This window comes from Heptranchias perlo, chromosome 3 (assembly GCF_035084215.1).
Source record: "Heptranchias perlo isolate sHepPer1 chromosome 3, sHepPer1.hap1, whole genome shotgun sequence".
Taxonomy (NCBI): Eukaryota; Metazoa; Chordata; class Chondrichthyes; order Hexanchiformes; family Hexanchidae; genus Heptranchias; species Heptranchias perlo.
In genome coordinates this window covers 86,561,151-86,622,098 of record NC_090327.1, presented here as the reverse complement: position 1 = coordinate 86,622,098, position 60,948 = coordinate 86,561,151, and the positions used below count along the sequence as shown (strand labels likewise).

The 60,948-nt window shown below is 47.0% G+C and overlaps 7 non-coding genes across 7 annotated transcripts; all 7 read right to left on the bottom strand.

Moving 5' to 3' along the window:
- Positions 1-5,172: 5,172 nt before the first annotated feature.
- Positions 5,173-5,286, bottom strand: LOC137320291 (U5 spliceosomal RNA). Its single transcript, XR_010962452.1, has one exon. It is a non-coding gene; the product is annotated as a U5 spliceosomal RNA (small nuclear RNA).
- Positions 5,287-11,896: 6,610 nt separating this feature from the next.
- Positions 11,897-12,010, bottom strand: LOC137320324 (U5 spliceosomal RNA). Its single transcript, XR_010962481.1, has one exon. It is a non-coding gene; the product is annotated as a U5 spliceosomal RNA (small nuclear RNA).
- An 11,258-nt stretch (positions 12,011-23,268) lies between these two features.
- On the bottom strand, positions 23,269-23,383 carry LOC137320306 (U5 spliceosomal RNA). The gene has a single exon (XR_010962465.1). It is a non-coding gene; the product is annotated as a U5 spliceosomal RNA (small nuclear RNA).
- A 6,494-nt stretch (positions 23,384-29,877) lies between these two features.
- Positions 29,878-29,992, bottom strand: LOC137320315 (U5 spliceosomal RNA). Its single transcript, XR_010962474.1, has one exon. It is a non-coding gene; the product is annotated as a U5 spliceosomal RNA (small nuclear RNA).
- Positions 29,993-35,743: 5,751 nt separating this feature from the next.
- Positions 35,744-35,857, bottom strand: LOC137320349 (U5 spliceosomal RNA). The gene has a single exon (XR_010962504.1). It is a non-coding gene; the product is annotated as a U5 spliceosomal RNA (small nuclear RNA).
- Positions 35,858-42,468: 6,611 nt separating this feature from the next.
- On the bottom strand, positions 42,469-42,582 carry LOC137320336 (U5 spliceosomal RNA). Its single transcript, XR_010962492.1, has one exon. It is a non-coding gene; the product is annotated as a U5 spliceosomal RNA (small nuclear RNA).
- Positions 42,583-60,747: 18,165 nt separating this feature from the next.
- On the bottom strand, positions 60,748-60,861 carry LOC137320334 (U5 spliceosomal RNA). The gene has a single exon (XR_010962491.1). It is a non-coding gene; the product is annotated as a U5 spliceosomal RNA (small nuclear RNA).
- Between the last annotated feature and the right edge of the window lie 87 nt (positions 60,862-60,948).

The window sequence follows — 60,948 nt, the reverse complement described above, 5'->3', positions numbered from 1 at the left end:
AACTAAAAAAGTTCTTCGTATTGGTTTTGATATCCCTTGCGAGTTTCTTTTCATACTCTCTTTTTGTAGCCCTTACCATCTGTTTTGAGACCCTTTGTTGATCTTTGTATCTTTCCCATTCGCCAGGATCTGTGCCATTTTTTGCCTTTTTGTTTGCCCTTTCCTCATGTCTTATACACAGCAAAAGAAAAAGAAGTCCCGAAAATCAGAGGAACTGACGGCCAAAGGTGAAACCAGCAGCAACAGGTGCTGAGAGCCACCAACGGACGACAGTGGCTACTCCTCAGCTGACGAAAAGGGAAAAGGGGAGAGTCCCACCTACCCTCAAAGGAATAGGCAAAACACAACTGTAACCAATGACACAGACAGCAGGCTCCAGCTCCAGGAATTTGGCAGCTCCAGGGCATCAGGAGCAGCAATGAGCCCAGCACACCCCAACTCCAGGACGCCGGGAGAAGCGACATGGAGAGCGAAGTCCCCCAACTTCGGGCAACAGGGCGAAGTGACATGGAGAACAATGTCCTCCATCTCAGGGCAACCGGGAGCAGCACAACAGTCGCGGAGAACGAACCACCGGCAAAGGCCGAGGAACCGAACCTGGTCATGGATCTCACAGACGCACCACCCCACGAGACCCCGTCGACAACCCCCGAGTGCGGACACTCCTCCAACGGAGGACAGGCCTCATTCCTCAGCCCGAGTTCTGTCCAGAAGTTCGTGCACACCACACAAATGCAGAATCAGGACCAATGGATGGAAATGGAGAGTAATGTAGAATCCAGACTAATGTAATTATAGGACCTTAATGTTTGTCCTTTTAGTATTTTTAAAATGGCTTTAAAATTTGCATCCATAAACATGCATTGTTTTAAATCGACTACGCAATGCGCTGCGACCCTGAACTACCTGTCCAGGGTCAAGAGGGACCTGCTGTTCTTGCAGGAATGTGGAATCCCGCACCTCAGCAACTATCGGCAGTGGTCATGCATGTGGACCCCAAGCGTGGATCCGATCGGGCAGTTCCCCAACCAGACAGTCGATGCCATTTGGCAGAACGTCTCGTCGCCAGAACTGACCAACAGGCAACAGTAGCTTGGGTGGTGGTGAGAAGGGCCCTCCCAGTGTGGTCTTTCCAAAACAAACGGAATCACAGCGCCACCGCGAGCCGCCCTCGAGGCTGCGGCAGGGTCGAGAGCGTCATCCACGTCTTCATGGATTGCCCCTTCGCGCAGAAGGTGTGGAGTGAGATGCATTGGTATCTGTCCCGGTTCACCCCAAACAGCTTGGTAACACACGACGCTGCGTTCTACGGGCTGTTCCCCGAAACACATACAGAGACAGATATCATCTGCTGCTGGAAGACCATCAACTCCGTGAAGGAGACCCTTTGGTCCACCCGAAACCTGTTGGTCTTCCAGCTGAAGGAGCTGCCCAAGAACAAGTGTTGCCGATTGGCACACTCCAAGGTCCAGGAGTACACGCTGCAGGACGCACTGAAGCATGGTGAGGCCTACACAAAGGCTGTATGGGGAAAGGCCACCGTGTAAGGCCACCCCACCTTGTATTGTACAGAATGTATTATAAGATATGTACTCTGTTTTGAATTGTAATGATGGGATCGGAGGTTGTATGATCCATATTGTATTATTTTGAATTGTAATTGCGCATTTACATTGAACTGTGTGTATCCTTAAATTTCATGAAATAAGGTATATTTTGAAATTAAAAAAAAGAATTTAATGTGATACAAAACCCCAGTTTATACCCTTAAGGGGCAAGAGCTCTACTTGCCAAAAAAAAAGGCATGGACGATAAAAGAGGTAAGGGACAACATAAAACTAAAAGAAAAAGCATACAAAAGTGAAAAAAAAATGCACAGATCCTGGTGACTGGGAGAGATATAAAGAACATCAAAGGGTGACAAAACAGACAGTAAGAGCTACAAAAAGGGAGAATGAAAAGAAACTTGCAAGGGATATCAAAATCAACACAAAGAATTTTTACAATTATATTAGGAAAAAGAGGGTGGTCAAGAGCAATGTGGGCCCCTCAAAAACTGATAATGGTGATATTGTAAATGAAAATAAGGAAATGGCGGACATGTTAAGTAATTATTTTGCGTCAGTATTTACAGTAAGGAAGAGGATAGCATGCCACATACCTCAAGGAAACTAATTTTTAAACAGGGATGGGGACTCACCATAATTAACGTAAGCAAATTAACAGTAATGAAGAAAATAATGACACTAAAGAGTGACAAATCCCAAGGACCAGGTGCTTTCCATCCCAGGATTGTAAAGGAAGTAGGTGAGAACATTGCAGATGCCCGAACTATAATCTTCCAAAGTCCTCTTGATTCAGGTACTGTTCATTTAGATTGGAAAATTGCACGTTACTCCTCTATTTAAGAAAGGTGAGAGAGGGAAACCAAGGAATTATGGACCAGTTAGCCCAACATCTGTTGTTGGGAAATTACTAAAGTCTATAATTAAGGATAGAGTGATATAACAACTTGAAAAATTTCAGCTGATCAGACAGAGCCAGCATGGATTTGTGAAGGGTGGGTCATGCCTGACGAACCTGATTGAATTTTTTGAAGAGGTGACTAAAGTAGTGGGCAGGGGAATGTCAATGGATGTTGTTTATGTGGACTTCCAGAAGGCATTCGATAAAGTCCCTCATAAGAGACTGTTAGCTAAAGTTGAAGCTCGTTGAATTGAGGACAAATTGTTGATCCGATTAGGGAATTGGTTGAGGGGCAGGAAACAGAGAGTTGGGAAAATTGGCAGGTACTCAAATTGGCAGGATGTGACTAGTGGTGTCCCACTGGGATCTGTGTTGGGACCTCAACGATGCACTTTATTTATTAATGACTTAGATGACGGGATAGAGAGCCACATTAACAAGTTTGCCGATGACACAAAGTTAGGCGGCATTGTAATCAGTGTAGATGGAAGCATAAAATTACAAAGAGATATTAATAGATTAAGCGAATGGGCAAAACTATGGCAAATGGATTTCAATGTAGGCAAGTGTGAGGTCATCCACTTTGGGCCTAAAACAGATAGATCAGAGTACTTTCTAAATGATGAACAGCTCGAAACAGTGGAGGTCAAAAGAGACTTCGGGGTCCATGTACACAGATCATTAAAATGTCATGGACAGGTACAGAAAATAATCGAAAAGGCTAATGGAATGCTGGCCTTTATATCTAAAGGACTAGAATACAAGGGGGTAGAAGTTATGCTACAGCTACACAAAGCCCTGATTAGACCACCTGGAGTACTGTGTTCAGTTCTGGGCACGCTCCTTAGGAAGGATATATTGGCCTTGGACGGAGTGCAGCGTAGATTTACGAGAATGATACCTGGACTCCAAGGATTTAATTACGAGGAGACATTACACAAACTGGGGTTGTATTCCCTGGAATTTAGAAGATTAAGGGGTGATTTGATCAAAGATTTCAAGATATTAAGGGGAACTGATAGGGTAGATAGACAGAAAATATTTGCGCTGGTTGGGGAGTCTTAGACTAGGGGAATGAGCCTAAAAATTAGAGCCAGGACTTGCAGGAGTGAAGTTAGGAAACACTTCTACACACAAAGGGTGGTAGAAGTTTGGAACTCTCTTCCGCAAGTGGCAGTCGATGTAGCTCAATGGTTAATTTTAAATCTGAGATTGATAGATTTTTGTTAACCAAAGGTATTAAGGGATATGGAGTTAGGTCACAGATCAGCCATGAACTCATTGAGTGGCCGAACAGGCTCGAGGGGCTAAATGGCCTACTCCTGTTCCTATGTTCCGAACTAGGATAGTAATATAATTTTAACCTAATTTAACTGCTATTTTTTATGAGGAAAGAGATATAGGAGTAAATTTTAACCCCCAAGAACAGGTGGGTTGGGGGCGGGTGGGAGTTTAAAATAACAGTTTTTTTATTACAACATTAAAATGAATTTAACCTCACCTGTTCGGGTTTCTCATCGCTTCCGAATCACGTGAGGTGAAAGCAGGAGAGAAGGGCTGGATCCATGAGGTGGGTGCCTTTATTGCACTGCTTGTGGGCCCGGAGGAGCAGGAATGCATCATCCAGGCCCAACAAGCTCACCTGGAACCCCGTGATGAAACGAGCCCCCCTCCCCCCGATACTGGACAACCCCCACGCCCCACCCCCGCACCATTGTGGACCCCCACCTACCTCAGACTCTTCACCCAACCTCCAGCGACCTCAGGTCTCCAAGTCCCAGCCCCCCAATCTCCTCCCCGGCCCCCTGATCTCCTACCTGACCCCCCAAATGTTCTTCCCGGCCCCCAACCTTCTTCCCTGGCCCCACTGACCTTCCTCCCGGCCCCCCAAACTTCTTCCACGGCCCCCCGATTTTCCTCCCGTCCCTCCGATCTTCATTCACAATGAGTGAAATACAGGCACTTTTAAAACAAATAATATCTTAACAAACAATAAATTCAACCGCAACAACAACTTACATTTATGTAGTGCCTTTAACTTAGGAAAACGTCTCTATGGGCTTCGCAGGAGCGTAAACAGACAATAATAGACACCGAGTCAAAGAAGGAGACAATTGGACAAGTGACCAAAAGCTTGGTCAAAGAGGTAAGTTTAAAGGAGCGCCTTAAAAGAGGAGAGAGTTGAAGAGGTTTATGGAGAGAATTCCAGAGCGCAAAAGGCCAGAGTTGGAGCAACGCAGAGTTCCCGGAGGATTGTATATTTGGAGGAAGTTATGGTGATAGGGAGGGGGCGAGACCATGGAACACGAGGATGAGAATTTAATGTCATCTTCAAACTCCACCTCAGCATCACCACACTCTACTTTTATAACTCCTCCAGCCTTACATCTCATCCTGCACTGTGACTCCAACCTTTGTGAATCACCCCTCTCCCTCTGCCCCACCATTCGTGCATGAGCCCTACTAAAATCAGTTTTACAGCACAGGAGGCCGCCACCATTCCCATCTACGCCAATTATTTGAAACACGCACGACTTAGTCCCAAAAATGTAAATATATAACATATTGCACTTCCAGAATTTATCCAAAACCCAAGCACTTGCCAGCCTGAGTAATGAACCTTTGGCCACCTCATCACAATAACAATCAGGGCACACCTACTACATATTCACAACTAAAGATAAATCTTTCTTTTAGCAATAACTCAGCCCTACAAAAGCAAGGCATCAAAAAATTATTTAAAACTCCAAACACTCCTCTCCACGGAAATCTTTAGTAAAAGGCGAAAGATTTATACGATCTGAATAGAAAACAGAGTAATGTAAGGACTCAACCTCAGATCATTGCTCCTCAGCGGTGACATACCTCTTTAACATTGTACTAAGACGCTAGAACTAAGATCCAGAGAAAACATATTACCACAGATCAACACAGCAAGTGGAAATGTAATGACAATCTTCAATCTCCGTGAAATCTACAGTCAAACCTGAAGTTTATTTTGCCTTTTTGCAAAGTACTATGTAGAACATTATGGGTATGTAAATGAGCTCTGAGCTTTGTGGAGGCTGGGTTTACAGTGACGTGTACAATAAAAGGTGTCGCTGTGGGAACCCGTATGGGTCCTAGTTATGCCTGCCTTTTTGTGGGATATGTGGAACATTCCTTGTTCCAGTCCTGCTCAGGTCCCCTCCCTCACCTCTTTTTCCGATACATTGATGACTGTATTGGAGCAGCTACATGCTTTTACCCCGAACTGGAAAATTTCATCACCCATGCTTCCAATTTCTACCCTTCCCTCGCCTTCACATGGTCCATCTCTGACTCTTCCCTTGCCTTCCTCAACTTCCTTATCTCCATTTCTGGGGTTAGACTGTCAACCAATATCTATTATAAGCCCACCGACTCCCACAGCTACCTTCATTACACTTCCTCCCAACCCGCTTCCTGTAAGGATTATATTCCCATCTCCAAGCTTCTCTGTCTCTGTCACATCTGTTCTGACGATGCCACCTTCCACACCAGTGCTTCCGATTCATCTTCCTTTTTCCTCAACTGAGGAATCCCCTCCACTGTAGTTGACAGGGTCCTCGACCGTGTCCGTCCTATTTCCCGCACTTCGGCCCTCACCCCTTCCCCTCGCTCCCAGATCATGATAGGGACCAATTATACTCACCTTCCTCCCCACCAGCCTCCACGTTCAACATATCATCCTCCACCATTTCCGTCATTTCCAGCGCGATCCCACCATCAAACACATCTTCCCCTCCCCTCTCCTTTCAGCATTCCAAAGGGATCGCTCCCTGTGCGACACCCTGGTCCACTCTTCCAACACCCGCTCTCCTCCCCATGGCACCTTCCCGTGCCAGCGCAGGAGATGCAACACCTGCCTTTCACCTCTTCCATTCCCACCGCCCAGGGCCCCAAACACTCCTTCCAGGTGAAACAGCGATTTACTTGTCCTTCTTTCAATTTAGTATACTGTATTCGCTGCTCACGCTGCAGTCTCACCTGGAGTACTGCGTACAGTTCTGGTGCCCTTATTTAAGGAAGGACATACTTACACTGGAGGCAGTTCAGAGAAGGTTCACTAGGTTGATTCCGGGTATGGAAGGGTTGTCTTATGAGGAAAGATTGAACAGGTTGGGTCTATACTTATTGGAGTTTAGAAGAATGAGAGGAGATCTTGTTGAAAGATACAAGATTCTGAGGGGACTCGATAGGGTAGATGCTGAGAGGATGTTACCCCTCATGGGGGAATCTAAAACTAGGGGGCATCGTCTCAGAATAAGGGGTCGCCCATTTAAGACGGAAATGAGGAGGAATTTCTTCTCCCAGAGGGTCATGAATCTTTGGAATTCTTACCCCAAAAAGCTGTGGAGGCTGAGTCATTGAATACATTAAAGGCTGAGTTAGACAAATTTTTGATCAGCAAGGGATATGGGGAAAGGGCGGGAAAGTGGAGTTGAGGTAAAAATCAGATCAGCCATGATCTCATTAAATGGCGGAGCAGGCTCGAGGGGTTGAATGGCCTACTCCTGCTCCAATCTCTTATGGTCTTATGGTCTTATAGTCTCTTCCACATTGAGGAGACCAAACCCAGACTGGGTGATCGCTTTGCTGAACACCTCCGCTCAGTCTGCAAGTGTGACCCTGACCTGCTGGTCGCTTGCCATTTTAATTCCCCGTCCCACTCCAACTCTGACCTCTCTGTCCTCGGCCTCTTACACTGTTCCATTGAAGCTCAACCTAAGCTCGAGGAACAGCACCTCATCTTTCGTTTAGGCACTTTACAACCTTCTGGACTCAACACTGATTTCAATAATTTCAGACCATAACCACTGCTCCCATTTTTTTGGACAGCAAGTGCTGGTAATGGTTCTGATGTTTCCATTTACAGCTCCTCTAGACCCATCTTTGTTTCTTTACTTGTCCCATTACCACCCTCCTTGTCTTGCATCATCATCCCTTTGTCATTTAATCACTCCTGCCCTCCACCTTATCAGAGACCTTCCCTTTTGTTCTTTCCTCCTCTCCCACCCCGCTCCCCCCCACTTTCCCTGGCTCTGTACTTGCTTAAAAACTGTTTAATCTTCAGCTTCTTCCAGTTCTGACGAAGGGTCATTGTCCTGAAACGTTAACTCCCTTTCTTTCTCCACAGATGCACCCTGACTTGTTGAATATTTCCAGCATTTTCTGTTTTTATTTATGTACAATTCTTACTTGGGTACAAGTTTACGTCGTATGCTTATTCTCTGTATGTGCTCCCCGGCACCCTGATCTCTTCCCCAGGTCCCCGACTCGAACAAAACCCTTCATAATTTTGAACACCTCTATTAAATCCCCTCTTAACCTTCTCTGTTCTCTCAACACGACTGAAGTTCCTTATCCCTGGTACTATTCTAGTAAATCAATGCTCCCTCTCCAAGGCCTTGACATCCCTCCGAAACTGTGGTGCCCACAATTGGATACAATAATCCAGCTGAGCCCTAACCAGTTATTTATAAAGGTTTAGCATAACTTCTTTGTCTCTATTTATAAAGCCCAGGATCCCGTATGCTTCTACAACAACTTTATCAACTTTTCCTGCCACCTTCAAAGATTTGTGTATTTGAAGCCACAGATCTCTCTGTTCCTGCACCCGCTTTAAAATTGTACATTTACTTTATATTACCTCTTCTCATTCTTCCTTCCAAAATGCATCACTTCACACTTCTCTGCGTTCAATTTCATATCCCATGTGTCTTCCCATTTCACCAGTCTGTTTATGTCCTCCTGCAGTCTGCAGCTATCCTCCTCACTGTTTACTACATTTCCAACTTTACATGAGGTTTCCGCCCCTGCAACAGCACTGAAATGGCCCTTATCAAAGTCACATATGACATCCCATGTGGCTGTAACTGTGGTAAACTATCCCACCTCATCTTTCTCGAACTGTCTGCAGCCTTTGACACGGTTGACCACACCATCCTCCTCCAACGCCTCTCCTCCATCGGCCATCTGGGTTCGACTGCCTTTGCCTGATTCCATTCCTATCTATCCAGTCATTGACACAGAATCACCTGCTATGGCTTCTCCTCACACTCGCACACCGTTACCTCTGGAGTCCCCCAAGGATCTATCCTTGTCCCCCTCCTATTTCTCATCTACATGCTGCCTCGCAGCAACATCATCCGAAAACATGTCTGGTTCCACATGTACGTTGACGACAACCAGCTCTACCACACCACCACCTCGCTCTACGCCCCCCCACTGCCTTTGAATTGTCACGTTGCTTGTCCAACATCCAGATGAGCAAAAATTTCCTCCAACTAAATGGAATCATAGAATCATAGAAAATTTACGCATAGAAGGAGGCCATTCAGCCCATCGTGTCCGCACCGGATGAGAAACGAGCCACCCAGCCTAATCCCACTTTCCCGCATTTGGTCCGTAGCCCTGCAGGTCACAGCTCTTCAGGTGCACATCCAGGTATTTTTTAAATGAGTTGAGGGTTTCTGCCTCTACCACCCTCTCAGGCAGTGAGTTCCAAACTCCCACCACCCTCTGGGTGAAATTTTTTTCCTCATTTCTGCTCTAATCCTTCTACCAATCACTTTAAATCGATGCCCCCTGGTTATTGACCCCTCCTGGAAGGGAAATAGGTCCTTCCTAGCCACTTTATCTCGACCTCTCATAATTTTGTATACCTCAATCAAATCACCCCTCAGCCTCCTCTGTTCCAAGGAAAACAATCCCAGCCTATCCAATCTGTCATCATAGCTAAAATTCTCCAGTCCTGGCAACATCCTCGTAAATCTCCTCTGCACCCTCTGTAGTGCAATTACATCCTTCCTGTAATGTGGTGACCAGAACTGTGCGCAGTACTCAAGCTGTGGCCTAACTAGTGTTTTATACAGTTCCAGCATAACATCCCTGCTTTTATAATCTATGCCTCAGCTAATAAAGGAAAGCATTCCATATGCCTTCTTAACACCTTATCTACCTGTCCCGCTACCTTCAGGGATCTGTGGACATGCACTCCAAGGTCCCTCACTTCGTCTGCACCTCGCAGTATCCTCCCATTTATTGTGTAATCCCTTGCCTTGTTTGCTCTCCCCAACTGCTTGACCTCACACTTCTCCAGATTGAACTCCATTTGCCACTTTTCTGCCCATCTGACCAGTCCATTGAAATCTTCCTGCAATCTACAGCTTTCCTCCTCACTATCAACCACACGGCCTATCTTTATGTCATCCGCAAATTTCTTAATCATGCCCCCTACGTTTAAGTCCAAATTGTTACCATATATCACATAAAGCAAAGGACCTCGTATTGAGCCTAAATATTAGCAAGACCGAAGCCATTGTCTTCGGTTCCCGCCACAAACTCCGTTCCCTAGCCACCAACTCTGTCCCTCTCCCTGGCCACAGTTTGAGGCTGAATCAGACCGTTCGCAACCTTCATGTTCTATTTGACCCTTAGATGAGCTTCCAAACCCCTATCCGCTCCATCGCCAAGACCGCCAACTTCCACCTACGTAACATCGCCCGTCTCCTCCGCTACCTCACCGCATTCGCTGCTGAAACCCTCATGCATGCATTTGTTACCTCCAGACTTGACGATTCCAATGTTCTCCTGGCCGGCCTCCCATTTTCCACCCTCCGTAAACTGGAGCTCATTCAAAACTCTGCTGCCTGTATCGTAACTCGCACCAAGTCCCCTTCACCCATCACACCTGTGCTCGCTGACCTAAAATGGCTCCCAGTCCGGCAAGGCCTCGATTTTAAAATTCTCATTCTTCTTTTCAAATCCTTCCTTGCCCTCGTCCCTCCTTATCTCTGAAACCTCCTCCAATCCTGTGACTTTCCAAGACCTTTGCACTCCTCCATCTCTCGCCGCTTGCACATCCCCAATTTTAATCGCTCCACCATTGGTGACCATGCCTTCAGCTGCCTCGGCAGTAAGCTCTGGAATTCTCTCCCTGGACCTCTCCGCCTCTTTCTCCTCCTTTAATACACTCCTTAAAACCTACCTCTTTGACCAAGCTTTGTCTTAACATCCCCTTCTGTGACTCGGTATCAAATTTTGTTTGATAACGCTCCTGTGAAGGGCCTTGGGACAACAACTTACATTTTTATAGCACCTTTGACATAATAAAACATCCCTATGGGCTTACAGGAGTGTAAACAGACAAAAATTAACACCAAGTCAAAGAAGGAGACATTCGGACAAGTGACCAAAAGCTTATTCAAAGCGATAGGTTCTAAGGAACGCCATAAAGGAGAAGGGAGGTGGAGAGCTTTATGGAGGAAATTCCAGAGTTTACGGCCTAGATGGCTGAGGCATGGCCAGCAATGGTGGGCGCAGAAAGTGATGGATGCAAAAAGGCCAGAGTTGGAGCAGAGCAGAGTTCTCGGAGGGTTTTATGGCTGGAGGAAGTTATGGTGATAGGGAGGGGGGCAATGTATGGAGTGATTCAAAGATGAGGATGAGAATTTAATGTCATCTTCAAAATCCACCTCAGCCTCACCACCTTTTACAACTCCTCCAGCCTCACATCTCATCCTGCACAATGACTCCAATCTCTGTGCATCACCCCCCTCCCTCTGCCCCACCAATAGTACATGAGCCCAACTAAAGTCAGTTTTACAGCACAGGAGGCTGCCACCCAGCCCATCTGTGCCAGTTATTTGAAACACGGACTGCCTAATCCTAAAAATGTAAATATTTCACACATTGCACTTCCACAATTTATCCAAAATCCAAGCACTTGCTGCCTGACTAATACACATGATGTGGAGATGCCGGTGTTGGACTGGGGTGTACAAATGTAAGGAATCTTACAACACCAGGTTATAGTCCAAACAGATAACTTTTTTTTCCGCTGGGGGGGTTACGTGTAGCACGACATGAACCCAAGATCCCCGTTGAGGCCGTCCTCATGGGTGCGGAACTTGGCGATCAATTTCTGCTTGACGATTTTGCGCGTAACCCCACCAGCGGAAAAAAAGTTATCTGTTTTTAATACAACTGGTCATTCTCTCTCTTTCTCTTCCTTTCGGATGTTTCTCTCTCTCCCTCTCTGTCTTTGGTTCTGGCTGTTTGTATATTCAGTAGTCTGGTATCTAATGTTTCTCTGTCTGAACACTATTCAATTCATTTGATGGCCTTGATAACGGGCAGTTGGAAAGATTATCTGTAATCACCAGGCATTGTTCTGTGACTATCTATGCAGCAATTTTCAAGGAACCCGACACTCACCTGACGAAGGAGAAAGCCTCCGAAAGCTTGTGATTTTCAAAAGAAACTGTTGGACTATAACCTGGTGTTGTAAGATTCCTTACATGACTAATATACATAAGGCCACCTCATCACAACAAATACAATTCTACCAAGACACACCTATGCCATATACACAACTAAAGATAAATCTTTCTTTCAGTAACAAATGAGCCCCACAAAAGCAGGGCATCAAAAAATTAGTTAAAACTCCAAATGCTTCTCTCCACGGAAATCTTTAGTAAAAGGCGAAAGATTTATACGATCTGAAGAGAAACCAGAGTGATGTAAAGATGTAACCACAGCCAATTGCTCCTAAGTGATGACATACCTCTTTAACATTGTACTGAGATGCTAGACCTACCATCCAGAGAAAACATATTATCACAGAGCAACACAGCAAGTGGAAAAGTAACGACAATCTTCAATCTCCGTGAAAATTACAGTCAAACCTGAAGCTTGCTTTGAAAGTACCATGTCGAACATTATGGGTATGTAAATGAGCTCTGAGCTTTGTGGAGGCTGGGTTGACAGTGACGTGTGCAATTCTCACTTGGGTACAAGTTTAGTTTATATGTTTATTCTCTCTCTGTGTTTGAACTTTCAGATGAGAAATTTTAATCAGCAGTTTCCGTTAGTGAACAAACCGTATTTTGGTTCATACAAGAAGCCATTGATTTAATGAGAGCAGAGACAGAGCTCAGAGCCGTGTATGGAAAGGAGGCAACTGAGGGATTCACTCCAAAATCTAGTATCCATTTCACTGCGCTCAAATTTTTAAACTTAAATGTATATTTGACATAGAAACTAGACTTGTTGATGTATCTGTGGTGTTAATTTTAACTGTTGATCCATTCAACATCTGTATTCCACTTTCATTTACGGAATATATTTGAAAACGACAAAAAGCAAGAAATGAAGGCGTGTTTATTCTTTTGGGGTGAAATAAAGCAAACCAAAATATTAAAAATACTTCAAACGTACATGTTTACAACATTCACAATTCACTATCTGGGCTTGGGTATAGTGGGCAAAATTTCAAAATTTCCAGATGACACAAATCTTGAAATGTGGTAAACAGCATGAGGATAGTAGCAGACTTCAGGAGAGAAAGGGTAGAGAGTGGTTAGACACCCAAGGGGCAATGGGAGTATAGAGCATGGTAGGAGGCTGGGAAATGGTGTGAGGTGCGATGTTTGATCAGGGTTAGAGGCCGGGAGAAGGGGAGCATAGTAACAGGCCGGAGGACAGCTCTCGAGGCTGGTGGGGGATGGGGGTAGTCTCTTTTTTATTTCAAAAAAATACATCTTTCTGCTACAATATGCCCTAGAATCAACAAGGGGTCAGGCCATATTAGATTTAATAATGAGAAATGAGCCAGATTTTGTCAACATCCTTATGGTGCGTGAACATTTATCTCATAGTGATCACAAAAAACGCTCCGCTCCGGCTGATCAACGTGTACGCCCCGGCTCTGAAGAGCGAGTGGCTGGCCGTCTTCCAGCAGCTTCCACTGCTGCTGGCGACGTCCAAGCCGGTCATTCTCGGCGGTGACTTCAACTGCATCATCGGTGCGGCTGGACGATCCGGCAGAGCCAACAACAAACTGGACACAACGTCCAAACTCCTGATGGAAGCGGTGAAAGACGCCAAGCTGTGCGACGTCTTCAGCAACCCTGCAGATGGAGCGGCGCGTCAATACACCTGGTCCAGACCAGACGGGTCCGTCCGTTCCAGGATAGACTTCCTGTTTGTGTCCCGGAAGCTCAAGGTCAGATCCACCAAGGTCACACTGGTGTTCTTCTCTCACCACTGCCTCCTCCTGACCGACTGTCACCTGCAGGACGATCAGAGAGTGGGCAGGGGGACATGGAAGCTGAACGTGAAACTGTTGACCCCGGGAAATACTGAGGAACTGAAGAGGGATTACAAAGGTTGGAGAACCGTAAAGCCCCTCTTTGATTCCCCAGTGCACTGGTGGGAAGCCATCAAGGCGAACATCAAGAGGTTCTTCATCCTCAAAGGTGTTCAGAAGGCGAGAGAGAGGCAGAGGGAAACGTCCCGACTCCAGAAAAGCATGCAGAATCCTCTCCTGCTGCAGTCGATGGGGATCGATGTCGGGGAGGAACTCAGAGAGGTGAAGGACCAGCAAGTTTCGCTCTTTACCTCCGAGGCCTCCAAGATCATTTTCCGGTCCAGAGTCCGCTCCGTGGAGCAGGACAAGACTTGCTTGCGTTTCTTCTTCCAAAAGGTGCACAGAGAGAGCTCTGTGATCAGCAGCCTGAAGGAAGAGGACGGCTCGGTCACGTCCTCGCAGCCCGACATACTGAGGATCTGCAAATCCTTTTATGCCGGACTCTACGACGCGAAGCCCACAGACAGCGTGGCCTCCCAGTCCTTCTTGTCGTCTATCACGGAGGTTCTGGACGACAGCAAGCGGGAGAGTCTGGATCACCCGCTAACTCTGGACGAACTGACAAAGGCCGTCCGTTCCTTCGAGAAGAGTAAGACTCCCGGAAGCGACGGCTTACTGGTGGAGTTGTACTCGGCTCTCTGGTACTGGATAGGCCCAGATCTGCTGGAAGTGTACGGGGGTATGCTCCTGGCAGGCAGCATGTCAGACGCCATGAGGAAAGGTATCATCACCCTCATCTACAAGCGGAAGGGGGAGAGGGAAGAAATCAAAAATTGGTGACCCATCTCACTACTTAACGTGGACTACAAAATTCTGTCCAAGGTCATCGCCAATTGGGTCAAGTCAGCCCTGGAGGTGGTGATCCACCCCGATCAGACCTGCACCGTACCCGGCAAGATGATCTCTGATAGCCTGGCGCTACTCAGGGATACGATCGCCTACGTACAGGACAGGGGGGTGAACACCTGCCTGATCAGCCTGGACCAGGAGAAGGCCTTTCACAGAATATCCCACACGTACATGATGGACATGCTCTCCAAAATAGGGTTTGGGGAGGGAATCCGCAATTGGATCCAACTGCTCTACACAAACATCAGTAGCGCCGTTTCAATCAACGGGTGGGAATCAGAAAGCTTTCCGATCAAATCTGGAGTCAGTCAGGGCTGTCCTCTCTCCTCCGTCTTGTTTGTGTGTTGCATCGAGCCCTTTGCTGAGTCCATCAGGATGGATGCGGACATAAGAGGGGTGACGATCCCAGGCAGCGGAGGCACTCAGGTCAAGGCCTCCCTGTACATGGACGACGTTGCCGTCTTTTGCTCAGATCAGCTGTCGGCCAACAGATTGATGAGCATCTGCGACCAGTTCGAACTGGCCTCGGGGGCCAGGGTAAATCGCACCAAGAACGAGGCCATGTTCTTTGGGAATTGGACCGACCGATCCTTTGTCCCCTTCACCGTCAAGTCGGAATACCTGAAGGTGCTGGGGATCTGGTTCGAGGGGACCGGGGCGTGCACCAAAAACTGGGAAGAGTGTATTGCCAAGGTTAAGCAGAAACTGGGACTGTGGGATCGACGATCCCTCTCGATCGTGGGCAAGAGCCTGGTCATCAGGTGCGAGGTGCTCTCGGTGTTGCTGTACGTGGTGCAGGTCTGGCCCATACCTCGCTCCTGCGCCGCGACAGTCACCCGAGCCATCTTCCGCTTTATCTGGAGATCAAAAATGGACCATGTCCGCAGGGTCACGATGTACAAATCTCCAGAGAAAGGGGGAAAAGGCGTGCCCAACATGGCCCTCATCCTGATGGCCACCTTTGTGTGCGGCTGCATCAAGCTGTGTGTAGACCCTCTGTACACAAACACATAGTGTCACTACGTGCTGAGGTTCTACCTGTCCCCGGTGTTGAGAAGGATGGGCCTGGCCACGCTGCCACGGAACACTCCGTCCAGTTGGACTGTTCCGCCCCACCTGTCCTTCGTGGAAACGTTTGTGCAGAAAAACACCTTTGACCACAAGGCGATCAGCAAGTGGTCCGCACATAACGTCCTCGAGACCCTGCGGGAAAAGGAGATGGTAGATCCTGTCGGTTGATTCCCCAAGCAGACTGTCAATGTCATTTGGCAGAACGCATCATCGCCAGAGCTTTCAAACAAGCACCAAGACCTAGCTTGGCTGGTGGTGAGAAGGGCCCTTCCCGTCAGATCCTTCATGCACTCCTGGACTCTCAGCGCCACCGCACACTGTCCCCGAGGAGGCTGCGGTGTAGACGAGACCGTCACCCATCTCCTTCTGGAATGTGCCTTTGCAAAGAAGGTCTGGAGAGAGATGCAGTGGTATCTGTCTGGGTTCGTCCCGAGCAGTTCCGTAACACAGGATTCTGTGCTCTATGGGCTGTTCCCGGGGACGCACACTGAGACGGACATCAACTGCTGCTGGAAGACCATCAACTCGGTGAAAGACGCCCTTTGGTCTGCGCGAAAGTTGCTGGTCTTCCAGTGCAAGGTGCTGTCCTCGACCGAGTGTTGCAGACTGGCACATTCCAAGGTCCAGGACTAAGTGCTTAGGGACGCACTGAGGATGGGTGCGTCCGCCGCAAAGGCTCTGTGGGGAAAGGCAACCGTTTAGAGCCTTCCCGCCATCGTACCCGTAATAAATCTGTAATGTATCTGTAATGAATCACCTGTATTGATTGTGATGCAATGAGGCACCCTAGAATGTCATGAACTGTAATTATGTTCAATGTGTTTCATTGAACTGCACTTGATGTCACCTGCAAATTGCATAATCTGTATTGTGTACGTTTGGAATGTGATATGAGAACTGTATTGTATGTACTGCTGCAAATTTTATGAATAAAGTATATTTTTTGAAAAAAAAGTGATCATAATATGATTGAAATAAAAACAGAAAATGCTGGAAATACTCAGGGAGCCAGGCAGCAACTGTGGAGAAAGAAATAGAGTTAACATTTCAGGTCGATGACCCCTCGTCAGAATTGGAAGAAGTTGAAGATTAAACAGTTTTTAAGCAAGTACAGAGCCAGGGAAAGTTGGGGAGGGGGAGGAAGGAGAGGAAAGAACAAAAGGGATGGTCTCTGATAGGGTGGAGGGCAGGAGTGATTAAATGACAAAGGGATGATGGTGCAAGACAAGGAGGGTGGTAATGGGACAAGTAAAGAAACAAAAGATGGGTCTCGAGGAGCTGTAAATGGAAACATCAGAACCATTACCAGCACCTGCTGTCCAAAAAAAGTGGGAGCAGGGTCGCTTCAATGATCACGAAGGTCGGGCCCCAGGACGAGCAAGTAAAATCAGCTATAACCAGTTGGAGCTTTGCTGATGGAGAGCTGGATCCTAATGCTGGCCGGAGACCAGTCTAACACCTTTTTCCAGTGGGGTAAAAAGTATTTTTTTGCAGCAGACATGGCGGCCAGAGCTTCCCGAGCACCTGGGCACGGGGTGTGCAACACCGTCAGGCTGACCGCAAGGACGGGTGAAGGAACCTCGCCGTGGCAACGAAACACCTTCGTGAAGAAAGTACTTCTCGAAGCCTGCGGATTCACGGCCATGGACACCTCCTGCCCGCAGGACTTCCCGAGGACAGATACTTCGACGTGACCTTCAGGGATGTCGCAGGATGCCTAAAGATACTCCAGGCCTTCAAGGAGAAGGGGAAGGAAGCGCCATTGTCACTTCTCACTGCGGAGCCGCTCTTCACGCTCCCGCAGGGGATGGAACGGATGCTGACAGCTCACACGTTCAACCCGCATGTGCCAGTAATTGATGTGCTGATGTTCCTCAAGAGATACGTGAACGGAGCAGATCAGAGGTTCAACATCGCGGACATGTTCAGGATCTAGACGAGCAAGAGGAGCATCAAGGTGACGCTGAGGGTGGATGACAAGGGAAAAATCATTCATTTCCCATCGAGTTTCGTGATTGGGATGAGTCATGGATACGCGGTGTAACAGGGGCAGCCCAGAGTGCGTCGATCCTGCGGCAAACCTGGGCATGAGGCGGCCTCCTGCAAGGCGATGATCTGCAGGAACTGCAGGGAGGAGGGCCATCAGACACTGGACTGTCAGGAGGCCAAGTGCTGCAATCTGTTTGGAGAGGCTGCTCATTTGTACAAGCCCTGCCCAAACCAGACACAGCTATGCACAGGCAGCGAGAGGCGAGGTGATAAAGGAGAAGAGAGCAGCAGTTGTGGCTGCCCCAAAGGAGGCCAGATCCCTCCCCACTGCCGTGGACCCCGTGAAGGAGCCAACGACAAGGAGGAGGACAAAGAGCAGGAAGTGAGCGTTGAGGAAACCGACCAAATCCCGACACTCAGCCCCGAGACTCTCCCTGAGCACCAGAGCCGATGGAAAGTGAGCCAGCGGCAGAAGAAGGTTGGACGGCACAGCAAAAGAAAAAGAAGTCCCGAAAATCAGAGGAACTGACGGCCAAAGGTGGAACCAGCAGCAACAGGTGCTTAGAGCCACCAACGGACGACAGTGGCTGCTCCTCAGCTGACGAAAAAGGAAAAGGGGAGAGTCCTACCTACCCTCAAAGGAATAGGCAAAACACAACTGTAACCAGTGACACAGACAGCAGGCTCCAGCTCCAGGAATTTGGCAGCTCCAGGGCATCAAGAGCAGCAATGAGCCCAGCACACCCCAACTCCAGGACGCCGGGAGAAGCGACATGGAGAGCGAAGTCCCCCATCTCTGGGCAACCGGGAGCAGCACAACAGTCGCGGAGAACGAACCACCGGCAAAGGCCGAGGAACCGAACCTGGTCATGGATCTCACAGACGCACCACCCCACGAGGCCCCGTCGACAACCCCCGAGTGCGGACACACCTCCAACGGAGGACAGGCCTCATTCCTCAGCCCTTGGACTGTCCAGAAGTTCGTGCACACCACACAAATGCAGAATCAGGACCAATGGATGGAAATGGAGAGTAATGTAGAACCCGGACTAATGTAATTATAGGACCTTAATGTTTGTACTTTTAGTATTTTTAAAATGGCTTTAAAATTTGCATCCATAAACATGCATCGTGTTAAATCGACTACGCAATGCGCTGCGACCCTGAACTACCTGTCCAGGGTCAAGAGGGACCTGCTGTTCTTGCAGGAATGTGGAATCCCGCACCTCAGCAACTATCGGCAGTGGTCATGCATGTGGACCCCAAGCGTGGATCCGATCGGGCAGTTCCCCAACCAGACAGTCGATGCCATTTGGCAGAACGTCTCGTCGCCAGAACTGACCAACAGGCAACAGTAGCTTGGGTGGTGGTGAGAAGGGCCCTCCCAGTGTGGTCTTTCCAAAACAAACGGAATCACAGCGCCACCGCGAGCCGCCCTCGAGGCTGCGGCAGGGTCGAGAGCGTCATCCACGTCTTCATGGATTGCCCCTTCGCGCAGAAGGTGTGGAGTGAGATGCATTGGTATCTGTCCCGGTTCATCCCAAACAGCTCGGTAACACACGACACTGCGTTCTACGGGCTGTTCCCCGAAACACATACAGAGACAGATATCAACTGCTGCTGGAAGACCATCAACTCCGTGAAGGAGACCCTTTGGTCCACCCGAAACCTGTTGGTCTTCCAGCTGAAGGAGCTGCCCAAGAACAAGTGTCGCCGATTGGCACACTCCAAGGTCCAGGAGTACACGCTGCGGGACGCACTGAAGCATGGTGAGGCCTACACAAAGGCTGTATGGGGAAAGGCCACCGTGTAAGGCCACCCCACCTTGTATTGTACAGAATGTATTATAAGATATGCACTCTGTTTTGAATTGTAATTATGGGATCGGAGGTTGTATGATCCATATTGCATTACTTTGAATTGTAATTGCGCATTTACATTGAACTGTGTGTATCCTTAAATTTCATGAAATAAGGTATATTTTGAAATTTAAAAAAGAATTTAACGTGATACAAAACCCCAGTTTATACCCTTAAGGGTCAAGAGTTCTACTTGCAAAAAAAAAACAGGCTTGGACGATAAAAGAGGTAAGGGACAACATAAAACTAAAAGAAAAAGCATACAAAAATGAAGAAAAATAGCACAGATCCTGGTGACTGGGAGAGATACAAAGAACATCAAAGGGTGACAAAACAGACAGTAAGAGCTACAAAAAGGGAGAATGAAAAGAAACTTGCAAGGGATATCAAAATCAATACAAAGAATTTTTACAATTATATTAGGAAAAAGAGGGTGGTCAAGAGCAATGTGGGCCCCTCAAAAACTGATAATGGTGATATTGTAAATGAAAATGAGGAAATGGTGGACATGTTAAGTAATTATTTTGCATCGGTATTGACAGTAAGGAAGAGGATAGCATGCCACTTACCCCATGGAAACTAATTTTTAAACAGGGATGGGGACTCACCATAATTAACGTAAGCAAATTAACAGTAATGAAGAAAATAATGACACTAAAGAGTGACAAATCCCAAGGACCAGGTGCTTTCCATCCCAGGATTGTAAAGGAAGTAGGTGAGAACATTGCAGATGCCCGAACTATAATCTTCCAAAGTCCTCTTGATTCAGGTACTGTTCCTTTAGATTGGAAAATTGCATGTTACTCCTCTATTTAAGAAAGGTGAGAGAGGGAAACCAAGGAATTATGGACCAGTTAGCCTAACATCTGTTGTCGGGAAATTACTAGAGTCTATAATTAAGGATAGAGTGACTTAACAACTTGAAAAATTTCAGCTGATCAGACAGAGCCAGCATGGATTTGTGAAGGGTCGGTCATGCCTGACGAACCTGATTGAATTTTTTGAAGAGGTGACTAAAGTAGTGGACAGGGGAATGTCTATGGATGTTGTTTATGTGGACTTCCAGAAGGCATTCGATAAAGTCCCTCATAAGAGACTGATAGCTAAAGTTGATGCTCGTTGAATTGAGGACAAATTGTTGACCCGATTAGGAAATTGGTTGAGGGGCAGGAAACAGAGAGTTGGGAAAATTGGCAGGTACTCAAATTGGCAGGATGTGACGAGTGGTGTCCCACTGGGATCTGTGTTGGGATCTCAACTATGCACTCTATTTATTAATGACTTACATGATGGGGTAGAGTGCCACATTAACAAGTTTGCCGATGACACAATTTTAGGCGGCATTGTAATCAGTGTAGATGGAAGCATAAAATTACAAAGAGATATTAATAGATTAATTGAATGGGCAAAACTATGGCAAATGGATTTCAATGTAGGCAAGTGTAAGGTCATCCACTTTGGGCCGAAAAGATAGATCAGAGTACTTTCTAAATGATGAACAGCTCGAAACAGTGGAGGTCAAAAGAGACTTAGGGGTCCATGTACACAGATCATTAAAATGCCATGGACAGGTACAGAAAATAATCGAAAAGGCTAATGCAATGCTGGCCTTTATATCTGAAGGACTAGAATACAAGGGGGTAGAAGTTATGCTACAGCTATACAAAGCCCTGGTTAGACCACCTGGAGTACTGTGTTCAGTTCTGGGCACGCTCCTTCGGAAGGATATATTGGCCTTGGACGGAGTGCAGCGTAGATTTACCAGAATGATACCTGGACTCCAAGGATTTAATTACGAGGAGACATTACACAAACTAGGGATGTATTCCCTGGAATTTAGAAGATTATGGGTTGATTTGAGCAAAATTTCCAAGATATTAAGGGGAACTGATAGGGTAGATAGAGAGAAAATATTTGCGCTGGTTGGGGAGTCTTAGACTAGGGGAATGAGCCTAAAAATTAGAGCCAGGACTTGCAGGAGTGAAGTTAGGAAACACTTCTACACACAAAGGGTGGTAGAAGTTTGGAACTCTCTTCCGCAAGTGGCAGTCGATGTAGCTCAATGGTTAATTTTAAATCTGAGATTGATAGATTTTTGTTAACCAAAGGTATTAAGGGATATGGAGTTAGGTCACAGATCAGCCATGAACTCATTGAGTTGCTGAACAGGCTCGAGGGGCTAAATGGCCGACTCCTGTTCCTATGTTCCGAATTAGGATAGTAATATAATTTTAACCTAATTTAACTGCAATTTTTTATGAGGAAAGAGATATAGGAGTAAATTTTAACCCCCAAGAACGGGTGGGTTGGGGGCGGGTGGGAGTTTAAAATAACAGTTTTTTGGAGCACGACCACATCCTGGTTCCAACTCGCCCACTTCCGGGTTTAATTCAGGCAGGCTTGTATGTGTGCAGCCAGCAGACACCAGGAAGTCCCGCCCCCACTTAAAGCCAGCAGACCGATACTTAAAAGGGCATTTTACCTCATTGAGATACTTGAGGTACTTAATAGATTATGTATTACAACATTAAAATGAATTTAAACTTACCTGTTCGGGTTTGTCATCACTTCTGAATCACGTGAGGTGAAAGCAGGAGAGAAGGGCCGGATCCATGAGGTGAGTGCCTTTATTGCACTGCTTGTGGGCCCGGAGGAGCAGGAATGCTTCATCCAGGCCCAACAAGCTCACCTGGAACCCGGTGATCAAACGAGCCCCCCTCCCCCCGATACTGGACAACCCCCACGCCCCACCCCCACATCATTGTGGACCCCCACCTACCTCAGACTCTTCACCCAACCTCTAGCGGCCTCAGGTCTCCAAGTCCCAGTCCCCCAATCTCCTCCCCGGCCCCCTGATCTCCTACCTGACCCACCAAATGCTCTTCCCGGCCCCCGGGATTTTTCACGGCCCCCCCGCATGATCTGTGTTCCAACCTTCTGATCTTCATCCTGACTCCCCAATCTTCTTCCCGGCCCCCGACCTTCTTCCCAGCCCCCGACCTTCCTCCTTGGCCCCACCGATATTCTTCCTGGCCCCCAACCTTCTTACCTGGCCCCACCAAAATTCCTCCCGGCCCCTCAACCTTCTTCCACGGCCCCCCGATTTTCCTCCCGTCCCTCCGATCTTCATTCACAATGAGTGAAATACAGGCACTTTTAAAACAAAAAATATCTTAAGAAACAATAAATTCAACCACAACAACAACTTACATTTAGATAGTGCCTTTAACTTAGTAAAACGTCACTATGTGCTTCGCAGGAGCGTAAGCAGACAATAATAGACACCAAGTCAAAGAAGGAGACATTCAGACAAGTGACCAAAAGCTTGGTCAAAGAGGTAAGTTTAAAGGAGCGCCTTAAAAGAGGAGAGAGTTGAAGAGGTTTATGGAGAGAATTCCAGAGCGCAAAAGGCCAGAGTTGGAGCAACGCAGAGTTCCCGGAGGATTGTATATTTGGAGGAAGTTATGGTGATAGGGAGGGGGGCGAGACCATGGAACACGAGGATGAGAATTTAATGTCATCTTCAAACTCCACCTCAGCATCACCACACTCGACTTTTATAACTCCTCCAGCCTCACATCTCATCCTGCACTGTGACTCCAATCTCTGTGCATCACCCCTCTCCCTCTGCCCCACCACTGGCACATGAGCTCGACTAAAGTCAGTTTTACAGCACAGAGACCACCACCCAGCCCATGTACGCCAGTTATTTGAAACACGTAACACCTAATCCCCAAAATTTAAATATTTAACAAATTACAATTTGAGAGAGTATCCAATACCCAAGCACTTGGCAGCCTAACTCATGAACCTAAAGACACATCTACAACTAAAGATAAATCTTTCTTTCAGCAATAAAGCAGCCCCACAAAAGCAGGGCATCAAAAAATTATTTAAAAACTCCAAATGCTCCTCTCCACGGAAATCTTTAGTAAAAGGCGAAAGATTTATACGATCTGAAGAGAAAGCAGAGTAATCTCAAGATTCAACCTCAGCTCATGGGTCCGAAGCGATGACATACCTCTTTAACATTGTACTGAGATGCTAGCACGAAGATCCAGAGAAAACATATTACCAAAGATCAACACAGCAAGTGGAAAAGTAATGACAATCTTCAATCTCTGTGAAAGCTACGGTCAAACCTGAAGTTTATTTTGCTTTTTTGCAAAGTACTATGTAGAACATTATGGGTATGTAAATGAGCTCTGAGCTTTGTGGAGGCTGGGTTGACAGTGACGTGTGCAATTCTTACTTGGTTACAAGTTTAGTTTGTAAGTTTATATTGTCTCTGTGTTTGAACTTTCAGATGAGAAATTTTAATCAGCAATTTCTGCTAGTGAACAAACTGTATTTTGGTTCATACAGAAAGCCATTGATTTAATGAGAGCAGAGACAGAGCTCAGAGCCGTGCATGGAAAGGAGTCAATTGAGGGATCCACTCCAAAATCTAGTATCCATTTCATTGTGTTCAAATGTTTATACTGAAATTTATATTTGGCCATAGAAACTAGACTTGTTGATGTATCTGTGGTGTTAATTTTAACTGTTGATCCATTAAATATCTGTATTCCACTTTCATTTACGGAATTTATTTGGAAATAACCAAAAGCAAGAAATGAAGGCGCGTTTATTCTTTTGGGGTGAAATAAAGCAAACCAAAATATTAAAAATACTTCAAACGTACATGTTTCCAACATTCACAATTCACTATCTGGGCTTGGGTTTCGGGGGCAAAATTTCAAAATTTCCAGATGACACAAATCTTGGAAATGTGGTAAACAGCGTGAGGATAGTAGCAGACTTCAGGAGAGAAAGGGTAGAGAGTGGTTAGACACCCAAGGGGCAATGGGAGTATAGAGCATGGTAGGAGGCTGGGAAATGGTGTGAGGTGTGATGTTTGATCAGGGTTAGAGGTCGGGAGAAGGGGAGCATAGCAACAGGCCGGAGGACAGCTCTAGGAGCTGTTGGGGGAGGGGGGCCGATGACAGAGAGGTCAGAGTGGCAGTAGGACAGGGAATTAAAATGGCAAGCAACCGGCAGGTCAGGGTCAGTTCCTATTATAACTAAAAAAGTTCTTCGTATTGGTTTTGATATCCCTTGCGAGTTTCTTTTCATACTCTCTTTTTGTCGCCCTTACCATCTGTTTTGTGACCCTTTCTTGATCTTTGTATCTTTCCCATTCGCCAGGACCTGTGCCATTTTTTGCCTTTTTGCTTGCCCTTTCCTCATGTCTTATACACAGCAAAAGAAAAAGAAGTCCCGGAAATCAGAGGAACTGACGGCCAAAGGTGGAACCAGCAGCAACAGGTGCTTAGAGCCACCAACGGACGACAGTGGCTGCTCCTCAGCTGACGAAAAGGGAAAAGGGGAGAGTCCCACCTACCCTCAAAGGAATAGGCAAAACACAACTGTAACCAGTGACACAGACAGCAGGCTCCAGCTCCAGGAATTTGGCAGCTCCAGGGCATCAGGAGCAGCAATGAGCCCAGCACACCCCAACTCCAGGACGCCGGGAGAAGCGACATGGAGAGCGAAGTCCCCCAACTCCGGGCAACAGGGCGAAGTGACATGGAGAACAATGTCCCCCATCTCTGGGCAATCGGGAGCAGCACAACAGTCGCGGAGAACGAACCACCGGCAAAGGCCGAGGAACCGAACCTGGTCATGGATCTCACAGACGCACCACCCCACGAGACCCCGTCGACAACCCCCGAGTGCGGACACTCCTCCAATGGAGGACAGGCCTCATTCCTCAGCCCTTGGACTGTCCAGAAGTTCGTGCACACCACACAAATGCGGAATCAGGACCAATGGATGGAAATGGAGAGTAATGTAGAACCCAGACTAATGTAATTATAGGACCTTAATGTTTGTCCTTTTAGTATTTTTAAAATGGCTTTAAAATTTGCATCCATAAACATGCATCGTGTTAAATCGATTACGCAATGCGCTGCGACCCTGAACTACCTGTCCAGGGTCAAGAGGGACCTGCTGTTCTTGCAGGAATGTGGAATCCCGCACCTCAGCAACTATCGGCAGTGGTCATGCATGTGGACCCCAAGCGTGGATCCGATCGGGCAGTTCCCCAACCAGACAGTCGATGCCATTTGGCAGAACGTCTCGTCGCCAGAACTGACCAACAGGCAACAGTAGCTTGGGTGGTGGTGAGAAGGGCCCTCCCAGTGTGGTCTTTCCAAAACAAACGGAATCACAGCGCCACCGCGAGCCGCCCTCGAGGCTGCGGCAGGGTCGAGAGCGTCATCCACGTCTTCATGGATTGCCCCTTCGCGCAGAAGGTGTGGAGTGAGATGCATTGGTATCTGTCCCGGTTCATCCCAAACAGCTCGGTAACACACGACGCTGCGTTCTACGGGCTGTTCCCCGAAACACATACAGAGACAGATATCAACTGCTGCTGGAAGACCATCAACTCCGTGAAGGAGACCCTTTGGTCCACCCGAAACCTGTTGGTCTTCCAGCTGAAGGAGCTGCCCAAGAACAAGTGTTGCCGATTGGCACACTCCAAGGTCCAGGAGTACATGCTGCGGGATGCACTGAAGCATGGTGAGGCCTACACAAAGGCTGTATGGGGAAAGGCCACCGTGTAAGGCCACCCCACCTTGTATTGTACAGAATGTATTATAAGATATGTACTCTGTTTTGAATTGTAATTATGGGATCGGAGGTTGTATGATCCATATTGCATTATTTTGAATTGTAATTGCGCATTTACATTGAACTGTGTGTATCCTTAAATTTCATGAAATAAGGTATATTTTGAAATTTAAAAAAAGAATTTAATGTGATACAAAACCCCAGTTTATACCCTTAAGGGGCAAGAGCTCTACTTGCCAAAAAAAAGGTATGGACGATAAAAGAGTTAAGGGACAACATAAAACTAAAAGAAAAAGCATACAAAAATGAAAAAAAAAGCACAGATCCTGGTGACTGGGAGAGATATAAAGAACATCAAAGGGTGACAAAACAGACAGTAAGAGCTACAAAAAGGGAGAATGAAAAGAAACTTGCAAGGGATATCAAATCAACACAAAGAATTTTTACAATTATATTAGGAAAAAGAGGGTGGTCAAGAGCAATGTGGGCCCCTCAAAAACTGATAATGGTGATATTGTAAATGAAAATAAGGAAATGGTGGACATGTTAAGTAATTATTTTGCGTCAGTATTTACAGTAAGGAAGAGGATAGCATGCCACATACCCCAAGGAAACTAATTTTTAAACAGGGATGGGGACTCACCATAATTAACGTAAGCAAATTGACAGGAATGAAGAAAATAATGACACTAAAGAGTGACAAATCCCAAGGACCAGGTGCTTTCCATCCCAGGATTGTAAAGGAAGTAGGTGAGAACATTGCAGATGCCCGAACTATAATCTTCCAAAGTCCTCTTGATTCAGGTACTGTTCCTTTAGATTGTAAAATTGCATGTTACTCCTCTATTTAAGAAAGGTGAGAGAGGGAAACCAAGGAATTATGGACCAGTTAGCCTAACATCTGTTGTCAGGAAATTACTAGAGTCTATAATTAAGGATAGAGTGACTTAACAACTTGAAAAATTTCAGCTGATCAGACAGAGCCAGCATGGATTTGTGAAGGGTGGGTCATGCCTGACGAACCTGATTGAATTTTTTGAAGAGGTGACTGAAGAAGTGGGCAGGGGAATGTCTATGGATGTTGTTTATGTGGACTTCCAGAAGGCATTCGATAAAGTCCCTCATAAGAGACTGATAGCTAAAGTTGAAGCTCGTTGAATTGAGGACAAATTGTTGATCCGATTAGGAAATTGGTTGAGGGGCAGGAAACAGAGAGTCGGGAAAATTGGCAGGTACTCGAATTGGCAGGATGTGACTAGTGGTGTCCCACTGGGATCTGTGTTGGGACCTCAACTATGCACTGTATTTATCAATGACTTAGATGATAGGATAGAGAGCCACATTAACAAGTTTGCCGATGACACAAAGTTAGGTGGCATTGTAAGCAGTGTAGATGGAAGCATAAAATTACAGAGAGATATTAATAGATTAAGTGAATTGGCAAAACTATGCCAAATGGATTTGAATGTAGGCAAGTATGAGGTCATCCACTTTGGGCCTAAAAAAGATAGGTCAGAGTACTTTCTAAGTGATGAACAGCTCGAAACAGTGGAGGTCAAAAGAGACTTCGGGGTCCATGTACACAGATCATTAAAATGTCATGGACAGGTACAGAAAATAATCGAAAAGGCTAATGGAATGCTGGCCTTTATATCTCAAGGACTAGAATACAAGGGGGTAGAAGTTATGCTACAGCTGTACAAAGCCCTGGTTGGACCACCTGGAGCACTGTGTTCAGTTCTGGGCACGCTCCTTAGGAAGGATATATTGGCCTTGGAGGGAGTGCAGCGTAGATTTACCAGAATGATACCTGGACTCCAAGGATTTAATTCCGAGGAGAGATTACACAAACTAGGGTTGTATTCCCTGGAATTTAGAAGATTAAGGGGTGATTTGATCAAAGTTTTCAAGATATTAAGGGGAACTGATAGGTTAGATAGACAGAAAATATTTGCGCTGGTTGGGGAGTCTAAGTCCAGGGGAATGAGCCTAAAAATTAGAGCCAGGACTTGCAGGAGTGAAGTTAGGAAACACTTCTACACACAAAGGGTGGTGGAAGTTTGGAATTCTCTTCCGCAAGTGGCAGTCGATGTCGCTCAATGGTTAATTTTAAATCTGAGATTGATAGATTTTTGTTAACCAAAGGCATTAAGGGATATGGAGTTAGGTCACAGATCAGCCATGAACTCATTGAGTGGCCGAACAGGCTCGAGGGGCTAAATGGCCTACTCCTGTTCCTATGTTCCTAATGAGGATAGTGATATAATTTTAACCTAATTTAACTGCAATTTTTTATGAGGAAAGAGATATAGGAGTAAATTTTAACCCCCAAGAATGGGTGAGTTGGGGGCGGGTGGGAGTTTAAAATAACAGTTTTTTGGAGCACGACCACATCCTGGTTCCAACTCGCCCACTTCCGGGTTTAATCCAGGCAGGCTTGTATGTGTGCAGCCAGCAGACACCAGGCAGTCCCGCCCCCACTTAAAGCCAGCAGACCGATACTTAAAAGGGCATTTTACCTCATTGAGATACTTGAGGTACTTAATAGATCATGTATTACAACATTAAAATGAATTTAACCTTACCTGTTCGGGTTTCTCATCACTTCCGAATCACGTGAGCTGAAAGCAGGAGAGAAGGGCTGGATCCATGAGGTGAGTGCCTTTATTGCACTGTTTGTGGGCCCGGAGGAGCAGGAATGCTTCATCCAGGCCCAACAAGCTCACCTGGAACCCCGTCATCAAACGAGCCCCCCTCCCCCCGATACTGGACAAACCCCACGCCCCACCCCCACACCATTGTGGACCCCCACCGACCTCAGACTCTTCACCCAACCTCCAGCGACCTCAGGTCTCCAAGTCCCAGCCCCCCAATCTCCTCCCCGGCACCCTGATCTCCTACCTGACCCCCCAAATGTTCTTCCCGGCCCCCTGTATGATCTCTTTTGCAACCTTCTGATCTTCATCCTGACTCCCCAATCTTCTTCCCGGCCCCCGACCTTCTTCTCGGCCCCCGACCTTCCTCCTTGTACCCACCGATATTCTTCCCGGCCCCCGACCTTCCTCCTGGCCCCCCAACCTTCTTCCACACCCTCCCGATTTTCCTCCCGTCCCTCCGATCTTCATTCACAATGAGTGAAATACAGGCACTTTTAAAACAAAAAATATCTTAACAAACAATAAATTCAACCACAACAACAACTTACATTTATATAGTGCCTTTAACTTAGTAAAACGTCACTATGTGCTTCGCAGGAGCGTAATCAGACAATAATAGAAACCAAGTCAAAGAAGGAGACAATTGGACAAGTGACCAAAAGCTTGGTCAAAGAGGTAAGTTTAAAGGAGCGCCTTAAAAGAGGAGAGAGTTGAAGAGGTTTATAGAGAGAATTCCAGAGCGCAAAAGGCCAGAGTTGGAGCAACGCAGAGTTCCCGGAGGATTGTATATTTGGAGGAAGTTATGGTGATAGGGAGGGGGCGAGACCATGGAACACGAGGATGAGAATTTAATGTCATCTTCAAACTCCACCTCAGCATCACCACACTCTACTTTCATAACTCCTCCAGCCTCACATCTCATCCTGCACTGTGACTCCAATCTCTGTGCATCACCCCTCTCCCTCTGCCCCACCACTGGCACATGAGCCCAACTCAAGTCAGTTTTACAGCACAGACGCCACCACCCAGCCCATGTACGCCAGTTATTTGAAACACGGAACACCTAATCCCAAAAATTTAAATATCTAACATATTGCAACTTCAGAAAGTATCCAATACCCAAGCACTTGGCAGCCTAACGAATGAACCTAAAGACACATCGACAACAAAAAATAAATCTTTCTTTCAGCAATAAATCAGCCCCACAAAAGCAGGGCATCAAAAAATTACTTAAAAACTCCAAATGCTCCTCTCCACGGAAATCTTTAGTAAAAGGCGAAAGATTTATACGATCTGAAGAGAAAGCAGAGTAATCTCAAGACTCAACCTCAGCTCCTTGCTCCTAAGCGATGACATACCCCTTTAACATTGTACTGAGATGCTAGCACGAAGATCCAGAGAAAACATATTACCAAAGATCAACACAGCAAGTGGAAAAGTAATGACAATCTTCAATCTCCGTGAAAGCTACAGTCAAACCTGAAGTTTATTTTGCTTTTTTGCAAAGTACCATGTAGAACATTATGGGTATGTAAATGAGCTCTGAGCTTTGTGGAGGCTGGGTTTCCAGTGACGTGTTCAATTCTTACTTGGGTACAAGTTTCGTTTGTATGTTTATACTGTCTCTGTGTTTGAGCTTTCAGATGAGAAATTTTAATCAGCAATTTCTGCTAGTGGTCAAACTGTATTTTGGTTCATACAGGAAGCCATTGATTTAATGAGAGCAGAGACAGAGCTCAGAGCCGTGCATGGAAAGGAGTCAATTGAGGGATCCACTCCAAAATCTAGTATCCATTTCATTGTGCTCAAATGTTAATACTGAAATTTATATTTGGCCATAGAAACTAGACTTGTTGATGTAACTGTGGTGTTAATTTTAACTGTTGATCCATTAAATATCTGTATTCCACTTTCATTTACGGAATTTATTTGGAAATAACCAAAAGCAAGAAATGAAGGCGCCATTTATTCTTTTGGGGTGAAATAAAGCAAACCAAAATATAAAAAATACTTCAAACGTACATGTTTACAACATTCACAATTCACTATCTGGGCTTGGGTATAGTGGGCAAAATTGCAAAATTTCCAGATGACACAAATCTTGGAAATGTGGTAAACAGCGTGAGGATAGTAGCAGACTTCAGGAGAGAAAGGGGAGAGAGTGGTTAGACACCCAAGGGGCAATGGGAGTATAGAGCATGGTAGGAGGCTGGGAAATGGTGTGAGGTGTGATGTTTGATCAGGGTTAGAGGCCGGGAGGAGGGGAGCATAGTAACAGGCCGGAGGACAGCTCTAGAGGCTGGTGGGGGAGGGGGGTAGTGTCTTTTTTATTTCAAAAAAATACATTGAAATCAATGTTGAGTCCAGCAGGTTGTAAAGTGCCTCATCGAAAGATGAGGTGCTGTTCGTTGAGCTTCATTGGAATAGTGTAAGAGGCCAATGACAGAGAGGTCAGAGTGGCAGTAGGACAGGGAATTAAAATGGCAAGCAACCGGCAGGTCAGGGTCACGCTTGTGGACTGAGGGAAGGTGTTCAGCAAAGCAATCACCCAATATGGGTCTGGTCTTCCCAATGTAGTGGAGACCACATCGTGAGCAGTGAATACAGGATGCTAAAGTGAAAGTACCTGCCCAAACCGCAGACACAGCTATGCACAGGCAGCGAGAGGCGAGGTGATAAAGGAGAAGAGAGCAGCAGTTGTGGCTGCCCCAAAGGAGGCCAGATCCCTCTCCACTGCCGTGGGCCCCCGTGAAGGAGCCAAAGACAAGGAGGAGGACAAAGAACAGGAAGTGAGCGTCGAGGAAACCAACCAAATCCCGACACTCAGCCCCGAGACTCTCCCTGAGTACGAGAGCCGATGGAAAGTGAGCCAGCGGCAGAAGAAGGTTGGACGGCACAGCAAAAGAAAAAGAAGTCCCGAAAATCGGAGGAACTGACGGCCAAAGGTGGAACCAGCAGCAACAGGTGCTTAGAGCCACCAACGGACGACAGTGGTTACTCCTCAGCTGACGAAAAAGGAAAAGGGAGACTCCCACCTACCCTCAAAGGAATAGGCAAAACACAACTGTAACCAATGACGCAGACAGCAGGCTCCAGCTCCAGGAATTTGGCAGCTCCAGGGTACCAGGGGCAGCAAAATAGTCCAGCACACCGCAACTCCAGGACGCTGGGAGAAGCGACATGGAGAGCGAAGTCCCCCAACTCCGGGCAACAGGGCGAAGTGACATGGAGAACAATGTCCCCCATCTCTGGGCAACCGGGAGCAGCACAACAGTCGCAGAGAACGAACCACCGGCAAAGGCCGAGGAACCGAACCTGGTCATGGATCTCACAGACGCACCACCCCACGAGACCCCGTCGACAACCCCCAGCGCGGACACTCCTCCAACGGAGGACAGACCTCATTCCTCAGCCCTTGGACTGTCCAGAAGTTCGTGCACACCACACAAATGCAGAATCAGGACCAATGGATGGAAATGGAGAGTAATGTAGAACCCGGACTAATGTAATTATAGGACCTTAATGTTTGTCCTTTTAGTATTTTTAAAATGGCTTTAAAATTTGTATCCATAAACATGCATTGTGTTAAATCGACTACGCAATGCGCTGTGACCCTGAACTACCTGTCCAGGGTCAAGAGGGACCTGCTGTTCTTGCAGGAATGTGGAATCCCGCACCTCAGCAACTATCGGCAGTGGTCATGCATGTGGACCCCAAGCGTGGATCCGATCGGGCAGTTCCCCAACCAGACAGTCGATGCCATTTGGCAGAACGTCTCGTCGCCAGAACTGACCAACAGGCACCAGTAGCTTGGGTGGTGGTGAGAAGGGCCTTCCCAGTGTGGTCTTTCCAAAACAAACGGAATCACAGCGCCACCGCGAGCCGCCCTCGAGGCTGCGGCAGGGTCGAGAGCGTCATCCACGTCTTCATGGATTGCCCCTTCGTGCAGAAGGTGTGGAGTGAGATGCATTGGTATCTGTCCCGGTTCATCCCAAACAGCTTGGTAACACAAGACGCTGCGTTCTACGGGCTGTTCCCCGAAACACATACAGAGACAGATATCAACTGCTGCTGGAAGACCATCAACTCCGTGAAGGAGACCCTTTGGTCCACCCGAAACCTGTTGGTCTTCCAGCTGAAGGAGCTGCCCAAGAACAAGTGTTGCCGATTGGCACACTCCAAGGTCCAGGAGTACACGCTGCGGGACGCACTGAAGCATGGTGAGGCCTACACAAAGGCTGTATGGGGAAAGGCCACCGTGTAAGGCCACCCCACCTTGTATTGTACAGAATGTATTATAAGATATGTACTCTGTTTTGAATTGTAATGATGGGATCGGAGGTTGTATGATCCATATTGTATTATTTTGAATTGTAATTGCGCATTTACATTGAACGGTGTGTATCCTTAAATTTCATGAAATAAGGTATATTTTGAAATTTAAAAAAAGAATTTAATGTGATACAAAACCCCAGTTTATACCCTTAAGGGGCAAGAGTTCTACTTGCAAAAAAAAACAGGCATGGACGATAAAAGAGTTAAGGGACAACATAAAACTAAAAGAAAAAGCATACAAAAATGAAAAAAAAAGCACAGATCCTGGTGACTGGGAGAGATACAAAGAACATCAAAGGGTGACAAAACGGACAGTAAGAGCTACAAAAAGGGAGAATGAAAAGAAACTTGCAAGGGATATCAAAATCAACACAAAGAATTTTTACAATTCTATTCGGAAAAAGAGGGTGGTCAAGAGCAATGTGGGCCCCTCAAAAACTGATAATGGTGATATTGTAAATGAAAATAAGGAAATGGTGGACATGTTAAGTAATTATTTTGCGTCAGTATTTACAATAGAGGAAGAGGATAGCATGCCACATACCCCAAGGAAACTAATTTTTAAACAGGGATGGGGACTCACCATAATTAACGTAAGCAAATTGACAGGAATGAAGAAAATAATGACACTAAAGAGTGACAAATCCCAAGGACCAGGTGCTTTCCATCCCAGGATTGTAAAGGAAGTAGGTGAGAACATTGCAGATGCCCGAACTATAATCTTCCAAAGTCCTCTTGATTCAGGTACTGTTCCTTTAGATTGGAAAATTGCATGTTACTCCTCTATTTAAGAAAGGTGAGAGAGGGAAACCAAGGAATTATGGACCAGTTAGCCTAACATCTGTTGTCGGGAAATTACTAGAGTCTATAATTAAGGATAGAGTGACTTAACAACTTGAAAAATTTCAGCTGATCAGACAGAGCCAGCATGGATTTGTGAAGGGTGGGTCATGCCTGACGAACCTGATTGAATTTTTTGAAGAGGTGACTAAAGTAGTGGACAGGGGAATGTCTATGGATGTTGTTTATGTGGACTTCCAGAAGGCATTCGATAAAGTCCCTCATAAGAGACTGTTAGCTGAAGTTGAAGCTCGTTGAATTGAGGATAAATTGTTGACCCGATTAGGAAATTTGTTGAGGGGCAGGAAACAGAGAGTTGGGAAAATTGGCAGGTACTCAAATTGGCAGGATGTGACTAGTGTTGTCCCACTGGGATCTGTGTTGGGACCTCAACTATGCACTGTATTTATTAATGACTTAGATGATGGGATAGAGCCAGCACTTAAAGCCAGCCACTTAAAGCCAGCAGACCGATACTTAAAAGGGCATTTTACCTCATTGAGATACTTGAGGTACTTAATAGATCATGTATTACAACATTAAAATGAATTTAACGTTACCTGTTCGGGTTTCTCATCACTTCCGAATCACACGTAAGCTGAAAGCAGGAGAGAAGGGCCGGATCCATGAGGTGAGTGCCTTTATTGCACTGTTTGTGGGCCCGGAGGAGCAGGAATGCTTCATCCAGGCCCAACAAGCTCACCTGGAACCCCGTGATCAAACGAGCCCCCCTCTCCCCGATACTGGACAACCCCCACGCCCCACCCCCGCACCATTGTGGACCCCCACCGACCTCAGACTCTTCACCCAACCTCCAGCGGCCTCAGGTCTCCAAGTCCCAGCCCCCCAATCTCCTCCCCGGCCCCCTGACCTCCTACCTGACCGCCCAAATGTTCTTCCCGGCCTCCGGGATTTTACCCAGCCCCCCGTATGATCTCTTTTCCAACCTTCCGATCTTCATCCTGACTCCCCAATCTTCTTTCCAGCCCCCAACCTTCTTCCCGGCCCCCCGACCTTCGTCCCGACCCACGACCTTCCTCCTTGGCCCCATCGATATTCTTCCTGGCCCCCCAACCTTCTTCCACGGCCCACCGATTTTCCTCCCATCACTCCGATCTTCATTCACAATGAGTGAAATACAGGCACTTTTAAAACAAATAATATCTTAACAAACAATAAATTCAACCACAACAACAACTTACATTTATATAGTGCCTTTAACTTAGGAAAACGTCTCTATGGGCTTCGCAGGAGCGTAAACAGACAATAATAGACACCAAGTCAAAGAAGGAGACAATTGGACAAGTGACCAAAAGCTTGGTCAAAGAGGTAAGTTTAAAGGAGCACCTTAAAAGAAGAGAGAGTTGAAGAGGTTTATGGAGAGAATTCCAGAGCGCAAAAGGCCAGAGTTGGAGCAACGCAGAGTTCCCGGAGGATTGTATATTTGGAGGAAGTTATGGTGATAGGGAGGGGGTGAGACCATGGAACACGAGGATGAGAATTTAATGTCATCTTCAAACTCCACCTCAGCATCACCACACTCGACTTTTATAACTCCTCCAGCCTCACATCTCATCCTGCACTGTGACTCCAACCTTTGTGAATCACCCCTCTCCCTCTGCCCCACCATTCGTGCATCAGCCCTACTAAAATCAGTTTTACAGCACAGGAGGCCGCCACCCAGCCCATCTACGCCAATTATTTGAGACACGCACGACTTAGTCCCAAAAATGTAAATATATAACATATTGCACTTCCAGAATTTATCCAAAACCCAAGCACTTGCCAGCCTGAGTAATGAACCTTTGGCCACCTCATCACAATAACAATCAGGGCACACCTACCACATATTCACAACTAAAGATAAATCTTTCTTTTAGCAATAACTCAGCCCTACAAAAGCAAGGCATCAAAAAATTATTTAAAACTCCAAACACTCCTCTCCACGGAAATCTTTAGTAAAAGGCGAAAGATTTATACGATCTGAAGAGAAAACAGAGTAATGTAAGGACTCAACCTCAGATCATTGCTCCGAAGCGATGACATACCTTTTTAACATTGTACTAAGACGCTAGAACTAAGATCCAGAGAAAACATATTACCACAGATCAACACAGCAAGTGGAAATGTAATGACAATCTTCAATCTCCGTGAAAGCTACAGTCAAACCTGAAGTTTATTTTGCCTTTTTGCAAAGTACTATGTAGAACATTATGGGTATGTAAATGAGCTCTGAGCTTTGTGGAGGCTGGGTTTACAGTGACGTGTACAATAAAAGGTGTCGCTGTGGGAACCCGTCTGGGTCCTAGCTATGCCTGCCTTTTTGTGGGATATGTGGAACATTCCTTGTTCCAGTCCTGCTCAGGTCCCCTCCCTCACCTCTTTTTCCGATACATTGATGACTGTATCGGAGCAGCTTCATGCTTTTACCCCGAACTGGAAAATTTCATCAACTATGCTTCCAATTTCCACCCTTCCCTCGCCTTCACATGGTCCATCTCTGACTCTTCCCTTGCCTTCCTCAACTTCCTTATCTCCATTTCTGGGGTTAGACTGTCAACCAATATCTATTATAAGCCCACCGACTCCCACAGCTACCTTCATTACACTTCCTCCCAACCCGCTTCCTGTAAGGATTATATTCCCATCTCCAAGCTTCTCTGTCTCTGTCACATCTGTTCTGACGATGCCACCTTCTACACCAGTGCTTCCGATTCATCTTCCTTTTTCCTCAACTGAGGAATCCCCTCCACTGTAGTTGACAGGGTCCTCGACCGTGTCCGTCCTATTCCCCGCACTTCGGCCCTCACCCCTTCCCCTCCCTTCCAGACCATGATAGGGACCAATTATACTCACCTTCCTCCCCACCAGCCTCCACGTTCAACATATCATCCTCCACCATTTCCGTCATTTCCAGCGCGATCCCACCATCAAACACATCTTCCCCTCCCCTCTCCTTTCAGCATTCCAAAGGGATCGCTCCCTGTGCGACACCCTGGTCCACTCTTCCAACACCCGCTCTCCTCCCCATGGCACCTTCCCGTGCCAGCGCAGGAGATGCAACACCTGCCTTTCACCTCTTCCATTCCCACCGCCCAGGGCCCCAAACACTCCTTCCAGTTGAAACAGCGATTTACTTGTCCTTCTTTCAATTCAGGAAACTGTATTCGCTGCTCACACTGCAGTCTCACCTGGAGTACTGCGTACAGTTCTGGTGCCCTTATTTAAGGAAGGACATACTTACACTGGAGGCAGTTCAGAGAAGGTTCACTAGGTTGATTCCGGGTATGGAAGGGTTGTCTTATGAGGAAAGATTGTACAGGTTGGGTCTATACTCATTGGAGTTTAGAAGAATGAGAGGAGATCTTGTTGAAACATACAAGATTCTGAGGGGACTCGATAGGGTAGATGCTGAGAGGATGTTACCCCTCATGGGGGAATCTAAAACTAGGGGGCATAGTCTCAGAATAAGGGGTCGCCCATTTTAGACGGAAATGAGGAGGAATTTCTTCTCCCAGAGGGTCATGAATCTTTGGAATTCTTACCCCAAAAAGCTGTGGAGGCTGAGTCATTGAATGCATTAAAGGCTGAGTTAGACAAATTTTTGATCAGCAAGGGATATGGGGAAAGGGCGGGAAAGTGGAGTTGAGGTAAAAATCAGATCACCCATGATCTCATTAAATGGCGGAGCAGGCTCGAGGGGTTGAATGGCCTACTCCTGCTCCAATCTCTTATGGTCTTATGGTCTTATAGTCTCTTCCACATTGAGGAGACCAAACCCAGACTGGGTGATCACTTTGCTAAACACCTCCGCTCAGTCTGCAAGTGTGACCCTGACCTGCTGGTCGCTTGCCATTTTAATTCCCCGTCCCACTCCCACTCTGACCTCTCTGTCCTCGGCCTCTTACACTGTTCCATTGAAGCTCAACCTAAGCTCGAGGAACAGCACCTCATCTTTCGTTTAGGCACTTTACAACCTTCTGGACTCAACACTGATTTCAATAATTTCAGACCATAACCACTGCTCCCATTTTTTTGGACAGCAAGTGCTGGTCTTGGTTCTGATGTTTCCATTTACAGCTCCTCTAGACCCATCTTTGTTTCTTTACTTGTCCCATTACCACCCTCCTTGTCTTGCATCATCATCCCTTTGTCATTTAATCACTCCTGCCCTCCACCTTATCACAGACCTTCCCTTTTGTTCTTTCCTCCTCTCCCACCCCGCTCCCCCCCACTTTCCCTGGCTCTGTACTTGCTTAAAAACTGTTTAATCTTCAGCTTCTTCCAGTTCTGACGAAGGGTCATTGTCCTGAAACGTTAACTCCCTTTCTTTCTCCACAGATGCACCCTGACTTGTTGAATATTTCCAGCATTTTCTGTTTTTATTTATGTACAATTCTTACTTGGGTACAAGTTTACGTCGTATGCTTATTCTCTGTATGTGCTCCCCGGCACCCTGATCTCTTCCCCAGGTCCCCGACTCGAACAAAACCCTTCATAATTTTGAACACCTCTATTAAATCCCCTCTTAACCTTCTCTGTTCTCTCAACACGACTGAAGTTCCTTATCCCTGGTACTATTCTAGTAAATCAATGCTCCCTCTCCAAGGCCTTGACATCCCTCCGAAACTGTGGTGCCCACAATTGGATACAATAATCCAGCTGAGGCCTAACCAGTTATTTATAAAGGTTTAGCATAACTTCTTTGTCTCTATTTATAAAGCCCAGGATCCCGTATGCTTCGACAACAACTTTATCAACTTTTCCTGCCACCTTCAAAGATTTGTGTATTTGAAGCCACAGATCTCTCTGTTCCTGCACCCGCTTTAAAATTGTACATTTACTTTATATTACCTCTTCTCATTCTTCCTTCCAAAATGCATCACTTCACACTTCTCTGCGTTCAATTTCATATCCCATGTGTCTTCCCATTTCACCAGTCTGTTTATGTCCTCCTGCAGTCTGCAGCTATCCTCCTCACTGTTTACGACATTTCCAACTTTACATGAGGTTTCTGTCCCTGCAACAGCACTGAAATGGCCCTTATCAAAGTCACATATGACATCCCATGTGGCTGTAACTGTAGTAAACTATCCCACCTCATCTTTCTCGAACTGTCTGCAGCCTTTGACACGGTTGACCACACCATCCTCCTCCAACGCCTCTCCTCCATCGGCCATCTGGGTTCAACTGCCTTTGCCTGATTCCATTCCTATCTATCCAGTCATTGACACAGAATCACCTGCTATGGCTTCTCCTCACACTTGCACACCGTTACCTCTGGAGTCCCCCAAGGATCTATCCTTGTCCCCCTCCTATTTCTCATCTACATGCTGCCTCGCAGCAACATCATCCGAAAACATGTCTGGTTCCACATGTACGTTGACAACAACCAGCTCTACCACACCACCACCTCGCTCTACCCCCACCCCCCCACTGCCTTTGATTTGTCACGTTGCTTGTCCAACATCCAGATGAGCAAAAATTTCCTCCAACTAAATGGAATCATAGAATCATAGAAAATTTACGCATAGAAGGAGGCCATTCAGCCCATCGTGTCCGCACCGGATGAGAAATGAGCCACCCAGCCTAATCCCACTTTCCCGCATTTGGTCCGTAGCCCTGCAGGTCACAGCTCTTCAGGTGCACATCCAGGTATTTTTAAAATGAGTTGAGGGTTTCTGCCTCCACCACCCTCTCAGGCAGTGAGTTCCAAACTCCCACCACCCTCTGGGTGAAATTTTTTTTCGTAATTTCTGCTCTAATCCTTCTACCAATCACTTTAAATCGATGCCCCCTGGTTATTGACCCCTCCTGGAAGGGAAATAGGTCCTTCCTAGCCACTTTATCTCGACCTCTCATAATTTTGTATACCTCAATCAAATCACCCCTCAGCCTCCTCTGTTCCAAGGAAAACAATCCCAGCCTATCCAATCTGTCATCATAGCTAAAATTCTCCAGTCCTGGCAACATCCTCGTAAATCTCCTCTGCACCCTCTGTAGTGCAATTACATCCTTCCTGTAATGTGGTAACCAGAACTGTGCGCAGTACTCAAGCTGTGGCCTAACTAATGTTTTATACAGTTCCAGCATAACATCCCTGCTTTTATAATCTATGCCTCAGCTAATAAAGGAAAGCATTCCATATGCCTTCTTAACACCTTATCTACCTGTCCCGCTACCTCAGGGATCTGTGGACATGCACTCCAAGGTCCCTCACTTCGTCTACACCTCGCAGTATCATCCCATTTATTGTGTAATCCCTTGCCTTGTTTGCTCTCCCCAACTGCTTGACCTCACACTTCTCCAGATTGAACTCCATTTGCCACTTTTCTGCCCATCTGACCAGTCCATTGAAATCTTCCTGCAATCTACAGCTTTCCTCCTCACTATCAACCACACGGCCTATCTTTATGTCATCCGCAAATTTCTTAATCATGCCCCCTACGTTTAAGTCCAAATTGTTACCATATATCACATAAAGCAAAGGACCTAGTATTGAGCCTAAATATTAGCAAGACCGAAGCCATTGTCTTCGGTTCCCGCCACAAACTCCGTTCCCTAGCCACCAACTCTGTCCCTCTCCCTGGCCACAGTTTGAGGCTGAATCAGACCGTTCGCAACCTTCATGATCTATTTGACCCTTAGATAAGCTTCCAAACCCCTATCCGCTCCATCGCCAAGACCGCCAACTTCCACCTACGTAACATCGCCCGTCTCCTCCGCTACCTCACCGCATTCGCTGCTGAAACCCTCATGCATGCATTTGTTACCTCCAGACTTGACGATTCCAATGTTCTCCTGGCCGGCCTCCCATATTCCACCCTCCGTAAACTAGAGCTCATTCAAAACTCTGCTGCCTGTATCGTAACTCGCACCAAGTCCCCTTCACCCATCACCCCTGTGCTCGCTGACCTAAAATGGCTCCCAGTCCAGCAAGGCCTCGATTTTAAAATTCTCATTCTTCTTTTCAAATCCTTCCTTGCCCTCGTCCCTCCTTATCTCTGAAACCTCCTCCAATCCTGTGACTTTCCAAGACCTTTGCACTCCTCCATCTCTCGCCGCTTGCACATCCCCAATTTTGATCGCTCCACCATTGGTGACCATGCCTTCAGCTGCCTCGGCAGTAAGCTCTGGAATTCCCACCCTGGACCTCTCCGCCTCTTTCTCCTCCTTTAATACACTCCTTAAAACCTACCTCTTTGACCAAGCTTTGTCTTAACATCCCCTTCTGTGACTCGGTATCAAATTTTGTTTGATAACGCTCCTGTGAAGGGCCTTGGGACAACAACTTACATTTTTATAGCACCTTTGACATAATAAAACATCCCTATGGGCTTACAGGAGTGTAAACAGACAAAAATTAACACCAAGTCAAAGAAGGAGACATTCGGACAAGTGACCAAAAGCTTATTCAAAGCGATAGGTTCTAAGGAACGCCATAAAGGAGAAGGGAGGTGGAGAGCTTTATGGAGGAAATTCCAGAGTTTACGGCCTAGATGGCTGAGGCATGGCCAGCAATGGTGGGCGCAGAAAGTGATGGATGCAAAAAGGCCAGAGTTGGAGCAGAGCAGAGTTCTCGGAGGGTTTTATGGCTGGAGGAAGTTATGGTGATAGGGAGGGGGGCAATGTATGGAGTGATTCAAAGATGAGGATGAGAATTTAATGTCATCTTCAAAATCCACCTCAGCCTCACCACCTTTTACAACTCCTCCAGCCTCACATCTCATCCTGCACTGACTCCAATCTCTGTGCATCACCCCCCTCCCTCTGCCCCACCAATAGTACATGAGCCCAACTAAAGTCAGTTTTACAGCACAGGAGGCTGCCACCCAGCCCATCTGTGCCAGTTATTTGAAACACGTACTGCCTAATCCTAAAAATGTAAATATTTCACACATTGCACTTCCACAATTTATCCAAAATCCAAGCACTTGCTGCCTGACTAATACACATGATGTGGAGATGCCGGTGTTGGACTGGGGTGTACAAATGTAAGGAATCTTACAACACCAGGTTATAGTCCAAACAGATAACTTTTTTTTCCGCTGGGGGGGGTTACGTGTAGCACGACATGAACCCAAGATCCCGTTGAGGCCGTCCTCATGGGTGCGGAACTTGGCGATCAATTTCTGCTTGACGATTTTGCGCGTAACCCCACCAGCGGAAAAAAAGTTATCTGTTTTTAATACAACTGGTCATTCTCTCTCTTTCTCTTCCTTTCGGATGTTTCTCTCTCTCCCTCTCTGTCTTTGGTTCTGGCTGTTTGTATATTCAGTAGTCTGGTATCTAATGTTTCTCTGTCTGAACACTATTCAATTCATTTGATGGCCTTGATAACGGGCAGTTGGAAAGATTATTTGTAATCACCGGGCATTGTTCTGTGACTATCTATGCAGCAATTTTCAAGGAACCCGACACTCACCTGACGAAGGAGAAAGCCTCCGAAAGCTTGTGATTTTCAAAAGAAACTGTTGGACTATAACCTGGTGCTGTAAGATTCCTACATGACTAATACACAAAAGGCCACCTCATCACAACAAATACAATTCTACCAAGACACACTTATGCCATATACACAACTAAAGATAAATCTTTCTTTCAGTAATAAATGAGCCCCACAAAAGCAGGGCATCAAAAAATTAGTTAAAACTCCAAATGCTCCTCTCCACGGAAATCTTTAGTAAAAGGCGAAAGATTTATACGATCTGAAGAAAAACCAGAGTGATGTAAAGATGTAACCACAGCCAATTGCTCCTAAGCGATGACATACCTCTTTAACATTGTACTGAGATGCTAGACCTACCATCCAGAGAAAACATACTATCACAGAGCAACACAGCAAGTGGAAAAGTAATGACAATCTTCAATCTCCGTGAAAATTACAGTCAAACCTGAAGCTTGCTTTGAAAGTACCATGTCGAACATTATGGGTATGTAAATGAGCTCTGAGCTTTGTGGAGGCTGGGTTGACAGTGACGTGTGCAATTCTCACTTGGGTACAAGTTTAGTTTATATGTTTATTCTCTCTCTGTGTTTGAACTTTCAGATGAGAAATTTTAATCAGCAGTTTCCGTTAGTGAACAAACCGTATTTTGGTTCATACAAGAAGCCATTGATTTAATGAGAGCAGAGACAGAGCTCAGAGCCGTGTATGGAAAGGAGGCAACTGAGGGATTCACTCCAAAATCTAGTATCCATTTCACTGCGCTCAAATTTTTAAACTTAAATGTATATTTGACATAGAAACTAGACTTGTTGATGTATCTGTGGTGTTAATTTTAACTGTTGATCCATTCAACATCTGTATTCCACTTTCATTTACGGAATATATTTGAAAACGACAAAAAGCAAGAAATGAAGGCGTGTTTATTCTTTTGGGGTGAAATAAAGCAAACCAAAATATTAAAAATACTTCAAACGTACATGTTTACAACATTCACAATTCACTATCTGGGCTTGGGTATAGTGGGCAAAATTTCAAAATTTCCAGATGACACAAATCTTGAAATGTGGTAAACAGCTTGAGGATAGTAGCAGACTTCAGGAGAGAAAGGGTAGAGAGTGGTTAGACACCCAAGGGGCAATGGGAGTATAGAGCATGGTAGGAGGCTGGGAAATGGTGTGAGGTGCGATGTTTGATCAGGGTTAGAGGCCGGGAGAAGGGGAGCATAGTAACAGGCCAGAGGACAGCTCTGGAGGCTGGTGGGGGATGGGGGTAGTCTCTTTTTTATTTCAAAAAAATACATCTTTCTGCTACAATATGCCCTAGAATCAACAAGGGGTCAGGCCATATTAGATTTAATAATGAGAAATGAGCCAGATTTTGTCAACATCCTTATGGTGCGTGAACATTTATCTCATAGTGATCACAAAAAACGCTCCGCTCAGGCTGATCAACGTGTACGCCCCGGCTTTGAAGAGCGAGTGGCTGGCCGTCTTCCAGCAGCTCCCACTGCTGCTGGCGACGTCCAAGCCGGTCATTCTCAGCGGTGACTTCAACTGCATCATTGATGCGGCTGGACGATCCGGCAGAGCCAACAACAAACTGGACACAACGTCCAAACTCCTGATGGAAGCGGTGAAAGACGCCAAGCTGTGCGACGTCTTCAGCAACCCTGCAGATGGAACGGCGCGTCAATACACCTGCTCCAGACCAGACGGGTCCGTCCGTTCCAGGATAGACTTCCTGTATGTGTCCCAGAAGCTCAAGGTCAGATCCAGCAAGGTCACACCGGTGTTCATCTCTGACCACTGCCTCCTCCTGGCCGACTGTCACCTACAGGACGATCAGAGAGTGGGCAGGGGGACATGGAAGCTGAACGTGAAACTGTTGACCCCGGGAAACATTGAGGAACTGAAGAGGGATTACAAAGGTTGGAGAACCGTAAAGCCCCTCTTTGATTCCCCAGAGCACTGGTGGGAAGCCATCAAAGCGAACATCAAGAGGTTCTTCATCCTCAAAGGTGTTCAGAAGGCGAGAGAGAGGCAGAGGGAAACGTCCCGACTCCAGAAAAGCATGCAGAATCTTCTCCTGCTGCAGTCGATGGGGATCGATGTCGGGGAGGAACTCAGAGAGGTGAAGGACCAGCAAGTTTCGCTCTTTACCTCCGAGGCCTCCAAGATCATTTTCCGGTCCAGAGTCCGCTCCGTGGAGCAGGACGAGACTTGCTTGCGTTTCTTCTTCCAAAAGGTGCACAGAGAGAGCTCTGTGATCAGCAGCCTGAAGGAAGAGGACGGCTCGGTCACGTCCTCGCAGCCCGACATACTGAGGATCTGCAAATCCTTTTATGCCGGACTCTACGACACGAAGCCCACAGACAGTGCGGCCTCCCAGTCCTTCTTGTCGTCTATCACGGAGGTTCTAGACGACAGCAAGCGGGAGAGTCTGGATCACCCGCTAACTCTGGACAAACTGACAAAGGCCGTCCGTTCCTTCGAGAAGAGTAAGACTCCCGGAAGCGACGGCTTACCGGTGGAGTTGTACTCGGCTCTGTGGGACTGGATAGGCCCAGACCTGCTGGAAGTGTACGGGGGTATGCTTCTGGCAGGCAGCATGTCAGACTCCATGAGGAAAGGCATCATCACCCTCATCTACAAGCGGAAGGGGGAGAGGGAAGAAATCAAAAATTGGCGACCCATCTCACTACTTAACGTGGACTACAAAATTCTGTCCAAGGTCATCGCCAATCGGGTCAAGTCAGCCCTGGAGGTGGTGATCCACCCCGATCAGACCTGCACCGTACCCAGCAGGAAGATCTCTGATAGCCTGGCGCTACTCAGGGATACGATCGCCTACGTACAGGACAGGGGGGTGAACACCTGCCTGATCAGCCTGGACCAGGAGAAGGCCTTTGACAGAATATCCCACACGTACATGATGGACATGCTCTCCAAAATGGGGTTTGGGGAGGGAATCCGCAATTGGATCCAACTGCTCTACACAAACATCAGTAGCGCCGTTTCAATCAACGGGTGGGAATCAGAAAGCTTTCCGATCAAATCTGGAGTCAGTCAGGGCTGTCCTCTCTCCTCCGTCTTGTTTGTGTGTTGCATCGAGCCCTTTGCTGAGTCCATCAGGAGGGATGCGGACATAAGAGGGGTGACGATCCCAGGCAGCGGAGGCACTCAGGTCAAGGCCTCCCTGTACATGGACGACGTTGCCGTCTTTTGCTCAGATCAGCTGTCGGTCCACAGATTGATGAGCATCTGCGACCAGTTCGAACTGGCCTCGGGGGCCAGGGTAAATCGCACCAAGAACGAGGCCACGTTCTTTGGGAATTGGACCGACCGATCCTTTGTCCCCTTCACCGTCAAGTCGGAATACCTGAAGGTGCTGGGGATCTGGTTCGAGGGGACCGGGGCGTGCACCAAAAACTGGGAAGAGTGTATTGCCAAGGTTAAGCAGAAACTGGGACTGTGGGATCGACGATCCCTCTCGATCGTGGGCAAGAACCTGGTCATCAGGTGCGAGGTGCTCTCGGTGTTGCTGTACGTGGTGCAGGTCTGGCCCATACCTCGCTCCTGCGCCGTGACAGTCACCCGAGCCATCTTCCGCTTTATCTGGAGATCAAAAATGGACCGTGTCCGCAGGGACATGATGTACAAATCTCCAGAGAAAGGGGGGAAAGGCGTGCCCAACGTGGCCCTCATCCTGATGGCCACCTTTGTGTGCAGCTGCATCAAGCTGTGTGTAGACCCTCGGTACGCAAACACAAAGTGTCACTACGTGCTGAGGTTCTATCTGTCCCCGGTGTTGAGAAGGATGGGCCTGGCCATGCTGCCACGGAACACTACGTCCAGTTGGACCGTTCCGCCCTACCTGTCCTTCGTCGAAACGTTTGTGCAGAAAAACACCTTTGACCACAAGGCGATCAGCAAGTGGTCCTTCCTTAATATCCTCGAGACCCTGCGGGAAAAGGAGATGGTGGATCCTGTCGGTTGATTCCCCAAGCAGACTGTCAATGTCATTTGGCAGAACGCATCATCGCCAGAGCTTTCAAACAAGCACCAAGACCTAGCTTGGCTGGTGGTGAGAAGGGCCCTTCCCATCAGATCCTTCATGCACTCCTGGACTCTCAGCGCCACCGCACACTGTCCCCGAGGAGGCTGCAGTGGAGACGAGACCGTCACACATCTCCTTCTGGAATGTGCCTTTGCAAAGAAGGTCTGGAGAGAGATGCAGTGGTATCTGTCCAGGTTCGTCCCGAGCAGTTCCGTAACACAGGATTCTGTGCTCTATGGGCTGTTCTCGGGGACGCACACTGAGACGGACATCAACTGCTGCTGGAAGACCATCAACTCGGTGAAAGACGCCCTTTGGTCTGCCCGAAACTTGCTGGTCTTCCAGTGCAAGGTGCTGTCCTCGACCGAGTGTTGCAGACTGGCACATTCCAAGGTCCAGGACTACGTGCTGAGGGGCGCACTGAGGATGGGTGCGTCCGCCGCAAAGGCTCTGTGGGGAAAGGCAACCGTTTAGAGCCTTCCCGCCATTGGACCCGTAATAAATCTGTAATGTATCTGTAATGAATCACCTGTATTGATTGTGATGCAATGAGGCACCCTAGAATGTCATGAACTGTAATTATGTCCAATGTGTTTCATTGAACTGCACTTGATGTCACCTGCAAATTGCATAATCTGTATTGTGTACGTTTGGAATGTGATATGACAACTGTATTGTATGTACTGCTGCAAATTTTATGAATAAAGTATATTTTTTGAAAAAAAAGTGATCATAATATGATTGAAATAAAAACAGAAAATGCTGGAAATACTCAGGGAGCCAGGCAGCAACTGTGGAGAAAGAAATAGAGTTCACATTTCAGGTCGATGACCCCTCGTCAGAATTGGAAGAAGTTGAAGATTAAACAGTTTTTAAGCAAGTACAGAGCCAGGGAAAGTTGGGGAGGGAGAGGAAGGAGAGGAAAGAACAAAAGGGAAGGTCTGTGATAGGGTGGAGGGCAGGAGTGATTCAATGACAAAGGGATGATGGAGCAAGACAAGGAGGGTGGTAATGGGACAAGTAAAGAAACAAAAGATGGGTCTCGAGGAGCTGTAAATGGAAACATCAGAACCATTACCAGCACCTGCTGTCCAAAAAAAGTGGGAGCAGGGTCGCTTCAATGATCACGAAGGTCGGGCCCCAGGACGAGCAAGTAAAATCAGCTATAACCAGTTGGAGCTTTGCTGATGTAGAGCTGGATCCTAAGGCTGGCCGGAGACCGGTCTAACACCTTTTTCCAGTGGGGTAAAAAGTATTTTTTTGCAGCGGACATAGCGGCCAGAGCTTCCCGAGCACCTGGGCACCGTTTCAATCAACGGGTGGGAATCAGAAAGATTTCCGATCAAATCTGGAGTCAGTCAGGGCTGTCCTCTCTCCTCCGTCTTGTTTGTGTGTTGCATCGAGCCCTTTGCTGAGTCCATCAAGAGGGATGCGGACATAAGAGGGGTGACGATCCCAGGCAGCGGAGGCACTCAGGTCAAGGCCTCCCTGTACATGGACGACGTTGCCGTCTTTTGCTCAGATCAGCTGTCGGTCCACAGATTGATGAGCATCTGCGACCAGTTCGAACTGGCCTCGGGGGCCAGGGTAAATCGCACCAAGAACGAGGCCATGTTCTTTGGGAATTGGACCGACCGATCCTTTGTCCCCTTCACCGTCAAGTCGGAATACCTGAAGGTGCTGGGGATCTGGTTCGAGGGGACCGGGGCGTGCACCAAAAACTGGGAAGAGTGTATTGCCAAGGTTAAGCAGAAACTGGGACTGTGGGATCGACGATCCCTCTCGATCGTGGGCAAGAACCTGGTCATCAGGTGCGAGGTGCTCTCGGTGTTGCTGTACGTGGTGCAGGTCTGGCCCATACCTCACTCCTGCGCCGCGACAGTCACCCGAGCCATCTTCCGCTTTATCTGGAGATCAAAAATGGACCATGTCCGCAGGGTCACGATGTACAAATCTCCAGAGAAAGGGGGGAAAGGCGTGCCCAACGTGGCACTCATCCTGATGGTCACCTTTGTGAGCGGCTGCATCAAGCTGTGTGTAGACCCTCTGTACGCAAACACATAGTGTCACTACGTGCTGAGGTTCTACCTGTCCCCGGTGTTGTGAAGGATGGGCCTGGCCACGCTGCCACGGAACGCTCCGTCCAGTTGGACCGTTCCGCCCCACCTGTCCTTCGTGGAAACGTTTGTGCAGAAAAACACCTTTGACCACAAGGCGATCAGCAAGTGGTCCGCGCGTAACGTCCTCGAGACCCTGCGGGAAAAGGAGATGGTGGATCCTGTCGGTTGATTCCCCAAGCAGACTGTCAATGTCATTTGGCAGAACGCCTCATCGCCAGAGCTTTCAAACAAGCACCAAGACCTAGCTTGGCTGGTGGTGAGAAGGGCCCTTCCCGTCAGATCCTTCATGCACTCCTGGACTCTCAGCGCCACCGCACACTGTCCCCGAGGAGGCTGCAGTGGAGACGAGACCGTCACCCATCTCCTTCTGGAATGTGCCTTTGCAAAGAAGGTCTGGAGAGAGATGCAGTGGTATCTGTCTGGGTTCGTCCCGAGCAGTTCCGTAACACAGCATTCTGTGCTCTATGGGCTGTTCCCAGGGACGCACACTGAGACGGACATCAACTGCTGCTGGAAGACCATCAACTCGGTGAAAGACGCCCTTTGGTCTGCCCGAAACTTGCTGGTCTTCCAGTGCAAGGTGCTGTCCTCGACCGAGTGTTGCAGACTGGCACATTCCAAGGTCCAGGACTAAGTGCTTAGGGACGCACTGAGGATGGGTGCATCCGCCTCAAAGGCTCTGTGGGGAAAGGCAACCGTTTAGAGCCTTCCCGCCATCGTACCCGTAATAAATCTGTAATGTATCTGTAATGAATCACCTGTATTGATTGTGATGCAATGAGGCACCCGAGAATGTCATGAACTGTAATTATGTTCAATGTGTTTCATTGAACTGCACTTGATGTAACCTGCAAATTGCATAATCTGTATTGTGTACGTTTGGAATGTGATATGAGAACTGTATTGTATGTACTGCTGCAAATTTTATGAATAAAGTATATTATTTGAAAAAAAAGTGATCATAATATGATTGAAATAAAAACAGAAAATGCTGGAAATACTCAGGGAGCCAGGCAGCAACTGTGGAGAAAGAAATAGAGTTAACATTTCAGGTCGATGACCCCTCGTCAGAATTGGAAGAAGTTGAAGATTAAACAGTTTTTAAGCAAGTACAGAGCCAGGGAAAGTTGGGGAGGGGGAGGAAGGAGAGGAAAGAACAAAAGGGAAGGTCTCTGATAGGGTGGAGGGCAGGAGTGATTAAATGACAAAGGGATGATGGTGCAAGACAAGGAGGGTGGTAATGGGACAAGTAAAGAAACAAAAGATGGGTCTCGAGGAGCTGTAAATGGAAACATCAGAACCATTACCAGCACCTGCTGTCCAAAAAAAGTGGGAGCAGGGTCGCTTCAATGATCATGAAGGTCGGGCCCCAGGACGAGCAAGTAAAATCAGCTATAACCAGTTGGAGCTTTGCTGATGTCGAGCTGGATCCTAAGGCTGGCCGGAGACCGATCTAACACCTTTTTCCAGTGGGTAAAAAGTATTTTTTTGCAGCAGACATGGCGGCCAGAGCTTCCCGAGCACCTGGGCACGGGGTGTGCAACACCATCAGGCTGACCGCAAGGACGGGTGAAGGAACCTCGCCGTGGCAACGAAACATCTTTGTGATGAAAGTACTTCTCGAAGCCTGCGGATTTGCGGCCATGGACACCTCCAGCCCGCAGGACTTCCCGAGGACAGATACTTCGACGTGACCTTCAGGGATGTCGCAGGATGCCTAAAGATACTCCAGGCCTTCAAGGAGAAGGGGAAGGAAGCGCCATTGTCACTTCTCACTGCGGAGCCGCTCTTCACGCTCCCGCAGGGGATGGAACGGATGCTGACAGCTCACACGTTCAACCCGCATGTGCCAGTAATTGATGTGCTGATGCTCCTCAAGATATAAGCGGAAGGAGCAAATCGGAGCATCGACATCGCGGACATGTTCAGGATCTAGACGAGCAAGAGGAGCATCAAGGTGACGCTGAGGGTGGATGACAAGGGAAAAATCATTCATTTCCCATCGAGTTTCGTGATTGGGATGAGTCATGGATACGCGGTGTAACAGGGGCAGCCCAGAGTGCGTCGATCCTGCGGCAAACCTGGGCATGAGGCGGCCTCCTGCAAGGCGATGATCTGCAGGAACTGCAGGGAGGAGGGCCATCAGACACTGGACTGTCAGGAGGCCAAGTGCTGCAACCTGTTTGGAGAGGCTACTCATTTGTACATGCCCTGCCCAAACCAGACACAGCTATGCACAGGCAGCGAGAGGCGAGGTGATAAAGGAGAAGAGAGCAGCAGTTGTGGCTGCCCCAAAGGAGGCCAGATCCCTCCCCACTGCCGTGGACCCCCGTGAAGGAGCCAACGACAAGGAGGAGGACAAAGAGCAGGAAGTGAGCATTGAGGAAACCGACCAAATCCCGACACTCAGCCCCGAGACTCTCCCTGAGCACCAGAGCCGATGGAAAGTGAGCCAGCGGCAGAAGAAGGTTGGACGGCACAGCAAAAGAAAAAGAAGTCCCGAAAATCAGAGGAACTGACGGCCAAAGGTGGAACCAGCAGCAACAGGTGCTGAGAGCCACCAACAGACGACAGTGGCTGCTACTCAGCTGACGAAAAAGGAAAAGGGGAGAGTCCCACCTACCCTCAAAGGAATAGGCAAAACACAACTGTAACCAATGACACAGACAGCAGGCTCCAGCTCCAGGAATTTGGCAGCTCCAGGGCATCAAGAGCAGCAATGAGCCCAGCACACCCCAACTCCAGGACGCCGGGAGAAGCGACATGGAGAGCGAAGTCCCCCAACTCCGGGCAACAGGGCGAAGCGACCTGGAGAACAATGTCCCCCATCTCTGGGCAACCGGGAGCAGCACAACAGTCGCGGAGAGCGAACCACCGGCAAAGGCCGATGAACCGAACCTGGTCATGGATCTCACAGACGCACCACCCCACGAGGCCCCGTCGACAACCCCCGAGTGCGGACACTCCTCCAACGGAGGACAGGCCTCATTCCTCAGCCCTTGGACTGTCCAGACGTTCATGCACACTCCACAAATGCAGAATCAGGACCAATGGATGGAAATGGAGAGGAATGTAGAACCCGGACTAATGTAATTATAGGACCTTAATGTTTGTCCTTTTAGTATTTTTAAAATGGCTTTAAAATTTGCATCCATAAACATGCATTGTGTTAAATCGACTACGCAATGCGCTGCGACCCTGAACTACCTGTCCAGGGTCAAGAGGGACCTGCTGTTCTTGCAGGAATGTGGAATCCCGCACCTCAGCAACTATCGGCAGTGGTCATGCATGTGGACCCCAAGCGTGGATCCGATCGGGCAGTTCCCCAACCAGACAGTCGATGCCATTTGGCAGAACGTCTCGTCGCCAGAACTGACCAACAGGCAACAGTAGCTTGGGTGGTGGTGAGAAGGGCCCTCCCAGTGTGGTCTTTCCAAAACAAACGGAATCACAGCGCCACCGCGAACCGCCCTCGAGGCTGCGGCAGGGTCGAGAGCGTAATCCACGTCTTCATGGATTGCCCCTTCATGCAGAAGATGTGGAGTGAGATGCATTGGTATCTGTCCCGGTTCATCCCAAACAGCTCGGTAACACACGACGCTGCGTTCTACGGGCTGTTCCCCGAAACACATACAGAGACAGATATCAACTGCTGCTGGAAGACCATCAACTCCGTGAAGGAGACCCTTTGGTCCACCCGAAACCTGTTGGTCTTCCAGCTGAAGGAGCTGCCCAAGAACAAGTGTTGCCGATTGGCACACTCCAAGGTCCAGGAGTACACGCTGCGGGACGCACTGAAGCATGGTGAGGCCTACACAAAGGCTGTATGGGGAAAGGCCACCGTGTAAGGCCACCCCACCTTGTATTGTACAGAATGTATTATAAGATATGTACTCTGTTTTGAATTGTAATGATGGGATCGGAGGTTGTATGATCCATATTGCATTACTTTGAATTGTAATTGCGCATTTACATTGAACTGTGTGTATCCTTAAATTTCATGAAATAAGGTATATTTTGAAATTTAAAAAAGAATTTAATGTGATACAAAACCCCAGTTTATACCCTTAAGGGTCAAGAGTTCTACTTGCGAAAAAAAACAGGCATGGACGATAAAAGAGGTAAGGGACAACATAAAACTAAAAGAAAAAGCATACAAAAATGAAGAAAAATAGCACAGATCCTGGTGACTGGGAGAGATACAAAGAACATCAAAGGGTGACAAAACAGACAGTAAGAGCTACAAAAAGGGAGAATGAAAAGAAACTTGCAAGGGATATCAAAATCAACACAAAGAATTTTTACAATTATATTAGGAAAAAGAGGGTGGTCAAGAGCAATGTGGGCCCCTTAAAAACTGATAATGGTGATATTGTAAATGAAAATAAGGAAATGATGGACATGTTAAATAATTATTTTGCGTCAGTATTTACAATAGAGGAAGAGGATAGCATGCCGCATACCCCAAGGAAACTAATTTTAAAACAGGGATGGGGACTCACCATAATTAACGTAAGCAAATTAACAGTAATGAAGAAAATAATGACACTAAAGAGTGACAAATCCCAAGGACCAGGTGCTTTCCATCCCAGGATTGTAAAGGAAGTAGGTGAGAACATTGCAGATGCCCGAACTATAATCTTCCAAAGTCCTCTTGATTCAGGTACTGTTCCTTTAGATTGGAAAATTGCATGTCACTCCTATATTTAAGAAAGGTGAGAGAGGGAAACCAAGGAATTATGGACCAGTTAGCCTAACATCTGTTGTCGGGAAATTACTAGAGTCTATAATTAAGGATAGAGTGATTTAACAACTTGAAAAATTTCAGCTGATCAGACAGAGCCAGCATGGATTTGTGAAGGGTCGGTCATGCCTGACGAACCTGATTGAATTTTTTGAAGTGGTAACTAAAGTAGTGGACAGGGGAATGTCTATGGATGTTGTTTATGTGGACTTCCAGAAGGCATTCGATAAAGTCCCTCATAAGAGACTGATAGCTAAAGTTGATGCTCGTTGAATTGAGGATAAATTGTTGACCCGATTCGGAAATTGGTTGAGGGGCAGGAAACAGAGAGTTGTGAAAATTGGCAGGTACTGAAATTGGCAGGATGTGACGAGTGGTGTCCCATTGGGATCTGTGTTGGGATCTCAACTATGCACTGTATTTATTAATGACTTAGATGATGGGGTGGAGTGCCACATTAACAAGTTTTCCGATTACACAAAGTTAGGCGGCATTGTAATCAGTGTAGATGGAAGCATAAAATTACAAAGAGATATTAATTGATTAAGCGAATGGGGAAAACTATGGCAAATGGATTTCAATGTAGGCAAGTGTGAGGTCATCCACTTTGGGCCGAAAAGATAGATCAGAGCACTTTCTAAATGATGAACAGCTCGACACAGTGGAGGTCAAAAGAGACTTAGGGGTCCATGTACACAGATCATTAAAATGCCATGGACAGGTACAGAAAATAATCAAAAAGGCTAATGCAATGCTGGCCTTTATATCTAAAGGACTAGAATACAAGGGGGTAGAAGTTATGCTACAGCTATACAAAGCCCTGGTTAGACCACCTGGAGTACTGTGTTCAGTTCTGGGCACGCTCCTTAGGAAGGATATATTGGCCTTGGACGGAGTGCAGCGTAGATTTACCAGAATGATACCTGGACTCCAAGGATTTAATTACGAGGAGACATTACACAAACTAGGGTTGTATTCCCTGGAATTTAGAAGATTATGGGTTGATTTGAGCAAAATTTCCAAGATATTAAGGGGAACTGATAGGGTAGATAGAGAGAAAATATTTGCGCTGGTTGGGGAGTCTAAGACGAGGGGAATGAGCCTAAAAATTAGAGCCAGGACTTGCAGGAGTGAAGTTAGGAAACACTTCTACACACAAAGGGTGGTAGAAGTTTGGAACTCTCTTCCGCAAGTGGCAGTCGATGTAGCTCAATGGTTAATTTTAAATCTGAGATTGATAGATTTTTGTTAACCAAAGGAATTAAGGGATATGGAGTTAGGTCACAGATCAGCCATGAACTCATCGAGTGGCTGAACAGGCTCGAGGGGCTAAATGGCCTACTCCTGTTCCTATGTTCCGAATTAGGATAGTAATATAATTTTAACCTAATTTAACTGCAATTTTTTATGAGGAAAGAGATATAGGAGTAAATTTTAACCGCCAAGAACGGGTGGGTTGGGGGCGGGTGGGAGTTTAAAATAACAGTTTTTTGGAGCACGACCACATCCTGGTTCCAACTCGACCACTTCCGGGTTTAATCCAGGCAGGCTTGGATGTGTGCAGCCAGCAGACACCAGGAAGTCCTGCCCCCACTTAAAGCCAGCAGACCGATACTTAAAAGGGCAATTCCTCATTGAGATACTTGAGGTACTTAATAGATTATGTATTACAACATTAAAATGAATTTAACCTTACCTGTTCGGGTTTGTCATCACTTCTGAATCACGTGAGGTGAAAGCAGGAGAGAAGGGCCGGATCCATGAGGTGAGTGCCTTTATTGCACTGCTTGTGGGCCCGGAGGAGCAGGAATGCTTCATCCAGGCCCAACAAGCTCACCTGGAACCCCGTGATCAAACGAGCCCCCCTCCCCCCGATACTGGACAACCCCCACGCCCCACCCCCGCACCATTGTGGACCCCCACCTACCTCAGACTCTTCACCCAACCTCCAGCGACCTCAGGTCTCCAAGTCCCAGTCCCCCAATCTCCTCCCCGGCCCCCTGATCTCCTACCTGACCCCCCAAATGCTCTTCCCGGCCCCCGGGATTTTTCACGGCCCCCCCGCATGATCTGTGTTCCAACCTTCTGATCTTCATCCTGGCTCCCCAATCTTCTTCCCGGCCCCCGACCTTCTTCCCGGCCCCCGACCTTCTTCCCAGCCCCCGACCTTCCTCCTTGGCCCCACCGATATTCTTCCTGGCCCCCAACCTTCTTACCTGGCCCCACCAACCTTCCTCCCGGCCCCTCAACATTCTTCCACGGCCCCCCGATTTTCCTCCCGTCCCTCCGATCTTCATTCACAATGAGTGAAATACAGGCACTTTTAAAACAAAAAATATCTTAAGAAACAATAAATTCAACCACAACAACAACTTACATTTATATAGTGCCTTTAACTTAGTAAAACGTCTCTATGTGCTTCGCAGGAGCGTAAACAGACAATAATAGACACCAAGTTAAAGAAGGAGACATTCAGACAAGTGACCAAAAGCTTGGTCAAAGAGGTAAGTTTAAAGGAGCGCCTTAAAAGAGGAGGCAGTTGAAGAGGTTTATGGAGAGAATTCCAGAGCGCAAAAGGCCAGAGTTGGAGCAACGCAGAGATCCCGGAGGATTGTATATTTGGAGGAAGTTATGGTGATAGGGAGGGGACGAGACCATGGAACACGAGGATGAGAATTTAATGTCATCTTCAAACTCCACCTCAGCATCACCACACTCGACTTTTATCACTCCTCCAGCCTCACATCTCATCCTGCACTGTGACTCCAATCTCTGTGCATCACCCCTCTCCCTCTGCCCCACCACTGGAAATGAGCCCTACTAAAGTCAGTTTTACAGCACAGACGCCACCACCCAGCCCATGTACGCCAGTTATTTGAAACACGGAACACCTAATCCCCAAAATTTAAATATTTAACAGGTTACCTTTTCAGAGAGTATCCAATACCCAAGCACTTGGCAGCCTAACTAATGAACCTAAAGACACATCTACAACTAAAGATAAATCTTTCTTTCAGCAATAAATCAGCCCCACAAAAGCAGGGCATCAAAAAATTATTTAAAAACTCCAAATGCTCCTCTCCTGCCCTCCACCTTATCAGAGACCTTCCCTTTTGTTCTTTCCTCCTCTCCCACCCCGCTCCCCCCCACTTTCCCTGGCTCTGTACTTGCTTAAAAACTGATTAATCTTCAGCTTCTTCCAGTTCTGACGAAGGGTCATTGTCCTGAAACGTAAACTCTCTTTCTTTCTCCACAGATGCACCCTGACTTGTTGAATATTTCCAGCATTTTCTGTTTTTATTTGTGTACAATTCTTACTTGGGTACAAGTTTACGTCGTATGCTTATTCTCTGTATGTGCTCCTCGGCACCCTGATCTCTTCCCCAGGTCCCCGACTCGAACAAAACCCTTCATAATTTTGAACACCTCTATTAAATCCCCTCTTAACCTTCTCTGTTCTCTCAACACGACTGAAGTTCCTTATCCCTGGTACTATTCTAGTAAATCAATGCTCCCTCTCCAAGGCCTTGACATCCCTCCGAAACTGTGGTGCCCACAATTGGATACAATAATCCAGCTGAGGCCTAACCAGTTATTTATAAAGGTTTAGCATAACTTCTTTGTCTCTATTTATAAAGCCCAGGATCCCGTATGCTTCTACAACAACTTTATCAACTTTTCCTGCCACCTTCAAAGATTTGTGTATTTGAAGCCACAGATCTCTCTGTTCCTGCACCCGCTTTAAAATTGTACATTTACTTTATATTACCTCTTCTCATTCTTCCTTCCAAAATGCATCACTTCACACTTCTCTGCGTTCAATTTCATATCCCATGTGTCTTCCCATTTCACCAGTCTGTTTATGTCCTCCTGCAGTCTGCAGCTATCCTCCTCACTGTTTACTACATTTCCAACTTTACATGAGGTTTCTGCCCCTGCAACAGCACTGAAATGGCCCTTATCAAAGTCACATATGACATCCCATGTGGCTGTAACTGTAGTAAACTATCCCACCTCATCTTTCTCGAACTGTCTGCAGCCTTTGACACGGTTGACCACACCATCCTCCTCCAACGCCTCTCCTCCATCGGCCATCTGGGTTCAACTGCCTTTGCCTGATTCCATTCCTATCTATCCAGTCATTGCCACAGAATCACCTGCTATGGCTTCTCCTCACACTCGCACACCGTTACCTCTGGAGTCCCCCAAGGATCTATCCTTGACCCCCTCCTATTTCTCATCTACATGCTGCCTCGCAGCAACATCATCCGAAAACATGTCTGGTTCCACATGTACGTTGACAACAACCAGCTCTACCACACCACCACCTCGCTCTACCCCCCCCACTGCCTTTGATTTGTCACGTTGCTTGTCCAACATCCAGATGAGCAAAAATTTCCTCCAACTAAATGGAATCATAGAATCATAGAAAATTTACGCATAGAAGGAGGCCATTCAGCCCATCGTGTCCGCACCGGATGAGAAACGAGCCACCCAGCCTAATCCCACTTTCCCGCATTTGGTCCGTAGCCCTGCAGGTCACAGCTCTTCAGGTGCACATCCAGGTATTTTTTAAATGAGTTGAGGGTTTCTGCCTCTACCACCCTCTCAGGCAGTGAGTTCCAAACTCCCACCACCCTCTGGGTGAAATTTTTTTTCGTAATTTCTGCTCTAATCCTTCTACCAATCACTTTAAATCGATGCCCCCTGGTTATTGACCCCTCCTGGAAGGGAAATAGGTCCTTCCTAGCCACTTTATCTAGGCCTCTCATAATTTTGTATACCTCAATCAAATCACCCCTCAGCCTCCTCTGTTCCAAGGAAAACAATCCCAGCCTATCCAATCTGTCATCATAGCTAAAATTCTCCAGTCCTGGCAACATCCTCGTAAATCTCTTCTGCACCCTCTGTAGTGCAATTACATCCTTCCTGTAATGTGGTGACCAGAACTGTGCGCAGTACTCAAGCTGTGGCCTAACTAGTGTTTTATACAGTTCCAGCATAACATCCCTGCTTTTATAATCTATGCCTCAGCTAATAAAGGAAAGCATTCCATATGCCTTCTTAACACCTTATCTACCTGTCCCGCTACCTCAGGGATCTGTGGACATGCACTCCAAGGTCCCTCACTTCGTCTACACCTCTCAGTATCCTCCCAATTATTGTGTAATCCCTTGCCTTGTTTGCTCTCCCCAACTGCTTGACCTCACACTTCTCCAGATTGAACTCCATTTGCCACTTTTCTGCCCATCTGACCAGTCCATTGAAATCTTCCTGCAATCTACAGCTTTCCTCCTCACTATCAACCACACGGCCTATCTTTATGTCATCCGCAAATTTCTTAATCATGACCCCTACGTTTAAGTCCAAATTGTTACCATATATCACATAAAGCAAAGGACCTAGTATTGAGCCTAAATATTAGCAAGACCGAAGCCATTGTCTTCGGTTCCCGCCACAAACTCCGTTCCCTAGCCACCAACTCTGTCCCTCTCCCTGGCCACAGTTTCAGGCTGAATCAGACCGTTCGCAACCTTCATGTTCTATTTGACCCTTAGATGAGCTTCCAAACCCCTATCCGCTCCATCGCCAAGACCGCCAACTTCCACCTACGTAACATCGCCCGTCTCCTCCGCTACCTCACCGCATTCGCTGCTGAAACCCTCATGCATGCATTTGTTACCTCCAGACTTGACGATTCCAATGTTCTCCTGGCCGGCCTCCCATTTTCCACCCTCCGTAAACTGGAGCTCATTCAAAACTCTGCTGCCTGTATCGTAACTCGCACCAAGTCCCCTTCACCCATCACCCCTGTGCTCGCTGACCTAAAATGGCTCCCAGTCCAGCAAGGCCTCGATTTTAAAATTCTCATTCTTCTTTTCAAATCCTTCCTTGCCCTCGTCCCTCCTTATCTCTGAAACCTCCTCCAATCCTGTGACTTTCCAAGACCTTTGCACTCCTCCATCTCTCGCCGCTTGCACATCCCCAATTTTAATCGCTCCACCATTGGTGACCATGCCTTCAGCTGCCTCGGCAGTAAGCTCTGGAATTCTCTCCCTGGACCTCTCCGCCTCTTTCTCCTCCTTTAATACACTCCTTAAAACCTACCTCTTTGACCAAGCTTTGTCTTAACATCCCCTTCTGTGACTCGGTATCAAATTTTGTTTGATAACGCTCCTGTGAAGGGCCTTGGGACAACAACTTACATTTTTATAGCACCTTTGACATAATAAAACATCCCTATGGGCTTACAGGAGTGTAAACAGACAAAAATTAACACCAAGTCAAAGAAGGAGACATTCGGACAAGTGACCAAAAGCTTATTCAAAGCGATAGGTTCTAAGGAACGCCATAAAGGAGAAGGGAGGTGGAGAGCTTTATGGAGGAAATTCCAGAGTTTACGGCCTAGATGGCTGAGGCATGGCCAGCAATGGTGGGCGCAGAAAGTGATGGATGCAAAAAGGCCAGAGTTGGAGCAGAGCAGAGTTCTTGGAGGGTTTTATGGCTGGAGGAAGTTATGGTGATAGGGAGGGGGGCAATGTATGGAGTGATTCAAAGATGAGGATGAGAATTTAATGTCATCTTCAAAATCCACCTCAGCCTCACCACCTTTTACAACTCCTCCAGCCTCACATCTCATCCTGCACTGACTCCAATCTCTGTGCATCACCCCCCTCCCTCTGCCCCACCAATAGTACATGAGCCCAACTAAAGTCAGTTTTACAGCACAGGAGGCTGCCACCCAGCCCATCTGTGCCAGTTATTTGAAACACGTACTGCCTAATCCTAAAAATGTAAATATTTCACACATTGCACTTCCACAATTTATCCAAAATCCAAGCACTTGCTGCCTGACTAATACACATGATGTGGAGATGCCGGTGTTGGACTGGGGTGTACAAATGTAAGGAATCTTACAACACCAGGTTATAGTCCAAACAGATAACTTTTTTTTCCGCTGGGGGGGTTACGTGTAGCACGACATGAACCCAAGATCCCGGTTGAGGCCGTCCTCATGGGTGCGGAACTTGGCGATCAATTTCTGCTTGACGATTTTGCGCGTAACCCCACCAGCGGAAAAAAAGTTATCTGTTTTTAATACAACTGGTCATTCTCTCTCTTTCTCTTCCTTTCGGATGTTTCTCTCTCTCCCTCTCTGTCTTTGGTTCTGGCTGTTTGTATATTCAGTAGTCTGGTATCTAATGTTTCTCTGTCTGAACACTATTCAATTCATTTGATGGCCTTGATAACGGGCAGTTGGAAAGATTATCTGTAATCACCGGGCATTGTTCTGTGACTATCTATGCAGCAATTTTCAAGGAACCCGACACTCACCTGACGAAGGAGAAAGCCTCCGAAAGCTTGTGATTTTCAAAAGAAACTGTTGGACTATAACCTGGTGTTGTAAGATTCCTACATGACTAATACACATAAGGCCACCTCATCACAACAAATACAATTCTACCAAGATACACCTATGCCATATACACAACTAAAGATAAATCTTTCTTTCAGTAATAAATGAGCCCCACAAAAGCAGGGCATCAAAAAATTAGTTAAAACTCCAAATGCTCCTCTCCACGGAAATCTTTAGTAAAAGGCGAAAGATTTATACGATCTGAAGAAAAACCAGAGTGATGTAAAGATGTAACCACAGCCAATTGCTCCTAAGCGATGACATACCTCTTTAACATTGTACTGAGATGCTAGACCTACCATCCAGAG